Here is a 72,089-nt window from a genome sequence, read left to right on the forward strand (position 1 = left end):
TCCTTTGGACATAAGTTATATACCAGGAAGCCCATCCAGTGGAATTACATCTGGAACCCAGCCGGTAAGCCCACCCAAATGTGGAGGCCAGCCAATGTCAGCCCCCTGGCCTCAGAGCATGGGACAAGAGACTGTGAGAACAAGGCTCTCTCACTTATGAATGCTGTTGTTTATAACCCCTCCAAGGACCTTCCCTTGTGTAATTTGTAAGCAGCACCCAGACACATAGGATAGAGAGAGACTGAAGAAAAAGGAAGGCCACTCCAGGTTAGTAGGTTAAATTTTAATATACAAAGGGAACTTACATATGGGGCTTGTTTGGGGTGTTAGTGAGACAGATCCCTACACTTACCTGTAAAATCTCAAAAGTTTATAAAGAAGCCTTAACTGGGTTCAGTCACATACATAATGTGGGTGTTCTCAACACCATATCACTATCTCAAGACTATGTCCATGGAGTAGCCTCTGAGAGTGGGAAAAGCAAGATGAGCCCACATTCTAAGGACAGAAGGAGGTGTGGAGCCTCCAAATGCCTGGATCCAGCTTATGGGTTAATTGGTGGTCACATATTTTTGATGGCATTCTCCAACTGATGTTACCAGCTGACTTACCAGTACCCCAAACTGAGCTGACTGGTGAAGGTCTTTCTCTGACAAAGTGAATCTGTAAAGTCTGGAAGAGGAGATAGCTTACCCAGTTGTGCTGATACCAATGCAAGAAATTAAGAATCACAGAGAATTATGTATACATACTACCACAAAGGGAAACTAATAACACTTGAATAACTGACCCTAAAGAAACAACTACGAACTGTCTGACAGTTCAGAATAATCCTTTTAAAAAGTTTAGTGACCTACAAGAACACACAGACAAAATGACATAAGAAAAACAATGCATTAGCACAATGAGAAGTTCAACAAAAAAATAACCCCCCCAAAAGCCAACAGAATTTCTAAAGCTAAAGAATACAATGACTGAAGAATTCAGTAGATAACTTCAACAGCACACTTGATCAAGCAGAAGAAAAAGAATCTGTGAGCTAGAAGATAAGTCATTTGAAATCCTGTCAGAGAAGCATAAAGAAAAAAGAATGAAAAAAATGAAGATGCCTATGGGCCTTATGAAACACTATCAAAGGGAACAATGTGTGCATCATGGGATTCTCAAAAGGAGAAAAGAAAATGAAAACACAGAAAGTCTATGTAAAGCAATAATGGCTCAAAACTTCCCAAACTTGGGAATAGAAATGAATGTTCAGATTCATGAGCCCCAAAAGACCCCAAATAGGTTGAACCTGTACAGGGTTACACCAAGACACATTATAATTCACTCATCAAAGTCAAAGACAAAGAGAGAATCTTATTAAAAGCAAGAGAAAAGGGATTCATCATGTATGTGTCAGCCCTATGTGTGTGCAAATTTCTCAACAGAAGGTTTGTAGGCCAGGAGAGAGTAGGATGATATATTCAAAATATTCAAAGAAAAAGCTGTCAGCCAAGAATACTATACCTCGTAAAGCTGTCCTTCATAAATGAAGAAGACATAAAGATTTTCCCAAACAAAAGCCAAGAAAGTTTATCACCAGTACATCTGCCTTACAAGAAATGTTGAAGTATGTTTTTCAAGCTGGAATAAAAGGATATGAATTCACATCATAAAAACATGAATAGGTAAAACTCACTGGTAATAGTAAATATATATTCAAAGTTAGATTCTCTAATATTATGAGGGTGATTTGCAATTCACTTACAACTATAGTTTACAAGTTAAAAAACAGGGGTGCCTGGGTGGCTTAGTTGGTTGAGCATGCAACTCTTGATTTCAGCTCAGGTCATGATCCAGGGTCATGGGATTGAGCCTCACCTCAGGCTTTGCACTGAGCATGAAGACCACGTAAGATCCTCCTTCTCTCTCCCTCTGTCCCTCTCGCCCACTGACACTTTCTCTAAAATTAAAAAAAAAAAATAAAAAACAAATGTATTAAAAGTAACCACAACTACAATAACTTGTATCAGATATATAGTACATAAAGGCATACATTGTAGCATCAATAACCTAAAATGTGAGGAGGGAAGAAGTAAAAGTATAAAGTTTCTGTTGGCCATCAAATTTAAGTTGTTATAAGCTTAAAGTAGGGTGCTATGAATATCAGATATATTACGAAAGCCTCATGGTAACTACAAAGGAAAAAAACATGCAATAGGTACATAAAAGATTATGATAAAGGTGTCAAAGCATAATGTTGCACAAAGTCATCAAATCACAAATAATAAAGAGAGGAAGTAATAAAGAAAGGATCTATAAAACAGTTGGGAAACAACAAAATCTTAGTAAGTTCTTACCTATAATTAATTACTTTAAATGTGAATGGATTAAGCTCTTTAATTAAAAGACATAGTATGGCTGAATGGATAAAAAACAACAAGATTTAATGATATGCTGGCCCATAAGAGATTCACTTTAGCTTTAAGGACACACATAGACTGCAACTGAAGGAATGGAAAAATACATTTCAAGGAAATGGTAACCAAAAGAAAGCAAGAGTAGCTATACATATATAAGACAAAATAGATTTAAGCTAAAAATGATCAAAAGAGAAAAGGAAGGTTATTATATAGTGATAAAGGGGTCAATTCATCAAGAAGATATAGCAATTGGGGTGCCTGGAAGGCTAAGTTGGTTAAGCATCTGACTCTTGATCGCAGCTCAGGTCATGTTCTCATGGCTCATGGGATCAGAGCCCCACTTCAGGTTCTTTGCTGCAGCACAGAGCTTGGGATTCTCTCTGTCCCTCCCCCACTCACTTTCTCTCTCTCTCTCTCTCTCTCTCTCTCTCTCTCTCTCTTAAAATAAATAAATAAATAAGCCTTTAAAAAAAGAAGATGGAGCAATTATAAACACTTATGCACCTAACATTGGGCACCTAAATATATAAAGCAAATATTAACAGAACTAACAGGAGAAATAGACATCAATACAATAATAGAAATTTTGATGCCCCACTTTCAACAATGGACAGATCATCCAGACAGAAAGTCAAGAAGGAAACTGCAAATATAAACAGCACTATGGACCAAATGGACCTAAAAGACATATACAGAACATTCCATCCAACAACGGCAGAACATACATTCTTCTCAAGTGCACATGGAACATTTTCTAGGTTATACCATATGTTAGGTCACAAACAAAGTCTCAGCAAATTCAGGAAGAAAGAAGTTATATCAGGTAACTTTTGCAACCACAATGTTAAGAAAGTAGAAATCTATAACAGGAGTAAACCTGTAAAATTCACAAATACATGAAAATTAACCATCACATTACTGAGCAACCAAAGGATGAAAAAAAATGAAATAGAAAACTATTTTAAGACAAACGAAAATGGAAACACAACATACCAAAGCTTACAGGATGCAGAAGAAACAGTTCTAAGAGGAAAGCTTATAATGATAAATGCATACATTAAGAAGAAAGAAAAATCTCAAATGAACAACCTAACTTTACACCTCAAGGAACTAAAAAAAGAAGAAGAAACTAAGCCCAAGGCTAGAAGAAGGAAGGAAATAATAAAGATTAGGCAGAAATAGAGAATAAAAGAACAACAAAAAGATTAATAAAACAGAGGGTCAGGGGAAGATGGCGGTGTAGGAGGACGTTGGGCTAACTGCGTCCTACTGATCACTTAGATTCCACCCACATCTGCCTAAATAACCCAGAAAACCACCAGAAGACTAGCAGAATGGATTCTCCATCTGGAGCCAAGTGTAGACAAGAGGCCCACGGAAGAGGGTAGGAAGGGCGGAGAGGCAGTGTGTGCAACACGGACTGGTGGGAGGGAGCCGGGGCGGTGGAGGGGCAGCCCGCCCAGCAAGGAAGAGCCCCTGAGTCTGGCTTGCAAAAGTGGAGGGGAAGGAGGGACTGTGTTCTGACAGCCAGCAGAAATTAACATCTGGAATATTATAAGTCAACTGCTCTGCTCAGAGAGTGGGAGGGCTAGAGGACAATGGGAGGGAGAGCTGTTGAGCCCCAGAGGACAGAGCTCAGCTTGGTGGGGAACAAAGGTGCTGGGAAGCAACATATCCCTTGCCCATCCCCTAGCCAAAATCCCAAAGAGTACCAGTTCCTGTCAGGGAAATTGCTTGCACCCCACAAACACCCAATGCTGTGCTTCTGTGGATCCATCCCTATGAAGGGTCTGCCTCCCTCCCGGTGCCCCAGGGCCCCTCCTGAAGTGGACCACCGAAGGCAAAGCGAGCTGAGTCTTCCCCTCTTGTCCCTGTGCACCTTGTGGATCCACCCCGGCTAATACGCCAGATCCCATTTAAGCAGCACCAAAACCCTGGGAGTGTGCAAGTAGCCCATACAGGGGCCACACCAATCCACAGTGAGTCCTGCCCCTGGGAGACGGGAAGGTAAGGTACACACCAGTCTGACTGTGGCCCCAGCGGTGGGCTGGGGGAAGACATCAGGTCTGATTGTGGCCCTGCCCACCAACACAAATTACTCCAGACAGCACTGAGGAAGAGCCCTGCAATTCTGTGTCACTCCAGGGACTACCCAAAATGACAAAATGGAAGAATTCTCCTCAAAAGAAACTCCGGGAAGTTGCGACAGCTACTGAACTGATCAAAAACGATTTAAACAATATAGCAGAAAATGAATTTAAAATAATAGTCATAAAATTAATCGCTGGGCTTGAAAAAAGTACAGAGGACAGCAGAGAATCTATTGCTACAGAGATCAAGGGACTAAGAAACAGTCAAGAGGAGCTAAAAAAGGCTATAAATGAGCTACAAAATAAAATGGAAGCGACCACAGCTCAGGTTGAAGAGGCAGAGGAGAGAATAGGTGATTTAGAAGAGAAAATTATGGAAAAAGAGGAAGCTGAGACAAAGAGAGATAAAAAAAATTCAGGAGTATGACCGGAGAATTAGAGAACTAAGTGATACAACAAAACGTAATAACATATGCATAATTGGGAATCCAGAGGAGTAAGAGAGAGGGAAAGGTGCTGAAGGCTTACTTGAAGAAATCATAGCTGAGAACTTCCCTGATCTGGGGAAGGAAAAAGGCATTGAAATCCAAGAGGCACAGAGAACTCCCTTCAGACATAACTTGAATCGATCTTCTGCATGACATATCATGATGAAATTGGCAAAATACAAGGATAAAGAGAAAATTCTGAAAGAAGCTAGGGAGAAACATTCTCTAACAGATAAAGGTAGACTGATAAGACTTGTGACAGATCTATCTACTGAAACTTCACAGGCCAGAAAGGAATGGCAGGACATCTTCAATGTGATGAACAGAAAAATTATGCAGCTGAGAATCCTTTATCCAGCAAGTCTGTCATTTACAAAAGAAGGAGAGATAAAGGTCTTCCCAAACAAACAAAAACTGAAGGAATTCATCACCACTAAACCAGCCCTACAAGAGATCCTAAGGGGGATCCTGTGGGAGAAATGTTGCAAGGATCACAAAGTACCAGAGACATCACTACAAGCATGAAATCTACAAACATCACAATGACTCTAAACCCACACCTTTTTATAATAACACTGAATGTAAATGGACTAAATGCTCCAACAAAAAGACATAGGGAATCAGAATGGATAAAAAAACAAGACCCATCTATTTGCTGTCTACAAGAGACTCATTTTAGACCTGAGGACACCTTCAGATTGAAAGTGACGGGATAGAGAATTATTTATCCTGCTCCTGGAAGTCAAAAGAAAGCTGGAGTAGCCATACTTATATCAGACAAACTAGACTTTAAATTAAAGGCTGTAACAAGAGATGAAGAAGGGCATTATATAATAATCACAGGGTCTATCCATCAGGAAGAGCTAACAATTATAAATGTCTATGTGCCAAATATGGGAGCTCCAAAATATATAAAACAATTACTCACAAACATAAGCAACCTTATTGATAAGAATGTGGTAATTGCAGGGGACTTTAATACTCCACTTACAACAATGGATAGAACATCTAGACACAGGATCAATAAAGAACACAGGCGCTGAATGATACATTGGATCAGATGGACTTGACAGATATATTTAGAACTCTGCATCCCAAAGCAACCAAATATACTTTCTTCTCGAGTGCACATGGAACATTCTTCAAGATAGATCACATACTGGATCACAAAACAGCCTTTCATAAGTATACAAGAATTGAAATTATACCATGCATACTTTCAGACCACAATGCTATGAAGCTTGAAATCAACCACAGGAAAAAGTTTGGAAAACCTCCAAAAACATGGATGTTAAATAACACTCTACTAAAGAATGAATGGGTCAACCAGGGAATAAGAGAAGAAACTAAAAAAATATATGAAACAAATGACAATGAAAAGACAACAGTCCAAATGCTTTGGGATACAGCAAAGGCAGTCCTGAGAGGAAAATACATCGCAATCCAGGCCTATCGCAAGAAACAAGAAAAATCCCAAATACAAAAATCTAACAGCACACCTAAAGGAAATAGAGGCATAACAGCAAAGACACCTCAAACCCAGCAGAAGAAGAGAAATAATAAAGATCAGAGCAGAAATAAACAATATAGAATTTGAAAAAAAAATAGTAGAGCATATCAATGAAACCAAGAGTTGGTTTTTGAAAAAATAAACAAAATTGATAAGCCTCTAGCTAGGCTTCTCAAAAAGAAAAGGGAGATGACCCAAATAGATAAAATCATGAATGAAAATGGAATTATTATAACCAATCCCTCAGAAATATAAGCAAATATCAGGGAATACTATGAAATATTATATGCCAACAAACGGGACAACCTGGAAGAAATGGACAAATTCCTAAACACCCACACACTTCCGAAACTCAAACAGGAAGAAATAGAAAGCTTGAACAGACCCATAACCAGCGAAGAAATTGAATCGGTTATCAAAAATCTCCCAACAAATAAGAGTCCAGGACCAGACGGCTTCCCAGGAGAATTCTACCAGACATTTAAAGCAGAGATAATACCAATTCTTCTCAAGCTATTACAAAAAATAGAAAGGGAAGGAAAACTTCTAGACTCATTCTATGAAACCAGCATTATTTTGATTCCTAAACCCGACAGAGACCCAGGAAAAAAGAGAACTACAGGCCAATATCCCTGATGAATATGGATGCAAAAATTCTCAATACGATACTAGCAAATAGAATTCAACAGCATATAAAAAAATTATTCACCATGATCAAGTGGGATTCATTTTTGTGCTGCAGGGCTGGTTCAACATTCACAAATCAATCAATGTGATACATCACGTTAATAAATGAAAAGAAAAGAACCATATGATCCTGTCAATCGATGCAGAAAAAGCATTTGACAAAATTCAGCATCCTTTCTTAATAAAAACCCTCGAGAAAGTCGGGATAGAAGGAATATAGTTAAACATCATAAAAGCCATTTATGAAAAGCCCACAGCTAATATCATCCTCAATGGGGAAAAACTGAGAGGTTTCTCCCTGAGATCAGGAACACGACAGGGATGTCCACTCTTACCGCTATTGTTTAACATAGTGTTGGAAGTTCTAGCATCAGCAATTGGACAACAAAAGGAAATCAAAGGCATTAAAATTGGCAAAGATGAAGTCAAGCTTTCACTTTTTGCAGATGACATGATATTATATTGGAAAATCTGAAAGACTCCACCAAAAGTCTGCTAGAACTGATACATGAATTCAGCAAAGTCACAGGATACAAAATCAATGTACAGAAATCAGTTGTATTCTTATACACTAATAATGAAGCAACTGAAAGACAAATAATAAAGAAACTGATCCCATTCACAATTGCACCAAGAAGCATAAAATACCTAGGAATAAACCTAACCAAAGATGTATAAGATCTGCATGCTGAAAACTATAGAAAGCTTATGAAGGAAATTGAAGAAGACATATAGAAATGGAAAACATTCCATGCTCATGGATTGGAAGATTAACATTGTTAAAATGTCAACACTACCCAAAGCTATCTACACATTCAATGCAATCCCAATCAAAATTGCACCAGCATTATTCTCAAAGCTAGAACAAGCAATCCTAAAATTTGTATGGAACCACAAAAGGCCCCAAATACCCAAAGTAATTTTGAAGAAGAAGACCAAAGCAGGAGGCATCACAATCCCAGACTTTAGCCTTGACTAAAAAGCTGTAATCATCAAGACAGCATGGTATTGGCACAAAAACGGTCACATAGACCAATGAAATAGATTAGAAACCCCAGAACTAGACCCACAAAAGCATGGCCAGCTAACATTTGACAAAACAGGAAAGAATATCCAATGGAAAAAAGACAGTTCCTTTAACAAATGGTGCTGGGAGAACTGGACAGAAACATGCAGAAGGATGAAACTAGACCACTCTTACACCATTCACCAAAACAAACTCAAAATGGATAAAGGACCTAAATGTGAGACAGGAAACCATCAAAACCTTAGAGGAGAAAGCAGGAGTAAACCTCTCTGACCTCAGCTGCAGCAATTTCTTACTTGATACATCCCCAAAGGTAAGGGAATTAAAAGCAAAAATGAACTATTGGGACCTCATGAAGATAAAAAGCTTCTGTACGGCAAAGGAAACAATCAACAAAACTAAAAGGCAGCCAACGGAATGGGAAAAGATATTTGCAAATGACATATTGGACAAAGGGCTAGTATCCAAAATCTATATAGAACTCACCATACTCCAAACCTGATAAACAAATAATCCAGGGAAGAAATGGGCAGAAAACATGAACAGACACTTCTCTAAAGAAGACATCCAGATGGCCAACAGGCGCATGAGAAGATGCTCCACATCGCTCCTCATCAGGGAAATACAAATCAAAACCACACTCAGATATCACCTCATGCCAGTCAGAGTGGCTAAAATGAACAAATCAGGAGACTATAGATGCTTGCAAGGATGTGGAAAAATGGCAACCCTCTTGCACTTTTGGTGGGAATGCAAACTCGTGTAACCACTCTGGAAAACAGTGTGGAGGTTCCTCAGAAAATTGAAAATAGTCCTACCCTATGACCCATCAGTAGCACTGCTAGGAATTTACCCGAGGGATACAGGAGTACTGATGCATAGGGGCACTTGTACCCCAATGTTTATAGCAGCACTCTCAACAATAGCCAAATTATAGAAAGAGCCTAACTGTCCATCAACTGACGAATGGATAAAGAAATTGTCGTTTATATACACAATGGAATACTACGTGGCAATGAGAAAGAATGAAACATGGCCTTTTGTAGCAACGTGGATGGAACTGGAGAGTGTTATGCTAAGTGAAATAAATCATACAGAGAAAGACAGATACCATATGTTTTCACTCTTATGTGGATCCTGAGAGACTTAACAGATCCATGAGGGAGGGGAAGAAAAAAAAAGAGGTTAGAGTGGGAGAGTGCCAAAGCATAAGAGACTTAAAAACTGAGAACAAACTGAGGGTTGATGGGGGGTGGGAGGAAGGGGAGGGTGGGTGATGGATATTGAGGAGGGCACCTTTTGGGATGAGCACTGGGTGTTGTATGGAAACCAATTTGACAATAATAAATTTCATATTAAACAAAGATTAATAAAACAGAGTTGTTCCCTTGACAATATAAATAAAATAAACTAATCTTTAGTTAGACTAACCAAGAGAAAAATAGAAACCCTAAATAAAGAAAATTATAGAGAGGAGACAATATATCTGATATCACAGAAATACAAAGGATCACAAGAGATTACTATGAACAATTATACACCAACAAATTGGACATCCTAGGGGAAATGGAAAAATTTCTAGAAACCTACAGAGATGTCTGTTTCCTTCCCCAGATTCCGGAAGTTCTCAGCTATGATTTGTTCAATCACACCTTTCTTTTTCTTCTTCTGGAATTCCTATGATATGGGTATTGTTCCATTTGATTGCATCACCTCTTCACAGAAGACCATGAGGGAGAGGAAGGGGAAAAATAGTTACAGAGAGGGAGAGAGGCAAACCATAAGAGACTCTTGAGAACTGATATCAAACTGAGGGTTGATGGGGGTGGGGGGAGGGGAAAGTTGGTGATGGACATGGAGGAGGGCACTTGTTGGGATGAGCACTGGGTGTTGTATGGAAACCGATTTGACAATAAAGTCAATTTTTTTAAAAAATAAGAAACCTATAGAGAAAAACAAAAAACAAACAAACAAACAAAGAAAAGCCCCAAACCAGAAAATTTCATTGGTTCATTCTACCAAAACTTTAAATAAGAATTAATGCCAATATTTGTCAAACTCTTCCAAAAATTTGAAGAGGATGGACACTCCCAAACTTGTTTATATGGCCAGCATTATCTTTATACCAAAGCTAGATAAAGACATTAAAAGATAATAAACCTAAATTAATATTGATGAATATAGATGTAAAAATACTCAACAAAATACTTGTAGACTGAAGTCAGCATCACATTAAAAGTATCATACACTGTGATCAATGAGATTCATTCCTGGTATGTAAAGATGGTTCATCATATGGAAATAAATAATCTAATAAATCACATCAATAGAATGAAAGAGAAAAATAACATAATCATTGCAATAGAGGCACAAAAAAGCATCTGACAAAATTCAACATCAATTCATGATAAAATCTCAACAAATTGGGTGTAGAGAGAGTACCTCAACACAATATAAGCCATATGCGACATGCCCAGGTAGCATCATACTCAATGGTGAAAGTTTGAAAGACTTTCCTCTATGATCAGGAAAAAGACAAGTTGTCCACTCTCACCACTTCTATTCAACATAGTACTGGAAGTCCTAGCCAGAGAAGTCAGGCAAGAAAAATAAATAAAAGGCATACAAATTGGGGGAAAAACAGTAAAATTGTCTCTGTTTACAGATAATATGATCTTCTGCATAGAAAACCCTAAAAACTCCACCATAAAAACTGTTAAAACTAATCAACAAATTCAGTAAAGTTAGGATACAAAATCAACATGGAAAAATCAGTTATGTTTCTATACAGTAACAGTTAAATACCTGAATAAATAAAATAATCCTATTCACAATAGTATCAAAAACAGTAAAATACTTAATAAATTTAACCAACAAAGTGAAAGATCTATACATTAATATAATAATACACTCATGAAAGAAATTGAAGACACAAATAAATGGAAAGGTATCCTATGTTCGTGGATTATAAGCATTAATATTCTTAAAATGCCCATACTACCCAAAGCCATCTACAGATTCAATTCAATCTTTACTAATATTCCAATGCCATTTTTCACAGAAAAAAAAAAACTAAAATTATTATGGAACCATAAAAGCCCCAAAATAACCAAAGCAAAACTTTGAGAAAGAAGAGCAAAGCTGGAGACATCACACTTCCTGATCTCAAACCGTATTACAAAGCTATGTAATCAAATATATTTATGTATTGACATAAATACAGACACATAGACCAATAGCACAGAATGATATCAATGAAATAAGCCCATGTATACATGGTCAACTAATATTTGACAAGGGAACCAAGAATACTAAATAGAGAATAGAGAGTGTCTTCAATAAGTAGCATTGGGGAAATCAATAATTCTATGTAAATGAATAAAAATTTACCCATATCTTATACTACTCACAAATATAACTCAAAATGGATTAAACCTTAAATGTAAAATCTGAAACCATAAAACTCCTAGAAGAAAATATAAGAAAAAGCTTCTTTGTATTGGTGTTGACAATAATTTCATGGATTTGACACTAAGTCACAAACAATAAAAGCAAAAGTGAACAAGTAGGAGTACATCAAACTAAAAAGCTTCTGTACAACCAAAGAATGATCAATAAAATTAAAAAGCAACCACAGAATTAGAAAAAAAATATTTGCAAAGTACATATCTGATAAGGAGTTGATATCCCAAATATATGAAGAGCTACAACTCAATATCATAAAAGCAAATAATCTGATTTAAAATGAGCAAAGGAACTAAACTGACATTTTTTCCAAAGGAGGCATTCAAGTGAATAGCAAACACATAAAAGGTGATCAACATCACCAGTTATTAGGGAAATGCAAATCAAAATCACAATGAGATATCACCTCACACCTGTTAAAGTGGCTATTATCAAAAAGACAAGATATAACAAGTGTTGGTGAGCATGTGAAGAAAAGGGAATCCTTGTTCATATCAGTGGGAATGAAAATTAATACAGCTACTATGGAAAACAGTGTGGAGGTTTCCCAGAACATTAAAAGTAGAACTACCTTTTGATCCAGCAATTCCATCCCTGGGTATATATCAAACGGAAATGAAATCACAATCTCAAAGAGATAGCTGCATCCTCATGTTTATTGTAGCATTACTTACAATGACCAAGACATGGAAACAACCTAAGGGTCTGTTGACAGATGAATGGATAAATAAAATGTGATATATATATACACATATATACACAATAGAATACTATTTTGTTATAAAAAAAAAAGAAGGAAATCCTGCCACTTGTGACAACAAGGTTGAACATTGAGGGCATTATGCTAAATGAAATCAGTCACAGAGAAAGGCAAATATTATATGATCTCACTTATATATGGAATCTAAAAAAACTTGAACTCATAGAAACAGAGCATATTGGTGGTTTGCAGGGCCCAGAGATAGGTGGCATGTGGAGTAAATGAGTAAAGGTAGTCAAAGGATATAGACTTTTATTTATAAAATGAATGAGTCCTGAGGATGTAATATACAGCATGGTGACTCTACCTAACAATACTGTATTGTATATTTGAAAGTTGCTGAGAATGTAGATCTTAAAAATTCTCACCCCCCAAAGAAATAAATGTAATTATGTCAGGTGATAAATCTGTTAACTAAGCTTATTGTGGCAATCATTTAACCATATATAGATATGTCAAATCATTATGTTGTAAACCTTAAACTTACAATGTTATATGTCAATTATATCTCAATAAACCTGGAAAAACTGAAAAATCAACATCACTAAGTTCTAGCTGCAGCAGTTACATTTATGGGAAAGAAAAAAAGTTACTTGATGGCAGAGCCTAGAGCAGAACTAGAACTTGCTGCATGGTGGAGCTGCATTTGTCAAGTGAAGAAACTGAGACTCAGAAGAGACTTTTTGAAATACTTAAATCTTTTTTTATTTCAAGTTTTTATTTAAATTCTAGTTAGTTAACACATATAGTAAAATTGGTTCCAGGTACAGAATTTAGTGATTCATCACTTACATATAATACCCAGCACTCATCACAAGGGCCCTTCTTAATACCCCTCACCCATTTAAACCTATCCCCTGTCCACCTCCCTCCATCAAGTCTCAGTTTGTTCTCTATAACAGAAAAAAGAGTCTCTTATGGTTTGCTTAGGGTTGTTAATAGTCTCTTATGATTTGCTTCACTCTCTGGAAAAGAGACATTTTAGGTCACACAGGAGAAGGTGCCACTCAAGAAAAGAAGGTAACTTAGGATGATATACATAATTTCCCTCGGCTGTTTGATAATTGTTTGAGAATATATACAGCAGAACTTTTAAAAGTGTGGTCCCTGAGTCATGAGCCTGAGAATAACTCTTAGTGATTAGTGAGTATTCCTAGGCTTTGCCCCAGGAGATTCAGATTCAGTGAGTCAAGGGATGTTCTTATGTCATAGTTTTGAAAAGTGATGATGTATATATGACCACTTCTCTCTTTTTGTGATGCATGGCTTCAGATGTTTCCAATATCTGTCTTCTGGGCCTCTTTCATGTATGGTCTTTGTTTACTGGATATGGGTAAATATTATTGGTGTCTTTACAGGAAACTGATGGAGTGATTAGTCTGCAAGACTTTTACTTTAAATCACTTATTCTCCAAGTGTGGTCTCTGAATCAGCAGCATCAGCTTCACCAGGGAACTTGTTAGAAATACAAATTCTCAGGCCCCATCTTAGACCTACTAAATTAGGTCTAAGGGAATGACCTAGTACTCTGTTTTAACATGTCTTCCAGGTGATTTCTGGTACATAAATAAGTTTAAGTATCACTGATTCAGGGGTGAACTACCACTGCCTGGGGAGCTCAGTAGGTTAAGCGTCCAACTCTTGATTTCAGCTTAGGTCATGATCTCACAGTTCATGAGCCTTGCATCAGAGTGCAAAGCCTGCTTGGATTCCGTCTCTCCCTCACACTCTGCCCCACCCCTGCTCATGTGTGTTCTCTCCCTCTCTTTCTCAAAATATATAAACATTAAAAAAAAACACTGCTTTAGATAAATGGTTTACCACTTAAAATTCTTTTGAGGCTGGGATAGCACAGACTTTATCCTTTAAAGGGTAAAGCATTTTTTCAATTAAGCCAGCCGTTGGCAAGAGCCTGTTAAGTCTAAGGATCTGTATATGGAATATGGGAGACAAGGAAAAGAGAATTCTGTTCTCCAAGGACTTATAGATTCATATAAGGAATAAGGCAAGAATTCAAATGAGTGACTTTGTGACTGTGTGAAGATCTTAAGAAAAGAGGGTTAAAAAGAGGGAGAGCCACATTTTGGGGTGTGTATTCAGCCTTTACAGGTCCTTGTGCTGTACATTCTTCTGCTTCTTTAAGCTGTACTGACTTAGAATGATCCATGGGCAGAGTACCATTGTTGGAGGTTCGAAATAAAGTTAAAAATAATAAACTCTGTTTAGTGAGTCATAGAAGGGAAAATGTGTATTGCACATGCTTCAACCATGATAGGTTTCTCTACAGCTAGGTTTTGAATTCAGAAGTATTTTCACAAAGGCTGGGCCTGAATTATAAGAGGACAAGCAATTGGTAAACAGAGAATTAGTGGTGGCAGGGACAGATGTGGGAGAGAATAGAAAGGAGCTGCATTATTATTATTATTTTTTTTATTACCACCATATTGACAAAGAGGATATGAATATTTCTCCCTTTGATCTCTTGCTTTACATGGGGGGTGGAGAATCATGTGGTTATGTCTCCTGAATCAAGCCCTGGACTTTTCCACCTGCTTCAGAACCCCAGGTTTCCCAATCTAAAGTAGGCTTTCTTATAAGTGAACTGCCTATGGATATAAATGCTTTTTCTTGGTACCTGGCTGTTCCAGTGTCCTGAACCTAATTCATTCTGATTCATTAGACATCTTGTTGAATACATGACAATTTAAGTTTACTTTTCTATTTTCCTAGAGACAGCAGTGGAGCAAAAACTGGAAGCCAGGGTCTTTCCCTCAGCCTCGGCTCAGACTGTATGTGTGCACAGTAAGTTTGACAGATTGTAGCTCAGCTCCTCTACTTCTATAGTTAAACTTTGTAATCAGTAGCTACTTCCACAGATTAAATGGTTGTCTTCTCATCCACGTCCTTTGCAAAGGTAACTGAATTACTTGGACAGTGCTTTTACACATTTATCCCATTAATGTACACAGAGAGATATGGCCCTAATTACCAAGAATATAAAAGGGCAAAATGTCTTTTTTTTTTTTTTTTTTAATCATCTGTAATTTTATCACCAGCTAGCCGGTAGAGCAGTCTGAGATTATTTCCAGTATTTTTAATGCATAAATATATTTTTACATGGAGTCATAGTGTAAAAAGGGCAAAATGTCTTAAAGAAATAATATATGCTGGAAAAAAAGGTGCAGGAAGTTAATCAAAAGAGAAAAGTCAAACAATTTCATTCCTGCTCCATCTGTGCAAAAGATCAAAAATCTCATTTAGTGTCATGATTTAAAATACTTATGACATGGCAGAGGTATGTGAGTTTTATAAATACCCTAAAATTTAATGAATTCACATTCACGTCTGACAAAAATATCTTGCCCCTGGACACTTAAATACTTTGAAATATATTTTATTATTGGCTGTCCAACTTCCCATCTGTATGATCTTGGGCAAATGATGATCTTTTGTGTTTCAGTTTCTTCATCCATAAAGATGGAGATAATATTTACTTCACAGATATGTCATGAAAGATAATTGAAGTATTCCCCATAAATTAGTCAATGGTGACTCTTAGTAGTTTAGCAATGCCTGGTTTAAACAACACCAACTGAAACAGGAATCTAATCTATAAGGGTGGTAAACTGGCAATGTTAGAGGTAGAGAAAGTTCTGGTTCATTAAATCTTCTTTTTAATAGGTATGACACGGACTCCAATGTTCAATAAATTTTCCTTTTCAGTAATAATTATAATTAAGTCCTCAACTTGACCATTTCACTGAATATTTTGTTCTCTCCAGTAATATCAAATGGCGAGGAAACATCTCCAAAGATCCAGGAAGGGATGCTGACACAACTCTGGTAACTAATTAAAGGCAAAAGCATTGGTTGATGGGATCACCAATTCCTCTGTTGTATAACTGTATATTCTACATATGGGAACAACATTCAGGTTTCTGTAACAATGTTTAAGTGTAGAGAGCTGAATGTGGGTCATCAAATAATAGCAGTTTAATCCCAACATGGAAACTTTTTCCACTCTCTGCTTCCCACAATTACCTCCACAGTATATTGGACACAATTATGAAACATGGAATGGCTTTGCATATGCTTAAGACAGCTATTGCAATATAGAATTGAGCACAGGAAGTGTTGAACGTGTTAACTACTGCTCAAAAAACTTCCAGTGGTTGCACAAGAAAATATTTTGCAGGGATATTGACTTGAGGTTTTTGTTTTTATGCCTCTGAGCTGATAATAAAGCCTTTGAATAAAAGATAAGGCTATGGAAAAGCTTGTTGTAAAGACGGGATCACCTCAGATTGTCTGGGTATCCATGCATTGAAGATACCACCACAGTCTGACAGAGAGTATGACAGAGGGCAGTGTTCAAGTGCTTGGACTTTGGACTCAGACCAACCTGGTACATGATTTTCCATGTACCAGCAGTGTCATCTTTGGAAAGGTTACTTAGTTTCTCTGTCTCTTCTCCTACCTCATCTAAAAATGAGGTTAAAAAGAGTCTATACCACAAAAGGTTATTGGGAAAATTCAGTTGAGCTAAGCAGACCATGGAGGAAATATATGTTCCCATCCTCATGGGCTTAATACAAGGACAAACAGCTTTGTATAGAGATAGGAAAAAAAGTGCAGAGCAGAGGAGGGGGCTTTGTAGAAGAGGGCTGGGAGAAGATTCATGCAGATCAGTAATGTAATGCAGTCCCCAAACAATATGTAGAGCTAGCTATATCTCTACATTAATTTGGTACTGTAGGCAGAGGTCTGTTCAAAATGTTTTTATGGAAGCCACAGGAAGCTTCTATTAATCTGATTATTCCTTGCTTTCTAATTGGCTCATGCCAAATAGGAAGAGTATCCAATCACATTTAACATGGTGTAGTTTATTGGCAGGCTTTGTTGCATTACATTTTACCTAATTAGATATTGAGTTTACTCAATAACTCATGTGAATACAAGGCCTATAAATACGCCCTACCCTGTCCCCAGGCACTGATGTTTTTCCAAGGTACTGAAAAGGTTTTTACACAATACCTGGACTTTCTGCTAAATTTTCTATGTAACAACAAGGGATCTGATGAAGATGCCTCTAAAACCCTGAAGGAATAGAAGCAAAATACATGTCACTGAGACAATTATTTCATCTATGTCTACAAGGCTCTGAGACAGGTGTATCATCATTTTATAAGAGGCCAGGTATAAAATGAACTCTTTTCTTAATAGTATTTTCCAATGCATCTCAGACAAGGCTCCCCAGTTGTCTCATTACAAAGACTTTTGACAAAAAAAAAAAAAAAAAAAAAAAAAAAAAAGACTTTTGACTATCACCTTCAAGGGGGTCCAAACAGCTGGCCAGGGAGCTGGCCAAGAACACTAGGTCTGAAGGCAAAAATTCTATCACCAAGAACAGTAGCTGTAAGTGAAGTGTACTCAGAGGGATCTGAGCATCAAAAACCAAAAGCTATTTTTGGAACCACCTAAGTTTTCATAATAAGAACTGTAGCCCAGTAGAGTTTTATCTACTTCACTTTTTGGACTTGTGATGACCTTATGATTTTAAAATATCGTTTTCTTTTACAATGAACTAAGTATTATCAGCTTTAGTTTAATGTATCTATAGTGCAATTTGCTCAAAAGGAAATAGTGAGTTTGTTCCATAATTGATTTGCTAAATAATGACATCCTCTTTATCCATTCATCCATTGATGGACATTTGGGCTCTTTCCATACTTTGGCTATTGTTGATAGTGCTGCTATAAACATGAGGGTGCATGTGTCCCTTCGAAACAGCACACCTGTATCCCTTGGATAAATGCTTAGTAGTGCAATTGCTGGGTCATAGGGTAGTTCTATTTTTAGTTTTTTGAGGAACCTCCATATTGTTCTCCAGAGTGGCTACACCAGCTCGTATTCCCACCAAAAATGCAAAAGAGATCCTCTTTCTCCGCATCCTCGCCAACATCTGTTGTTGCCTGAGTTGTTAATGTTAGCCATTCTGACAGGTGTAAGGTGGTATCTCATTGTGGTTTTGATTTGTATTTCCCTGATGATGAGTTGATTTGCTAAATAATGAGCTACTAAATGGTCAGTTCTGAGACTTTCTAGGTTAGCTTTTTGAAGGGTCTGTAAGGTATAAACTACTTCCATAATAAACTTATTTACCTTTTTAAATCTCATTTTCCACAAGGTGGGCATTTTCATAGATATAGTATATATCATATGGCTAGGTATTTAGTGTGAAGCAGATACAGGAATACAGTGGCTTTCTATTAGGACAGATATGAAGAAGATTTTTAAGTACATAAAAAATGATCATTTCCTCATATTTTTCATGTAAAAGTTTAATTCATGTTTAAGTGATATAATTGATATTTAGGGTATTTTTTTTAAATTAATGTTTATTTGTTTTTGAGAGAAACAGAGCAGGAGTGGAGGAGGGGCAGAGAAAGAGGGAGACAGAATCCAAAGCGGGCTATGTCAGTACAGAGCCCAACGTAGGGCTCAAACTCACAAACCGTGAGATCATGACCTGAGCTGAAGTCAGACGCTTAACACACTGAGCCACTCAGGTGCCCCAAAACATATTTTTAAACAATGTGATGATCATCTTACAGATGATCACTATTACAGTATAGCATTAATTTTTTTATTGTGTTAAGAACAGTTAATGTGAGACCTATTCTCCTGAAAAATTTTAAGTCCACAATAAAGTGTTGTTAACCATGGACACAATGTTGGAGAGCAGTTCACTGGCAATTATTAATCTTGAATAACTGAAACTTTATACCCATTGAACAGCAACTCCTCATTTCCCCGCTCCTCTCAGCCCCTGGCAGTCACCATTCTACTTCTGTTTCTAAGATACATTGACTATTTTAGATACATCATGTAAGTAGAATCATGCTGTATTTTTCCTTCTGTGAGTTGTTCATTTCACTTAGCATAATTTCCTCTAGGTTCATCAATATTATGCCAATGTGGCAGGGATTTCCTGCCTTTTTAAGACTGAATAATATTCCATTGTATGTATATACCATATTTTTTTTTTAATCCATTCAACTGTCAACAGATGTTTAGGTTGTTTCCTCATTGTGGCTATCTATAATGGATGATGCTGCAAGCGTGCAAATATCTCTTCAAGATCCTGATTTCAATTATTTTGCATGTATACCCAGATATGGGATTTCTGGATTACATGGTAACTTTATTTATTTATTTTTTCCTCTGGTAGCATTTTATTTATTTTATTTATTTTTTATTTTTTTTCAATATATGAAGTTTATTGTCAAATTGGTTTCCATACAACACCCAGTGCTCATCCCAAAATGTGCCCTCCTCAATACCCATCACCCACCCTCTCCTCCCTCCCACCCCCCATCAACCCTCAGTTTGTTCTCAGTTTTTAAGAGTCTCTTATGCTTTGGCTCTCTTCCACTCTAACCTCTTTTTTTTTTTTCCTTCCCCTCCCCCATGGGTTTCTGTTAAGTTTCTCAGGATCCACATAAGAGTGAAACCATATGGTATCTGTCTTTCTCTGTATGGCTTATTTCACTTAGCATCACACTCTCCAGTTCCATCCACATTGCTACAAAGGGCCATACTTCGTTCTTTCTCATTGCCCTGTAGTATTCCATTGTGTATATAAACCACAATTTCTTTATCCATTCATCAGTTGATGGACATTTAGGTTCTTTCCATAATTTGGCTATTGTTGAGAGTGCTGCTATAAACATTGGGGTACAAGTGACCCTATGCATCAGTACTCCTGTATTAGGGTAATTTTTAAATGAATTAACAAAAACATTTTTAATTGAGCTTTAATAATTAATAAAATAAATATTGGCAGATATAACCCATATGAAATCTTTTTTGTATTCTTACTTTTAAAAAAAGAATCCAGAAAAGATCCAAGCTTTCCTCCAACCAGATTTATTGAATATAACAAAATTCTATGACCTCAATTGACCTGGATCTGCTGCTTCAAAACATGATCCTTTCTTACTAATATTTTGATGAGTCAGTCCATTGGGTGTCAAAAAGCAGCATACATAAAACAAACTGAGGGTTGATGGGGGTGGGAGTTGGGGGGGAAGGAAAATGGGAGATGGGCATTGAGGAGGGCACTTGGGATGAGCACTGGGTGTTGTATGTAAGTGATGAATCATGGGAATCTACTCCTGAAGCCAAGACTACACTGTATACACTGTATATTAGCTAACTTGACAATAAATTATTTAAAAAGCAGCTTACTCTAAAACTAACAGAAAAGTGCCCAATGAACACTAAATAAATGGCCTAACTACTAGAACCTTAATAGTTCTACAAGATAATTAACATAAGGTAGGATCAACCCCAAATGACATGCTGCTGGAGAACTGATACGAGATGTCAAGAGGCCATTTTTTACATTGCCACCATGATGCTATCATGTTTCTGGATCATAATGTTCCCATTATCTGATTCTAGAAACACCACAGGAATATTAGTGGGGTCTGAGATTAGCTTAGCTGCTTGCTGGGTTAGAACAGAGATCACCCAGCATGCCAATGTGACAAAGTCCTGCAGCAGCCCAGATTAAATTCTTGGAATCTGTGCAGAGGACTCCAACAATGGATGGATTCTTCATTGTGTCCTCCAAGTACTGCTCCAAGGTTGTCTCCATCCTGCCCATCACCTTCCTGGCCCGACTCCTTACTTTTTAAATTTGTCATGCCACAAGGCCAAATAATAGATAAATACATAAAACTTTAGGATACTATAATTCATATTATAAAAATGTAGCCATTTCTGAAAAAAGCCTTTGATATTGAATGTTAGAATCCTAGAAAATTAACTAATAGAAATGATTACTTAGTAAAACAGATAATTTTGATATTGTTGAAAAAATCCACGATTTTCCTTTGAACAAATTGTACTACAAAAATATTATGGTGAAATCGATAATTTTTAGTTCATGACAAAAATGTATTAAGAATCAGAAGAATGGTAGGGGCGCCTGGGTGGCTTTGTCGGTTGAGCGTCTGACTTCGACTCAGGTCATGATCTCAAGGTTTGTGGGTTTGAGCCCCGCATCAGGCTCTATGCTGACCGCTTGCTCAGAGCCTGGAGGCTGCTTTGGATTCTGTGTCCCTTCTCTCTCTGCCCCTCTCCCTCTCACACTTTGTCTCACTCTGTTTCTCAAAAATAAATAAATGTAAAAAAAAATAAAAAAGGAATCAGCAGAATGGCATAGATTTTAAAAATGAAATAGATCAAATGTTAGCATGCTACAGCTCATCATCCCTTGACAATCCCATGAGGGGATGAAGTGGGAATAAAGTTAGGTTTAAATGAGGTCAGATGCTCCCCTTTCATGTCCCTGGGAGGAATATAAGGATGTTGTAGGGCTAGGAAACAGAGAGATATTGGAAAGATATTCTCCCCAGACCTCTTATCCCTCCTTCAATTCTTTTCTTACTTCATGCCTTTTCTAGACTTTCGAGCCCCTGAGGTTTGCATTTTATTTCTGTTCCAGATCCCTGATTTTTAATGGCTACTTTTTTGTGAAGAAAAACAAAATGTTTTCAGTTTAAAAGTATTATTTCTAGACTTTCTCTCACTGAATCAAGGGACTGGGATTGGGAGGCCTCTCCTGGACAGAGTGGCTCCGCGTAAGAAGGATGTATACTGGGCTTGGGAAAGGTGACCAGCCAACTGAGAGGATGACTAGCCATTTCTGTCTGATTAGGCAGGGCTTGTACAATAGCAGTTCCCTGAGAGGAGCCAATGCTGCCAAGAGGGCAGAGTCCTTAATATAGTTTCACCATCCTCCCCTCTGTCATATTCTGATCCTCCTGACCCTTAGCACCACCACATCAAAATTTTCTTCTTGGGCTCCTCAACTCTGAATGAGAGAGGAATTTCCTCTCTCTGGGCTTTAGTTATCTCACCTTTAAAATGAAACTTCCAAGATATCTCCTGGTTCTCAGATTCTGCAAATCTCTATCTCAGTCATGCTGATCTCCCCCCCCCCCCCCAAGATACCAGTGGTCAAACGTGGCCTAGAAATTGGCTAAGTGGGTGGCTACCTTTGAAGTGGGCTTTGAGATGCTCTGGAAAAACATCATCCCCTCTTACCTCAAATATCTTTCATGTTATCTTGGAATTTGAAATTTTAATGTTAGTGCTGCATTGCTTTGGGACCTAAAGAGTCTTCTGTTTTTCTCAAGAGTCATTTTCAATAATATGGAGGGTATAATTGAAAAAACCTTTAGCAATGAGTTATAACAATCCTTTACTTTTACATTTCTCTTTGAAATGTTCAAAAAGTTTTCAGATGTGCAGCTCTACATCATGTGGGATATGTATAGCACAACTATGGAATTTGTTGATGGTTGATAGATAACACCCTGGGATGACAAAAGGCCAGAACCTGGGCCCAGGTGACCTCTCCCAGGACATATGTGCATTTTAAAAAAGGAACTTCCTGGGGTTAAGAATAATTAGAAGGAAATACCTCTAAGGTGTTAGGAATTTCAAGCCCCAGGACACCAAACTGAGAAAGAAATTTGGGGTGGCCAAAAATGAGAATGTCACTCTCTCTCTCCTCTTTTTTACATGAGGAATTTCAGCTCTATTTTTAAAATTAATTTACTTTTTAAAATTCAAGTACAATTAACATACAACGTTATATTAGTTCAGGTGTGCAATATAATGAATCAAAAGTGTAGGAGAGGAGTTAAGATGGTGGAGGGTTAGGGAGACCCTAGGCTTGCTTCCTTCCTCAAACACAGCTAAATATCAAATCATTTTGAACACCCAAGAAATTGATGTGAAGACTGAGAGAGCAAAAGGATATAACTAAAGGTGAAAAAACTGCCACATCCTGGAAGGTAGGAGCTGTGGAGAGTTTATTTGGGGGAGAAAAGAGTTTCAGGTGCTATGATGAGGAGGGAGCCCTAATCACAGAGAGAGGAGAGAGAGAAAGAAAGAGAGAGAGAGAGAAAGAGTGAAAGTGCACACAGGGAATTTCACAAGAACAACTCTTCCCCAAAACCATCCACAGGGAAATGGAGAAGCACGGAATTCATAAGATGAAGAATGCCATTCTTTATCACCAATGATGCCTCCCTGCTTGCCTTTCCTGGTCTCTTGGTTCCATAGTACCCGGGGCACAAAACCCTTCTTGGTACCTGTGATACTGGTTACCCTTTGTTTTTAGGCTTTGGACCCTTCTACCTGGCATCTTTGGCAGGGGTGTGCTCCAGGTAGGTCTCATCATTTCCATGGTTCCACTCAGTCCCTTCCTGCTGATCTCCCCTCCTGCCCTACCAAGGTATGCTCCAGGACCAGACTGATGAGGCAGAAGGGCTTCATTAACAGAAGCAGCTGCCTAGGGGCAGCAGGTCGAGGGCTGGGAGGAGGTGATGTACCAGGGGCCCCAAGGGGGTCTCTTGCTGCATGAGTCTAGCCACTACTCTCTTCATAGTCAAAGGCGGGTCTGGGGTAAAATTTAAGGAGGAAGGGGCTCATTCCTGGACTAATAAAAGGCAGTCAGAGTTGAGGAAGTTTCCTCTCCTAGCTCCACTCTTTCTGTGCAGTGCTTTTTGGCAAGTCATTGTCCATCTCTGGGTCTTGATTTCCTCTTTTGCTTGCCTTATACTTAACTGCTTTGATTTAAGGAAAGGCAGTCCTACTAATCTCAAGTTCTCCTTCCTCCAAGGCTGTTTGAGGACCTTATCTATTGCAATAAGAGGCTCTTGAAGCCTTTGTTCCTAACCACCTTAACTGGGAGAAGTAGGTTCTGTCATCAAGGCACACAATGGCAGCTGAAGAGCCCTCCTCTCCCTCATCCCTGGTCAGAGCCAGATCTTATACTACCAACAGCTTACCTCTTCTTGTCTTCCTCATTCCAGATAACATCAAGATGCCCAAGATTGAAGAAACTGTGCTACAAAATGATCCCCGTGAAGCAGAGAGTGGGGCTTATAAGCCTAAAACACCAGGGAAGAGCCAGGAAAACAAGAGTTTCTGTTTAGATGACCATTCTCCTGGTACGTCTAGAATTCTACCATCACATCCTTGGGTAGTGCTTGATAGCAGTTACATTAAAGGAATAGACTGCCTGTGGCTTAAGTGTCTTTAAGGAGCATAGAAGTCTCTTGCAACCTTGCATTTTTTCCTTCCTCATCCTTTCACTACTCCTCTTTTGGATTATTATTTTTGTTGTTTTTTTTCCCCTTTGAATATTTACATATAGGACCTAGGAACTTTACCAACAGGTAAAATTGAAAGACATTTTGGCTGTAGAGAAAGAGGCCAACAAAGCATAATAACTTGTGTTTGACAATCCTTGAGAGTCTTTGGAAATAGATTACATATTTACTTATTTATAAAATCCAGAATAATTAACATACAGTGTATATTAGCTTCCAGTGTACAATGCAGTGATTCGATAATTCTATATATTATTCAGTGCTCATCATGATAAGTCTACTCTTCAACAATTTAAAAATTTTTTTAAATGTTTATTTATTTTTGATAGAGAGAGACAGAGCATGAGTGGGGGAGGAGCAGAGAGAGAGAGGGAGACACAGAATCCGAAGCAGGCTCCAGGTTCTAAGCTGTCAGCCCAGAGCCCGATGCGGGGCTCGAACCCACAAGCCATGAGATCATGACCTGAACGAATTTGGACGCTTAAGCGACTGAGCCACCCAGTGCCTCAACAACTTTTTTCAATGTTTATTTATTTTTGAGACAGAGACAGACAGATAAATCTACTTGTAATCCCCTTCAACTGTTTCACTCATCCCCCTCCCCACCTACCCTCTGGCAACCACCGTTTTATTCTCTATATTTAAGAGACTGTTTTTTAAGATTTTAATTCTGTATGGTTAATATACAATGTTATATTAGTTTCAATATACTGATCCACCAATTGTATACATTACTCAGTGCTCATCATGGTAAGTGTACTCTTAATCCTCTTCACCTATTTCACCCATCCCCCCATGCACCTCCCTCTGGTAACCATCAGTTTGTTCTCTATAGTTGGGTCTGTTTCTTAGTTTGTCTCTCTATTTTTTTCCATTTGTCCTTTGGTTTCTTAAATTCCACATATCAGTGAAATTGGATGGTATTTTTTTCTCTGATTGACTTATTTCACTTAGCATTATGCCCTCTAGATCCATTCATGTTGTTGCAAATAGCAAGATTTTTTCTTTTTATGGCTGAGTAATATTTCATTATGTATATATACCACATCTTCGTTCTCCATTCATTTATTGATAGGCACTTACATTGCTCCCACAATTTGGCTATTGTAAATCATTTTTCAATAAACATAGAGGTGCATATATCTTTTTGAATTAGTGCTTTCATACTCTTGGGTAAATACTTAGTAGTGGAATTATTGGATTATAGGGAAATTCTATTTTTGGTTTTTTGAGGAACCTCCATACTTTCTTCCACAGTGGCTGCACCACTTTGCATTCCCACCAACAGTGCATGAGTGTTCCTTTTCTTCCACATCCTAGCCAACACTTGCTGTTTCTTGTGTTTTTGGTTTAGCCATTCTGACAGATGTGAAGTGATACTCATTGTGGTTTTGATTTGCATTTCTCTGATGATCAGTGATGTTGAGCATCTTTTCATATGTCTGTTGGCCATCTGGATGTCTTTTTTGGAGAAATGTCTATGCATGTCTTCTGTCCATTTTTTAATTGGGTTATTTATTTTTGGGGTATTGAGTTGTATAAGTTCTTTATATAGTTGGGATATTAACCCTTTAGCAGATACATCATTTGCAAATATCTTCTCCCATTAGGTGAGTTGTCTTTTTCTTTTATTGATGGTTTCCCTCATTGTTCACAAGTTTTAATTTTGGTGTAGTCCCAATAGTTTAACTTTCATTTGTTTACTTTGGCCAAGGGAGATATATCAAGAAAAATGTTTCTGTGTCAAAAAGATTACTGCCTATGTTTTATTTTAGAAATTGTAGGTCTCACTGTTAGGCCTGTAATCCATTTAGAGTTTTTGTGTGTGGTGTAAGAAAGTGATCCAGTTTCATTCTTTTACATGTGGCTGTCCAGTTTTCACAGCACCATTTGTTGAAGAGACTATCTTTTTCCCATTGTATATTCTTGTCTTTTTTGTATGGATTAATTTATCATAAAAGTGTAGGTTTATTTCTGGGCTCTCTATTCTGTTCTACTGATCTATGTGTCTATTTTTGTGTGAATACCATTATATTTTGATTATTATAGCTTTTAGTATACCTTGGATTGTGATACCTCCCATTTTGTTCTTTCTCAAGAAGTCTTTTGTGGTTCCATACAAATTTTAAGATTGTTCTAGTTTGTGAAAAATGGTGTTGGTATTATGATAAGGATTGCGTTGAATCTGTAGATTGCTTTGGAAAGTATGAACATTTTAACAATATTTGTTCCTCCAATCTATGAACATAGAATATCTTTCCATTTGTTTGTGTCATCTTCAATTTCTTTCATCAGTGTTTTATAATCCTCAGAGTACAGGTCTTTCACTCCCTTCTTTAAGTTTATTCCTAGCCATTTTATTCTTTTAGGTGCAATTGTAAATGGGATTGTTTTCTTAATTTCTTTCTGTTACTTCATTATTAGAGTATGGAAATGCAACAGATTCCTGTGTGGGGGGCCAGGGCTCGGTGCCAGGCTGAGACTGGGTCGAGCAATGTTCCCTGTTGACTCAGCCAACCCGGTGGTTCTCCCTCCCATTCCCCCACTTTCAAGGGCATACGAAAGCCTTGTCAAGGCTGAGAAAGTTAATTCCTGAAGCCTGTGGTCTGCAGGTGTTGGCAGTAATGCTACCTCCCTTTTTCTACCCCGAGTCAGATAGAAACAAACATGGGAATTGTGTTTTGCTAGCAATTTTATCAACAAGGTCTTGTTGTGACCCATCTAGAAAATGCACAAGAAACACAGAACTAAATGTTTTGGTTGGCAGCGATTATGTGAAACCTGTTTATTCTTAGAATGGCCTGACCCATAAGAGTCTGGATATAAAAGATTGTGTACAGCAACAATAAAGCCGTCACTTGGGCCATCAGCCTAGGAGACCCTCCTGTTCCCAAACTTTCTTCTCTCTCTTTTTTCTTGCATTCCCCTACCCTCAGGACCCTGACCTCGGTGTTTGTCGCGCCGGTCGCGACATTCCTGTATATTGATCTTTGTATCCTTCAACTTTACTAAATTCGTTTATCAGTTCTAATAGTTTTTTTGGTGGAATATTTAGGGTATATATATATATATATATATATATATATATAGTATTATGCCATCTACAAATAGTGAACGTTTTATTTCTTCCTAACTAATTTGGATGTCTTTTATTTCTTTTTATTGTCTACTTGCTGTAACTAGGACTTCCAGTACTATGTTGAATAAAAGTGGTGAGAGTGGATATCCTTGTCTTGTTCCTGTTCTTAGGGGAAAATTTCTGAGTTTTTCACCATTGAGTATGATGTTACTGTGGGTTTTTTATATATGGCCTTTATTAGGTTGAGTTATGTTTCCACCAAACCTAGTTTAAAAAAAACCCACAATGTTTATTTATTTATTTTGAGACAGAGAGCAAGCGGGGGTGGGGCAGAGGGAGAGAGAGGGAGAGTCAGAGAATCTCAAGCAGGCTCCACATTGTCAGCACCAAGTCCAATGAGGGGCTCGATCTCATGGACCATGAGCGGATACCTGAGCGGATATCAAGACTTGGATTCTTAACCCAGTGAGCCACCCAGGCGCCCCCCACCAAACCTACTTTTTGGACAGTTTTTATCATGAGTAGATGTTGTGCTTTGTCAAATGCTTTTCTGAATCCATTAAAAAAGGTGATATTGTTTTCCAACGTTTTTTTTTATTTATTTATTTTTTATTTTTGGGACAGAGAGAGACAGAGCATGAATGGGGGAGAGGCAGAGAGAGAGGGAGACACAGAATGGGAAACAGGCTCCAGGCTCCGAACCATCAGCCCAGAGCCTGACGCGGGGCTCGAACTCACGGACCGCGAGATCGTGACCTGGCTGAAGTCGGACGCTTAACCGACTGCGCCACCCAGGTGCCCCAAGGTGATATTGTTTTTATCCTTTCCCTTGTTAATGTGATGTATCAAGTTGACTGATTTGCAAACATTGTATCATTGCATGCCAGGAGTAAATCCTACATGATTGTATTGCATATATTTTAAAAGTATTGTTGGATTTGGTTTGCTAATATTTTGTTCAGGATTTTTGCATCCACGTTCATCAGAGAAACTAGCATGTAGTTTTCTTTTTTTGGTAGTGTTTTTTCTTAAAATTGTTATTTAAATTTCAGCTAGTTAACACACAGTGCAATATTATTATCAGGTGTACAATTTAGTGATTCAGCATTTCTATACAACACCCAGTGCTCATTACAACAAATGCATTCCTTAATCTCCATCACCTACTTAATCATTCCCCCACCCACGTCCCCTGTGGTAACTATCAGTTCTCTATAATTAAAAATATGTTTATTTTTTAAAAAGTTTATTTATTTATTTTGAGAGAGAGAGAGAGAGAGAGAGAGAGAGAAAGCACGTGAGCAAGTGGGGGAGGGGCAGAGGGAGAGGGAGAAAGAGAATCCCAAGCAGACTCTGTACTATCAGCATGAGCCCAACACAGAGCTCAATCCTACAAACCATGAGATCAGTACCTGAGCTGAAATCAAGAGTCATATGTTAAACCAACTGAGCCACCCAGGTGCCCTAAGAATCTTACTTTATTCGCCTCTCTCTTTTTTCCCCCTGTGCTAATTTGTTTTGTTTCTTAATTTGCACATGAGTAAAATCATATGGTATTCGTCTTTCACTGGCTGACTTATTTTGCTTGATCCTCTTTATCTATCCATCTATTGATGGACACTTAGGCTGCTTTCATATTTGAGCTATTGTAAATGATGCTGATATAAACATACAGGTGAATATGTCCTTTTAAATTCATGTTCTTGTGTTCTTTGGGTAAATACCTAGTAGTGCAATTACTGGATCCTAAGGTAGTTCTATTTTTAACTTTTTGAGCAACCTCCATACTGTTTTCCACAGTGGCTGCACCAGTTGGCATTCCCACCAACAGTGCAAGAGGGTTCCTTTTTCTCCGTATCCTCACCAACACCTGTTGTTTCTTATGTTGTTGATTTTAGCCCTTCTGAGGTGTCAGGTGATATCTCATTGTAGTTTTGATTTCTTTTTCCCTGACAATCAGTGATGTTAAGCATCTTTTCAGGTGTCTGTTGGCTATCTGGATGTCTTCTTTGGAAAACTGTCTGTTTATGTCTTCTGCCCATTATTAATTGGATTACTTATTTTTGGGTGTTGAGTTTTATAAGTTGTTTATATATTTTGGATACTAACGTTTTATCAGATAGTGTCATTTATAAATATCTTGCCCCATTCTGTAGGTTGCCTTTTAGCTTTGTTGATTGTTTCCTTCATTGTGCAGAAGTTTTTTTTTTGTTTTTTGTTTTTTTTTTTTTTTTTTTATTGTGATGAAGTCCCAATAGTCTATTTTTGCTTTTGTTTCTCTTGCCTCAGGAGACATATCCAGTAAGAAGTTGCTAAGGCCAATGTCAAAGAGGTTACTGCCTGTGTTCTTCTCTAAGAATTTGATAGGCTGCTATCTTAAATTTAGGTCTTTCATTGAATTTATTCCTGATGTTTATAGCAGCATTACCAAAAATAGCGAAATTATGGAAAGAGCCCAAATGTCCATCTCCTGATAAATGGATAAAGAAGATGTGGTGTGTATATATATACAATGGAATATTACTCAGCCATAAAAAATAATGAAATCCTGCCATTTGCAAAGATATGGATGGAGATAAAGAGTATTATACTAAGTGAAATAAGTCAGAGAAATACAAATGCCATATGATTTCACTCATATGTGGAATCTAAGAAACAAAACAGGTGAACATAGGGGAGAAAGAGAGTCAAACCATAAAACAGACTCTTTTTTTTAATATATGAAATTTATTGTCAAATTGGTTTCATTACAACACCCAGTGATCATCCCAAAAGGTGCCCTCCTCAATACCCATCACCCACCCTCCCCTCCCTCCCACCCCCCATCAACCCTCAGTTTGTTCTCAGTTTTTAACAGTCTCTTATGCTTTGGCTCTCTCCCACTCTAACCTCTTTATTTTTTTTCTTCCCCTCCCCCATGGGTTTCTGTTAAGTTTCTCAGGATCCACATAAGAGTGAAACCATATAGTATCTGTCTTTCTCTGTATGGCTTATTTCACTTAGCATCACACTCTCCAGTTCCATCCACGTTGCTACAAAAGGCCATATTTCATTTTTTCTCATTGCCACGTAGTATTCCATTGTGTATATAAACCACAATTTCTTTATCCATTCATCAGTTGATGGACATTTAGGCTCTTTCCATAATTTGGCTATTGTTGAGAGTGCTGCTATAAACATTGGGGTACAAGTGCCCCTATGCATCAGTACTCCTGTATCCCTTGGGTAAATTCCTAGCAGTGCTATTGCTGGGTCATAGGGTAGGTCTATTTTTAATTATCTGAGGAAATTCCACACTGCTTTCCAGAGCGGCTGCACCAGTTTGCATTCCCAACAAGAGTGCAAGAGGGTTCCTGTTTCTCCACATCCTCTCCAGCATCTATAGTCTCCTGATTTGTTCATTTTGGCCACTCTGACTGGCGTGAGGTCATATCTGAGTGTGGTTTTGATTTGTATTTCCCTGATAAGGAGTGACGTTGAACATCTTTTCATGTGCCTGTTGGCCATCCGGATGTCTTCTTTAGAGAAGTGTCTATTCATGTTTTCTGCCCATTTCTTCACTGGGTTATTTGTTTTTCGGGTGTGGATTTTGGTGAGCTCTTTATAGATTTTGGATACTAGCCCTTTGTCCGATATGTCATTTGCAAATATCTTTTCCCATTCTGTTGGTTGCCTTTTAGTTTTGTTGGTTGTTTCCTTTGCTGTGCAGAAGCTTTTTATCTTCATAAGGTCCCAGTAATTCATTTTTGCTTTTAATTCCCTTGCCTTTGGGGATGTGTCCAGTAAGAGATTGCTACGGCTGAGGTCAGAGAGGTCTTTTCCTGCTTTCTCCTCTAAGGTTTTGATGGTTTCCTGTCTCACATTCAGGTCCTTTATCCATTTTGAATTTATTTTTGTGAATGGTGTGAGAAAGTGGTCTAGTTTCAACCTTCTGCATGTTGCTGTCCAGTTCTCCCAGCACCATTTGTTAAAGAGACTGTCTTTTTTCCATTGGATATTCTTTCCTGCTTTGTCAAAGATGAGTTGGCCATACTTTTGTGGGTCTAGTTCTGGGGTTTCTATTCTATTCCATTGGTCTATGTGTCTGTTTTTGTGCCAATACCATGCTGTCTTGATGATGACAGCTTTGTAGTAGAGGCTAAATTCTGGGATTGTGATGCCTCCTACTTTGGTTTTCTTCTTCAAAATTACTTTGGGTATTCGGGGCTTTTGTGGTTCCATATGAATTTTAGGATGGCTTGTTCTAGTTTCGAGAAGAATGCTGGTGCAATTTTGATTGGGATTGCATTCAATGTGTAGATAGCTTTGGGTAGTATTGACATCTTGACAATATTTATTCTTCCAATCCATGAGCAGGGAATGTCTTTCCATTTCTTTATAGCTTCTTCAATTTCCTTCAGAGGCTTTCTATAGTTTTCAGCATACAGATCTTTTACATCTTTGGTTAGATTTATTCCTAGGTATTTTACGCTTCTTGGTGCAATTGTGAATGGGATCAGTTTCTTTATTTGTCTTTCTGTTGCTTCATTGTTAGTGTATAAGAATGCAACTGATTTCTGTACATTGATTTTGTATCCTGCGACTTTGCTGAATTCATGTATCAGTTCTAGCAGACTTTTGATGGAGTCTATCGGATTTTCCATGTATAATATCATGTCATCTGCAAAAAGCGAAAGCTTGACTTCAATTTTGCCAATTTGGATGCCTTTGATTTCCTTTTGTTGTCTGATTGCTGATGCTAGAACTTCCAACACTATGTTAAACAACAGTGGTGAGAGTGGGCATCCCTGTCATGTTCCTGATCTCAGGGAAAAAGCTCTCAGTTTTTCCCCATTGAGGATGATGTTAGCTGTGGGCTTTTCATAAATGGCTTTTATGATGTGTAAGTATGTTCCTTCTATCCCCACTTTCTCAAGGGTTTTTATTAAGAAAGGGTGCTGGATTTTGTCAAAGGCCTTTTCTGCATCAATTGACAGGATCATATGGTTCTTCTCTTTTTTTTTTTTTTATTAATGTGATATATCACGTTGATTGATTTGTGAATGTTGAACCAGCCCTGCATTCCAGGAATGAATCCCACTTGATCATGGTGAATAATTCTTTTTATATGCTGTTGAATTCGGTTTGCTAGTATCCTATTGAGAATTTTTGCATCCATATTCATCAGGGATATTGGCCTGTAGTTCTCTTTTTTTACTGGGTCTCTGGTTTAGGAATCGAAGTAATACTGGCTTCATAGAATGAGTCTGGAAGTTTTCCTTCCCTTTCTATTTCTTGGAATAGCTTGAGAAGGATCGGTATTATCTCTGCTTTAAACGTCTGGTAGAACTCCCCTGGGAAGCCATCTGGTCCTGGACTCTTATTCGTTGGGAGATTTTTGATAACCGATTCAATTTCTTCGCTGGTTATGGGTCTGTTCAAGCTTTCTATTTCCTCCTGATTGAAGTTTGGAAGAGTGTGGGTGTTTAGGAATTTGTCCATTTCTTCCAGGTTGTCCAATTTGTTGGCATATAATTTTTCATAGTATTCCCTGATAATTGTTTGTATCTCTGAGGGATTGGTTGTAATAATTCCATTTTCATTCATGATTTTATCTATTTGGGTCATCTCCCTTTTCTTTTTGAGAAGCCTGGCTAGAGGTTTGTCAATTTTGTTTATTTTTCCAAAAAACCAACTCTTGGTTTCATTGATTTGCTCTACAGTTTTTTTAGATTCTATATTGTTTATTTCTGCTCTGATCTTTATTATTTCTCTTCTTCTGCTGGGTTTAGGCTGCCTTTGCTGTTCTGCTTCTATTTCCTTTAGGTGTGCTGTTAGATTTTGTATTTGGGATTTTTCTTGTTTCTTGAGATAGGCCTGGATTGCAATGTATTTTCCTCTCACGATTGCCTTCGCTGCATCCCAAAGCATCTGGATTGTTGTATTTTCATTTTCGTTTGTTTCCTATATTTTTTAATTTCTTCTCTAATTGCCTGGTTGACCCACTCATTCTTTAGTAGGGTGTTCTTTAACCTCCATGCTTTTGGAGGTTTTCCAGACTTTTTCCTGTGGTTGATTTCAAGCTTCATAGCATTGTGGTCTGAAAGTATGCATGGTATAATTTCAATTCTTGTAAACTTATGAAGGGCTGTTTTGTGACCCAGTAGGTGATCTATCTTGGAGAATGTTCCGTGTGCACTCGAGAAGAAAGTATATTCTGTTGCTTTGGGATGCAGAGTTCTAAATATATCTGTCATGTCCATCTGATCCAATGTATCATTCAGGGCCCTTGTTTCTTTATTGACCGTGTGTCTAGATGATCTATCCATTTCTGTAAGTGGAATGTTAAAGTCCCCTGCAATTACCACATTCTTATCAATAAGGTTGCTTATGTTTGTGAGTAATTGTTTTATATATTTGGGGGCTCCGGTATTCGGCGCATAGACATTTATAATTGTTAGCCCTTCCTGATGGATAGACCCTGTAATTATTATATAATGCCCTTCTTCATCTCTTGCTACAGCCTTTAATTTAAAGTCTGGTTTGTCTGATATAAGTATGGCTACTCCAGCTTTCTTTTGGCTTCAAGTAGCATGATAAATAGTTCTCTATCCCCTCATTCTCAATCTAAAGGTGTCTTCAGATCTAAAATGAGTCTCTTGTAGACAGCTAATAGATGGGTCTTGTTGTTTTATCCATTCTGATACCCTATGTTTTTTGGTTGGCGCATTTAATCCATTTACATTCAGTGTTATTATAGAAAGATACGGGTTTAGAGTCATTGTGATGTCTCTATGTTTTATGCTTGTAGCGATGTCTCTGGTACTTTGTCTCCCAGGATCCCCCTTAGGATCTCTTGTAGGGCTGGTTTAGTGGTGACAAATTCCTTCAGTTTTTGTTTGTTTGGGAAGACCTTTATCTCTCCTTCTATTCTAAATGACAGACTTGCTGGATAAAGGATTCTCAGCTGCATATTTTTTCTGTTTAGCACACTGAAGATCTCGTGCCAATCCTTTCTGGCCTGCCAAGTTTCAAAAGAGAGATCAGTCATGAGTCTTATAGGTCTCCCTTTATATGTGAGGGCACGTTTCTTCCTAACTTCTTTCAGAATTTTCTCTTTATCCTTGTATTTTGCCAGTTTCACTATGATGTGTCGTGCAGAAGATCAATTCAAGTTATGTCTGAAGGGAGTTCTCTGTGCCTCTTGGATTTCAATGCCTTTTTCCTTCCCCAGTTCAGGGAAGTTCTCAGCTATTATTTCTTCAAGTACCCCTTCAGCACCTTTCCCTCTCTCTTCCTCCTCTGGGATACCAATTATCTGTACATTATTTCTTTTTAGTGTATCACTTAGTTCTCTAATTTTCCCCTCATACTCCTGGATTTTTTTATCTCTCTTTTTCTCAGCTTCCTCTTTTTCCATAACTTTATCTTCTAGTTCACCTATTCTCTCCTCTGCCTCTTCAATCCGAGCTGTCGTTGTTTCCATTTTGTTTTGCATTTTGTTTAAAGCGTTTTTCAGCTCCTCGTGACTGTTCCTTAGTCCCTTGATCTCTGTAGCAAGAGATTCTCTGCTGTCCTCTATACTGTTTTCAAGCCCAGCGATTAATTTTATGACTATTATTCTAAATTCACTTTCTGTTATATTGTTTAAGTTCTTTTTGATCAGTTCATTAGCTGTTGTTATTTCTTGGAGATTCTTCTGAGGGGAATTCTTCCGTTTGGTCATTTTGGATAGTCCCTGGAGTGGTGAGGACCTGCAGGGCACTTCCCTTGTGCTGTGGTGTATAACTGGAGTTGGTGGGCGGGGCCGGAGTCCGACCTGATGTCTGCCCCCAGCCCACCGCTGGGGCCACAGTCAGACTGGTGTGTGCCTTCTCTTCCCCTCTCCTAGGGGCGGGATTCACTGTGGGGTGGTGTGGCCCATCTGGGCTACTTGCACACTGCCAGGCTTGTGGTGCTGGGGATCTGGCGTATTAGCTGGGGTGGGTAGGCAAGGTGCACAGGAGCAGGAGGGGCAGGCTTAGCTCACTTCTTAGGAGATCCACTTCAGGAGGGGCCCTGTGGCAGCGGGAGGGAGTCAGATCCGCTGCTGGAGGTTTGGTCCCGCAGAAGCACAGAGTTGGGTGTTTGCGGGGAGCAAGCAAGTTCCCTGGGAGGTACCGGTTCCCTTTGGGATTTTGGCTGGGGGATGGGCGAGGGAGATGGCACTGGCGAGCGCCTTTGTTCCCCACCAAACTGAGCTCTGTCATCTGGGGGTTCAGCAGCTCTCCCTCCCTTTGTCCTCCAGCCTTCCCGCTTTCCGAGCAGAGCTGTTAACTTATGACCTCCCAGATGCTAAGTCGCTAAATCGAGCTTGCTGTCGGAACACACTCTGTCCGGCCCCTCCGCTTTTGCCAGCCAGACTTGGGGTCTCTGCTTGGCCGGCAGGCTGCCCCTCTGCCCCGGCTCCCTCCTGCCAGTTCATGGAGAGCGCACCGCCTCGCCACCCTTCCTACCCTCTTCCGTGGGCCTCTCTTCTGTGCTTGGCTCTGGAGACTCCGTTCTGCTAATCCTCTGGTGGTTTTCTGGGTTATTTAGGCAGGTGTAGGTGGAATCTAAGTGATCAGCAGGACGCGTGGTGAGCCCAGCATCCTCCTATGCCGCCATCTTCCAACCCTCAAGAACTTTAAATGAACATGCCATCATGATCACATTTGTATCTTAAAAAAAAAATCATTTATTTTAGCATGAATATGTGGCATGGTGTGTGTAAGACTTTGTTGGGGGCAGGAGGACCATTTAATAGACTTATTGAAATAGTCCAGGTAGGAATTTATAGTAGATGGGGATGGATTACAGAGATATTTAGGAAACAAAATCTCTGGAATTTTGTGACCCAGTAGATAAATAGATGAGGGGAAAGTAATTTAGAAGGAATCCAGTACACACCAGAGTTATGTGTTGGTGACATCTCACAAGTGGGATTGGTGTGTTGGGGGATGAACTTTGACATTTTTACCCACTTGTTTTTGTATTTCTTGTATTTTTTTTAAAAAAACATGCATTATTATTATATTTTTAAGATGAAAAGAGCTAAACTCTCTGGTTTGCATGAATAAGGAACAGGGCTGAACGGGGGAGATAATGAGTTGAATTTTCAGCTTGCTGAGTTTCAGGTGTACCTAAGACTTTCAAGTTTTATCAAGAAGGAAATTTTTTCTTGGGTTTCAAAACTGAAATAAAAAGAATATCTAGTGTAAAGTATAATTATATGGACACAGAAACTAAGGTATACATTTAGGTTAGATGCAGAACCAGGACTAGAACTCAAGGGCTCAACCCCTAGTTCATGGTTCTTTCTACTGCAGGAGAGCTTCTCTGGATCCCTGAGGTCCCTTCTGAGATGATTTGGTTAACATCTTTGCATCTGATACTAAACTCAGTTTATTCAACTCTGCCCATCTACATATAGCTCTTGGCCTGTCAATTTAATGATCTTTAATGATATTAAAAGTGCTGTTTGGGATTTAGGACATTATGATCCTGTATCAGTTCTCTGGGTAGAGAGCAATTTGCTCATTTAAACTTCTTATAGTTTGGAAGGCAGATTCATGGAGACAATGTACAATGCTTTTTGGGACCATCTGAAAGCACAGCTATCCAGTACTCCCCTGACCTCACTTATGCTCTTGAACTTTTAAAAGAATTTAAGGAGTTGAGTAACCAACCTCTCATTTGTGGATGTTAAGTTTCTGGGCAGACCAAATCTTTGGATTGTTGATGGCTACCAATATCCTAAGTTGCATACTGCCTTTCTGAACATGGTCCATTACTTAAATAGACCATCTAGAGAAGCATTTTATTTGTATGATATGAAGCTTGAAAGTTGGTATCTTGCTATAATATCACAGTATATTGTTCAATTAAAAAGATTTTCACTGAGCTTTTTCTATGTTTCAGAAGCACATAAGTGAATAAAAGAGCCCTTGCCCACAAGGATCTCATACTTTTGAGTCAGAAAGCAATTTCAAATGATCTTTAATGGTTCCTTTGCTTATTATCTTTTACCTTTCAAGTAAAACAATCAAAATGTCTTTATCCCTCATTAGGAGTGCTTCAATCACCTTGTGGTGGTGTGTATTTTTTTTTATATTTTATATTCTGCACTTCTTTTTATGATACTCCTATTTTTATTTATATTTTAACCTCATTGTGCTGAAGAAATAATATTGCACTATTGTTATTACTGATCCCAGTGAAGCCTTGTGTTATAATTGGTCCCTAAACAGAAAGAAATAATATTCTCCTACAAGAAAATTAGAGACCTAGTTTTTGAGACTCCAAAAAGACATAGGCTGTGATGACTTTGTTTTAAGAGGGCTGTTCATTGGAGAGTGTTAGGATTTCTAAACAATTTCATTCCATTGACTGTGTGCACCAGTCCAAGATGAAGCTGTGCAGAAAGTAGAAAGCATAACAGATCCTGTGCAGTTACTGAGGTAAGAAACTAAATGTAGTGACCCTGAAATCTGCCTTAGACAACTGTGCCAGAAAACTCTAGGCTGGATACTGTGTTGTAGCTCCTGCCTTATCTTGCTCTTCTATACTGATGAACTGACTAATATCTCTTATTTTCCTCCCTAGACTAGTGGCTGTTGTTTTCCAAGGATAGTCTCTTGGGGTCTTTTTTGGTGATCTTTAGATCATTTGGGCTCCTTTTAATAAATGATGCTAAGACATAGCATAGTAATTCTTTCTTCTAGAGATTTCAAACAGCCCTTTCCCAGATGTTCTCCTATGTATCTTAACTTATACCCTGTGAGGGGACATAAATGAAGATTATCCCCGTTTCATAGCTAGGAGAACCAAGACTCAGAACGGTAAAGTGATGTGACCAATGAGTTAGAAATTCAATCACCATCACTCCAGCTACTCATAGTTAGTTATTAGGGCTTTGATCATTTCCCTTCCACTGAGTACTCTTTCTAAAAAGTAGTGGCTACATTGGAAAGAGTTCTAGACTGGTAACTAAAAGGACAAAAGACATATTTGTCTTTACTTCTGACAACAATCACTTTGTGGTCTTGGGTCCCTAACTGCAGTATTTTTATATGTAAACTCAAGTTAGATGGTTGTTTTTAAGGCCCACTTTAACTCTAAAATACTGTGATTTTAGAACTTCTTGCTTGAGTTCCACCCTTCCACACTAGAATTCCTTTCATAGTGTAAATGTTTGATTTCTTCTTATGACAGAAGTATCTTCCATGTTCTCGTCCTGGTGAAAATGGACATGGTGAGCTATACTATCCAGAGCCTTTGACCCTGCCTGCAGGAACATTATGTCCAGTATGAATGAGCTAAATTTCAAGAACTCCTTGACAAGCATCCCAGTATGTTTAAAATTTAAGTGCAGGAGAGGGAGATTTGACTTTGGGTTTGCCTTCTTACAGTGATAAAGTATTTTCTAATTTTTGAATAGAAAGTTTCTTTTCTGGGTAAAGGGTAGGGAAAAGGAATATTTCACTAGGACAGAAAGTCCAACAAAATAATTTTTATTGACCAAGTCTTAGTCTTTAAGCCTCACATATTCACTTTTATGTCATAGATCTCCTTGATTACACCACAAAATGGCTAACCAAAGTAGCAACAGATCTCATTATACCATCTCCAAGTTCTCATGGATCTTCCAGCTCCTGTAGCTTGGCCTGTTCACCTCCAAGTTGGGTAGCTAAAAACTCAGATGTCCCCAATTCCACAAGGGTGCTATTCCAGAGTTATATGAACCTTCTCCGGGATCCTGATAATTATGAGTTCCCTGAGGTACAAATGTGTTTTAGAGCTTTGCCTTTTTGTTTTGTATTTAACATCTCTACCAGAACTTTCCTCTCTTAACCCACTCTTCCCTCTCTCAACAGACTTTGCTGATGGACAAAATCTGGCTGTGGGAGATGGAGTCCCAGCTGCACCAGTTAACTATCCTAGCCTCAGTCTTGTTAATAGCCAGAAGTTTCTCTGGTAATGCTTTACTCAGGTTTTCTGAATTTGTGGATAAACTGAAGTGCATAACCAAGGCCATGACAGAGGAATTTAACTCTAGGTAAGCTTGATAGGCAGATCTTTCTTAGAATTGAAAATAATATGTGTTTTTTGGTAATATATTATTGATTATTTGTCATCAAAAACCACACAAAGGACCTTGGGGACCACTGGCAAAGATTGTTGGTGTCTTTTGAGAAGTCAAGTCTTGGAATAGAGTAATAAAACTTAGTTCCAAAGAGAAGGGTGTGGAGGCTAGTTTGCTACAAATGATTCATTATCATGTTTTCTAAAAATAATTCATTAGATATTTGAATGGGTGATGTTGGATTTGTGTATGTATATTAGTTGATCAGTAATATTGATTGATCATCACTGCATGCAGAGCACCACAATGAAAATAAAAAGAGGAATTAGAAGTCCAGGTCTCTTAACATATTTATAATTTAATTGGTGAAATATGAAAAGAACAACCAGGAAAATACCCAAGAAAATCTTAAAACAAGATTTAAATAACGTTTATATGACTAAAGAATACTGAGTGAATCCAACTATAGAACTGAACCCTTCTCCAATTTATGTTGTTTTACTTGAAGATGAATATAATACTATATGTATGAATTAGTTGGCCCCTTGAGGATAACAATGAAGGTTTTTAATCTGTACATGGGGTCCTGCTGTCTACCAGTAGTGGCGACTTAGAATTATCCTTTGAGGACCTGTCTTCTATTAGGGGTTTTCTGGGCTTTGACCCTAGGTCAGGGCCACTCTGCTCTGACCCTATGTCAAGGCCACTCTGATTTCTGTCCTTCATTATCTAGGCCTCAAGAGGCTATGCTGAGTGTGAGTGAACAAGTGTCTCAGGAAATCCATCAAGGCCTCAAAGACATGGACCTTACTGCCCTGAGAAGATAAAACATGGCATCTCTTTTAGGCTAACTCCAGAATATTGCCAAGGAGAACTGTGTTCATAACATCATTGGTAAGAGTCCCATAGTAGTGATAGGGAGGGGTGCCAAGAATGTAGAGGATGAAGGGACACCTTGGTGGCTCAGTTGGTTAAGTGTCTGACTCTTGATTTCAGCTCAGATCATGATCTCACAGTTTGTGAGGTCAAGCACCATGTCCAGCTCTGTGCTGGTGGCATGGAGCCTACTTGGAATTCTCTCTCTTCCTCCCTTTCTCTCTGCTCCTCCTGCATGCTCTATCTTTCTATTTCAAAAAAAAAAAGATAAATAAACTAAATAAAAAAGAATGTGGAAGATGAAGAGATAAACATAACCTTGGAAGCCAGTTAGCTAACTATTTAAAAATAGAAAAGCATGCTCATTGGGAAAGACTTTTGGCTTTAGTTTTCTCATCTATAATATGCAGGGTTGAAATAGATCTCTTTCAGTTTGAAGAGTGATTGTATGGTTTTAAAGTGGACCCATAGCTAAGATATGTAACTTGCAGGTGTGAAATACTGTCCCATCAACCCTACCAAGTCATCCCTGGTCATTTTCCTAACTATATAGTCCAAGATCTATGATGGGAGACCTTTCCTCTAGCCTATGTTTTAAAAGTTACATTGTGGGCTCCTACTCACCTCCAAGGAACTAATACTGACTTAGGCTGTAGGACATATTCCATGCTGCAATGGAAGCAGTAAACTTGGCCAGCTTGCTTCTACTTTTGCATCTTAACATCAACTGATGTGGATGTGTAGGACTGAATTTTGTGCACTGTTGCAATGCATGCCTTTATAATTTCATCTACAATATCTTGGATCCTCTTGGTAGGTCAATGCATACAAGGAACTCACTTAAAACCATATAATCTTATGAATATCCAGAAATTTGCTAGGTCAACATATTTTGAACATGCATTGTCTTTGGGAGCTTGATAGCATTCCCTCCTCAAAAATGAAGTAGATAATTCTCATTTATACAGTTTATCCAGATGAATGGGTAGGTCAGTGAATATCTCAGTTAACTTAATCTTTGGTGAGCAAAAAGTGCAAGGACATTGTGAATTTTTTTCTGAAACCTCTTTGATCTTCCTCTTTTCATTGTTTTATCTTGCTTACAGATCAATGAATCAATCCATTTGTTTCTCAAATGTTTGGTTCATGGCATGCAGGAGTCTCTGCTAGACTTTCCTGGAGGCTTTATTCTCATCAAAGGGGAGTTGACAGAACTAGGCTGGAAATTTTTCAATCTGATGCATCATAATCAGCAAGTATTTAGCCCCTACTATGCCAAAATCCTAAAAAACGAAAACAAAAACAAAACCCAACAACAACAAAAAAACAATATATCATCCCTTCAGCTCAGGCACAAGAAACAGAAGTGGGGTCTGATAGTGATGGATCCCAGATATGGCAACAGGGAACCAGGAGAGAGGGCTCACCATGTTCCTGGGATGACATCACCTGTGGTCAATAGAGCAGCTAGTCCTCTTCCTCACTACAACCAGGACACAGAGATGCAAGGTCAAGCAAGTAACACCAAGTGGTCCAACCTCAGTTAATAAACTTCTGAGCTGCAAGAAAACTTTAGTTCCTTTTGTTTTGCAACTGATTATGGGTTCTGTGCCCTTATATCCTAACTAGCTGAGAATCCAGTGAACCCTCAGCTTTCCTTCAGAGTATGCTAGTGGTTGAGCAGGAATCAAGGCATCAGGTGCTAACATTATTTTGTATAATGGAAAATAATTTCCTTGAGGGCTATGAAAACCCTTTTTGGAATGGAATTATCCAGAGTATGAATATAAAGGCAAGTCAGAAAATCAGAGCCTGAAGTGGGACTTGAACCCATGAACCGTGAGATCACGACCTAAGCTGAAGTCGCCGCTTAACTGGCAGCCACCCAGGTGCTCCTATTTATTTTTATTTTAAAGAGAGAGAGTGTGTGAGTGTGGGAGAGGGACAGAAGGAAAGAGAGGAAGAGAAAGAGAGAGAATCTTAATCAGGCTCTACGCTGAACGACACAGGGCTTGATCCCATGATCCTAGGATCATGACTTGAGGCGAAATCAAGAGTCAGACATTTAAGCAACTGACCCACCCAGGTGCCCTTCCCTATAATTTTAAAGGATGTAGCAATAGTAAGAGCCCCCACCTCCTGTTCTGGTCTATGGAATGAGGCAGTATGAAAACTGGGGACTGGATGAAAGTTGATATTGTCTGCTAACAAGCATTCAGTTGAGGACAGTTCTCAGACTCTATAGGATTCATGTCACTCAAGTGATCATAAGGGTGAGGTTTGGAGTCTTTGGTAGTAACACCAAATGAAAGCAGTTAAGTCAGTGACTGACTTGTATGAAGTTCATCCTTGGTCCTGTTCTGTAGATGAATTAATATCCTGTTTCAACATCTCTAGGATTAGAACAACCCATTCTTCTTGACAGAATGATGTGGGTTTTCAAGGGCGGAAGCAGCCACCATAATTCTCACTTGCACTCTGGAACTCTAACTTCCAGGTTATGATTGTAAACTCAGTTGGAATCACACATGACAAATGTTCTAGGTCCACAAGGACCTGGGCTTGTTTTCTGAGATTGTGGAGATTCATCCCTTAGGCCAACTGCAACAGACCAATAGCAATCTAGGAGATTAAGGAAAAAATTCAGTTTGGAATTTGACTTGTTTGGAATGGGCAGGGGAAAATAGAAATTCACTTATGGGACATTATAACTGGGTTATCCAATGTCCTCACTATTTCAGGGAATGGAAAGAGCTGAGGATAACTTACTTAACCCAAGAAATATAACAGATGGGATCTGTGTTCCATTAGTCCCAGGGAAGTTTCTCCAGAGATTGGATCCCAAATGGGTAACACAGCTAGGTGATTGGAGTAATAATTTTACTTTGGCTAGATATAGGAAACACAGAGGAGCTGGGGAATAGACCATTCAAGGAGTCTATTCTTGTGACTTAGTTAAGTCTCAGGAAAGAGACTAAGGCTGGTGAATATGGTGTATGTAATAAGCAGGTAGTGAACTTTGTCTAGTTGGATTTTCAAATATGATTTGCAAATATTTATAAAAATTTTTTAAAAAGTCTTAATTTTGGAAGTCTAATTGTCTTTGAAAAATGTGCTCTGAAGGTATCTTTGTAGAGATGACTGGTGGATACAGACATTGGACTGAAATGAACCTTTGCTATATTATACTCTATAAGTACAATTTGGCATGACTAATTTAGAGATTCTGAGTTGGTTCCATATCTCCACATGGAGGAGATAGGAACCCTAATTCTAAACAAGGAAAGATAGCTTCATTTAATTCTTCTCACAGTTTAGGGATTCTATGTATAGAGAAATTGATAGTATATGCACATGGTTAAAGAAGGCATTTGGTGGGTGTGGCTGTGTGGTTCTGTCAGTTAGGCATCTGACTCTTGATTTGGGCTCAGGTCATCATCTCATGGTTTGTGAGTTCGAGCCCCGCATTGGGTTCTGTGCTGGCGGTGTGGAGCCTGCTTGGGATTACCTCTCCCATATCTCTCTCTGCCCCTACCCCTCTTACTCTCTCTTTCAAAATAAATAAATCAGCTTAAAAAATTAAAAAAAAGCATATGGTGAAAAATCCATTTCTCTCCCACTCCTGTGTCTCATTTCTCCTACATAGAGGAAACCACTGTTGCCAGATTTTTGTGTATTCTTCCAGAGATATTCTCTGCAAATTCAAGTACATATTATAACATTTGTGGGCATATATGTCCCAGGCACTTTTCTATGTTCTCTACATATATGATTTACTCCTTTACAATTTATCTCCAATTTATTTTTCCAGTTCTAGTGCAGTGTAGCAGAAGAAACGCTAATTGGAACTTGTTTTGGTGTTTTTTGTTTGTCTGCTCTGGAATAAGAGAAAATCTTTTCACTTTCTGGGATTTTTCTTTTTCTTCATCTATAAAACTGTGTATTAGACTAAATCAGTGATTGTATTTTTAAATATCCTATATGTTCATTTTTCAAAAAAATGAAATTTTTCCAGATGGACATGAATAAGATAAAAACTAGGCACCTTGAGTTGAAGCAGAGCTGTAAAAAGTAGTTTTGAGGATTGCTTGCAAACCACTTCACTAGATGATCTCTAAAGGTTCCAGTACTATTTTCTTATGGCTGCTGTAACAAATTACCACAAACTTGGTGGCTTAAAACAACATGTACTTGTTCTCTTATAGTCCTGGAGTCCAAGTACGAAATCAGTCTTACTGGGTCAAAAACAAGGTATTGGCAGGGCCTCCCTCTGGCATCCCTAGAAAAGAATTTGTTGACTTTCCATTTCTACCTCTAGAGCTGCATTGTTGTATTCCTTGGCTTGTGATCCATTCCTCCATCATCCAAACCAGCAGCATAGCATCTTTCTTCAGTCATCACATTGCCTCTTTCTTCTGTGTCAAATCTCCCTTTCCCTTCCTTTTAACAAGGATACTTGTTATTACATTTAGTGCCTACCAGAATAATCTCTCCATCTAAAGATCCTTAACTTAATTACATCTGCAAAGTCCCTTTTGCCATATAAGACAACATTTACAGGTTCCAGGGACTGAGACATTGATATCCTTACAGGCTATTATTCAGGTTACCATATAGTATGCTTTCTGACCCCCTAAAATTTATATCCATTCTACATGCAAAATGTGTTCACCTCATCCCAATATCCCCCAAAGTCTTAACACATTACATATCAATATAAGTCCACAATATCAACTGTAAATCATTTAATCAGATACGTGAGAAACTGAGTATGATACTCCCTTGGGAAAAACTATTAGTGGGCCTGTGAGGGAGTAAAAACATTACCTCTTCCCAAATTACAGTGGTAGGATAGGAATATGATAATTAACAGACATTCCCACTCCAAGTGTGAGAAAATAAAGAAAATAGTTATTGGCTCCAAGGAATTTTGAAATCCAACCAGACAAGCTCCACTAGGCTTAAAGGCCTAGGAATAATTCTCTATGGCTAGAGGCTCTGACTTCTATGCCTGAGGCTCCACCCTTTATATCCAAGGCTCTGTCCTCAGAGTTATCCTTCCATTTTCCTTGAAGGATAATACATGTTTGAAGCTGAGTACTTTTATCAGCCTGTTTCCTGCCTGTAGAATTTTGGGAGTCCAACAGCCTTCCTTCATTTGATCCTCTCTTTTTCCCATTCAGTTCAAGTTGGCAGTGTTTCTGCTGATATAACATTCTCAAAAACCTTATGAGTCAACTGTTTATATGTCAAATATTCATTGCATTTGACCAGAAGAGCTTTCACAGATCTTTCCTGGATAAACACATTTTTGTAACTGGAATCTGCTGAGATAGTTGATGGGATCCATGAGTCACATGTTTAATCTCCTCAAAGGGCCCTCTGTATGAATAAATACTTTGATCTTTTCATCCTTTAGAAGCTCTAACAAAGGTTGTTCAGCCATACCCATTGCTTTCTCTTTAGGGAATGATTTCCTCATAGTGAATCCCTTAGTTTTAGCATCTTTTACAATTTGAATAGGCTCAGAATTTCCCAAATAATTAAGTCTAGGGTTTTTTATTCTTAACATTCTTCCTTCAGTTTATGTGTTCCTTCTTCTTTACTATAAGCAGCAAGGAGAAAAAAGGCTACACCTTTAACATTTTATTTGGCATTCTCCTCAAAATATCATGTTCATTCCTTACAAATTCTGCTTTCTACACAAATGGAAGACACAATTAAGCTGAGCTATCTACCACTTTATAACAAGGTTATCCTTTTCTCCTGTTTTTAAAAACATGTTCCTTATTTCCTTCTGAACTCTCACCGGCAGTGCCTTTAACATTTATATTTCTATCAAAAGTTTATGATAATTTAGGTATTCTCTAAAGTGATCTAGGCTTTCTATGTCACGCAAGTCACCTCCTTCTGCTATGTTTTTTTTTTTACTTAGATACACCTTATATAACATAAATTTCCCCCATTTTAAAATTAATAGATTTTTAGGATATTCATTATGTTGTAGTCATCACCACATTCTAATTCAAGAACGTTTCCATCATCCTAAAAGAAACTCTGTAACTACCAGTCAGTCCCATTTCCCTATTGCCTCCATTCCTAGCAACCACGAATCTATGTTTCCAATGGCTTCTCTGTGAGCCATATTCCTTATGGCCTCAGGGGGCCTTAGCTTTGAGGTGAGCCAGGCAAGGGAGAGAACTGGGGCTGACAACTGTATACTTTGTCTTCCCAAGGCTAGGACCTGGATAGTGGAATAAGTTAAGGGGGCAGTTTCTCTGAGAAGCAAGCTGTCTGAAAGTGTCAGAAGACTTTCTTTGCATGAAACCTCACCTGAAGAACTCAAATACCAGAGTCAGAGAGGGACTAGAGAGTCTTGGTGACTGGGGTCTATGTATTGTTTATTTCTTAATGCCAACTTGAATCTTCAGCACTGGTTTGGGAGATTTTGTTTTGAGTTCCCAGCTGCAGAGATGCTCATTGCCCTGGATTTCTGGGCCTTCAGGGCTAGCTGATAAGCCATCTTAAATATATGTCTTAAATTCAGGATGATCTCACAAGTTAGATACTGGGGTAAAGCATAAAAACCAATAGAATCTGGAATTTAGGAGCTACTTCCCTTTCTTAAATGTCTGCCTTGTCCACATACACCTACAAAGAGCACAGGCACAGGCATCATCTAGATAACAAATTACACTGACAATATGAGCTACAATTACATGATCTATAATTAAATTACCCCCATTTAATTTTTAAAATAACGTGAGATTGGTTATATTATATCCTCATTTTCACAGATGAGGATGTAGGCACAGAATGAAGCTAAATTGTGCAATATCATATAGCTAGTGAGTAGAAGAAGTCAGAATCAAACAGCGGCATTCTGTTACTAAAGCCTGTATTCCCAACCTCACTAACACAAGACAAGTGAGAAATTTATTGTTTCACATTTCTGGAGGTAAGACATCTGAAATCAAAGTATTGGCAGAATTCATTCCTTCTGGGAGCTGTGAGGCAAGAATATATCCCAGGACATTTTTTTTTTTTTTTGGCTGATAGATGGCTATCATCTCTTTGTGTCTCTTTGCATCATCTTCACTGTATGAATATGTGTATAAATTTCTCCCTTTTATAAGGACATTAATCATATCTGACAGGAGTCCACCTTACTCCAGTATGACTTCATCTTAACTAATTACACCTGCAAAAGTTGTATTTCCAAATAATGCCACATTCTGAGGTACTGGATGTTAGGACTTCAGCATACAAATTTTGAGAGGGGACACAATTCAACACAGAGTAGAGGGCATCCTTGTTTCATGGGTTCTGTCGTTATTTCTCTTTCAAATAACTGTGGGGTGTAAGGATGTGATCCCTCTTCAGAGAGGCCAATGGTATCCACAAACAAGCTGAAGTAAAAATTTGAGGACAGAAAACATTTTCCCAAGAAAGGCATAGGTATCCTCAAGAGGAAAATGGTGGGGGGGGGCATTTCAGAAAAGCTATCAGATGGAAAGCTTGGTAAATAGGGGAAACGTGTTGATAAGGAGGAAGTCAGGGCAATATCAAGGCCTTGCAAGACTTAGGAGATACTTTTCTAGAAGCTGGAAAACCTTCTGCTACTATAACATTGGGAGCTCCTTCCATCCTCTGTACTTGAGTGGCACCACTTGTTATGAACTGAATTGTTTTCTCCTCAAATTCATATGTTGAATCCTCAACTCCTGTTGTCTAAGAATGTGGCTGTATTTGAAGATAGGGCTTTTAAAAAGATAATTAGGTTAATATGAGTCTGTTAAGGTGTGCCAATTTGATTGATATCCTTATATGAAGAGGAGATTAGGACATACAGAAAGAGACACTAGGGATAAATAAGCACAGAGAGATGACCATGTGCAGACACAGCAATAGGGAGGCCATCTGCAAGTCAAGAAGAGAGAGGTCTCAGAAGAAACCAAACCTGCTGACACTTTGATCTTGGACGTCTGGCCTCCAGAATGTGAAAAACAAAATTTCTGTGTTTTATCCATCTACTTTGTGGTAATTGTTATGGAAGACCTGGCGAAATAATATAGTACCAAATACAGAATTATTAAACTGGATGATAGCTAAAGCTCCATTCATGCATTGAGCAGTCATTAAATGCCCACCAGGTGCCAGCCAGAGCACTGGTGATAAGGCAATTCTGTGGATTTAATGCTCTACAATGACATTCTCCTGGGGAGATAGAGGGTCCTGGTATTCCCTGGCTGTTGGTCTATCTTAGGCCACATCTTTATGACTGTCCTCCCCAACCTCCAGAAAGTGTGCTCCCCTACCATTACATTACCTCCTTTCTTTGATGAAGGTTAGGATGCTAAGAACATCTGGACACCCTTTTACCCTGCATTATTTTATTTTGGTTAGGGTGGAGGACAGTGTATAACATTGATTTTTCTAGGTTTGAAGTTTTTGCCCTTGGATATGGCTACTGAAGTGTTTATATCCAACCACTTGCTTTCTCTGGTACAGAGGTTACAAAGTGGTGGGATCACAAGCAGCAGTGCCTGGAGGGGAATTCTGTGATCATTAAGAGCATGATGCCATTAAAGTCTTATAAGAAACTGAGTGGGATCAATAGACTCCAGAGTTATGTACTAGGACTGGAGGTGGGGACTACAGTCCGGGATCCCAGGAATAAGGGTATCAATTCAGAGACAAGTTCTAGGACAAAATACTAAGAACCAGAGATATTCTGAGGAAAGACACATAATTTAATTGGAGGTGAGGGATAGAAAAGGACATAACTAAAGCCACTCCTCTGAAGGCCTGCAGCTGCTTCTGGGGCACCTTCCCTGAAGAGGATCCTGGGCCCTAATGATGGACAGGGAGGGGTCCACCACCAGCAACCCATGTAAGAACTGTGCCTCTTTGGAAGTATCCAGGTATTTTGATACCTTTGTGCCTGAGGGTCAGAAAAAAAAAATAACATGGAAATAATGCCTCTTTGCAGAGCTGATTCCACATTAGTTCCACAGCCCCAGACTCCCTACCACCCTATCCCTAAATAAAATGTGTCAAGGATCAGGGAAATTAACACAGCAGCTGCTGCTGGACCCTCCTGGCCAGCACTTCCATTTGCTGTTTTCTGTCCTAATCAGTCCTCCCATATCACACTCTATACCATATCACACACAATCTACCTATTCCTTGACATAGGTATCTGCAGTAGTCTCTGTCCCTAATAGACCTTTGCTCAGCATGGATACCAGATACTTGTAGAAACAAGGAATGAAAGGGCTTAGGAAAAGGGCTGTGAAAGGGCTGCATTGTCAAACTGGTGTGGCTAACCAATTCAGGACCATCCTGCTATCATCGTTCTTTATCCAGGAAAATACCAGAATCACATCTGTAGTCAAAGTTGGGCTTTTTACGCATTGTAGTGAGGCACAAAGTTACTATGGCTTCCTGAACTTGTTCTCTCTCCACTCTTTTTGTCTCTGTCCCCCTGCCCCATCTCAGCCCTCAGATCACTTCACTAAAGAAAGATAGCTGTCGTGTTGTAAGGACACTCAGACAATATATAGAGAGGTCTTATGTGGCAAGGAATTGAGGCCTCCAGCTAATGGCCATGTCAATGAGCTTTCTTGGAAGCAGATCTTAAGGCTCCAGGAAAGCCTTTAGATAACATGCAGATTTGGCTTATGTATTGATTACAACCTGTGAGAAAAACTGAACCAGAATTACCTAAGTCACTCCTGAATTCCTGACTGACACAAATTATAAGGTAATAAGTTTTTTCTTTTATTTTTAAGCCACTACAGTTTGAGGTAATTTGTTATGCAGCAGTAACCAACTAATACATTAACTGAGCTATAAACTTGGGGTGATTATTTCTCACTGACAGAAGCTTATGAGAGTCAAATGAGAGAATATAATTTGTGAAGCTCTATCACACAATGGGTGTAGGTTTCCTTGTAATCAATCTGTTTAATGGATGCTAGCATACAAGGTATTCATTAAGGACAGTCCTTGATATCAATACCTGTTGAAGTAAATGGTAGGAAGCAGTAGTGGACAGAGAAGTTGAACAGTCATGCAAATCCAACAAGAGCCTTAATCAAACCCACAGGAAGCTCTGGAGCTATAATGGTTCTTCAGAGTACTCTCTACTTGGGATAAGGTCAGTCATAAATGTAAGCAACCTGACAAGGTCTAAGGTGTCTATCTACAGTGGTGAGCCTGCCTGCTGACAGTATTCCCAGTATTTGTGGAGCAGCATTTCCTTAATTGAAAGGGAGAGTATGGACAATGAATCAGCGTCCATCAAAAGCACTATCCAATCATCAGAAGGTCTTTTAAGGCAGTAGCCAAGACCGGAATTTGAATTACACCTTTAGGGTCCTATTGTTTGTTGCTATTTTTAATCACTGAATATTTTTTGATACTTATAGTTTTTTGTTTTCAATTTTTGTCAGCTTCATTGACAGCTGAATTCTTAAGACAAATTAAATATTTTCTATTCTCTCTGTCTCCCAGTTCTTTGTAAAAAGCATGATTTAGGGGCACCTGGGTGGCTAAGTCGGTTAAGCATCCTACTTCAGCTCAGGTCACGATCTCACCATTTGTTGGTCCGAGCCCCGCATCAGGCTCTGTGCTGATAGTTCAGACCCTGGAGCCTGCTTCACATTCTGTGTCTCCTTCTCTCTCTGCCCCTCCCCCATTCTCTCTCTCTCTTAAAAATAAACATCAAAAAAACTTTTAAAAGCATGATTTAAAATTGTTTTTTGTTGTGGCACCTGGGTGGATCAATTGGTTAATTGTCTGACTCTTGGTTTCAGCTCAGGTCATGATCTCACGGTTCATGAGTTTGAGCCCCAAGAGACAGGCTCTGTGCTGATAGTGTGGAGCCTGCTTGGGATTTCTTTCTCTCTCTCTCTCTCTCTCTCTCTCTCTCTCTGCTCCTCCCTAGCTTTCTCTCTCTCAAAAACTAAATAAATAAACATTAAAAAAATTAAAAAAATAAAATTGGTTTTGTTTATGCTATTAATCTCTTTTTTTTTGTTTTAAAAACCTCATACTTGTAGCAATAATTACTATCAAATTCCACTCATTGGACCAGAGACACTTATGGTGTTAGCAAAGGACATGCCCCTCATGTAACACACTACATACACTTGTTAGTTCATTGGCCAGCTAGTGGCCTCAACTCCAAGCTGCAATAATGTGCAGGCTATTAATTTAATTTCTGTTTTCTGGATTTTATTCATTAATTGAGCAGAGTGCTCATTTCTATTTATCATTGCCAATACTCAATCTATTACTCTTTTCTAATTGTAAAAAAGTAGAAATATTTTTGGTACTGACATTACTAACAAAAACAGGAATATAAGTGGGTTTTTGGTTTCAAGAAACTGGGAGAACATTAACTTGTGCCAGGTAGCCAACCTGAGATGGTAATGGGGAACATGCATAATCTAGAAGCTTTTTTTTTGAGTTTACTTATTTATTTTGAGAGAGAGTGTGTGTGAAGGCAGTAGAGGGGCAGAGAGAGGGAGAGAGGGAGAATCCCAAACAGGCTCTGCACAGGCAGCACGGAGCCCAACACAGTGCTCAAACTCATGAGCCATGAGATCATGACTGGACTCAAAACCAAGAGGTGGACGCTTAACTGACTGAACCACCCAGGTGCCTCAAACCTAGAAGCTTTTATTTTCACATAAAGGAATATACTTTGGAAGCAACCTTTAAAATGATATATTTAAAAAGGAGTTTTGTAGCAAATATATGTGATTTTATGTGTGTGGGTAAGATGGAACATAAATCCTGTTGGGGGATGCATAGCAGGTTATTTGTGGTTAATACTGCCAATTGGTCAGTGTACTCAGTGGTATCCATTTATTCATTCACTCATTTATTCATTCTTTCTCTTTCTTTGTTTCTGTCTCTCTCACATACACACAGACTCAAATGAACATACTCATGCAAACGGATTTTTCTCTAACGGAGACTAGAGCCAAAGGGCACTTCTTGCAATGTTTCAGACAGTGCACTGTATGTTAAGAAGCCAGTCTTGATATTTCAGGTCCAGAGGTCACTTCTGTCAGAATCGAAATATGAGCAGTGTTTCTGTTATTATTTGTTTCACTTTCCTAAGTATTCAGACAAACTTTGCCTAATGATGCCTCTGTCAACTAAAGACATCACTGCAGCAGAAATCATCTTCAATCTTTGCAATTAAATGGCACCCTACATCTCCAGGCAGAAAAGCCAATGGCTTGCTCTTTCCAGAATTCAAGGAAGAGCACACAGAAATTTTAACAGCTTTAATAAACTTGATCATCTAAAATGCCAGGTCCTGACATCACTAGTTGCCCAGCTCACTCCTCTCTTGAGCTTAAAACTCTCATTTACAACTCCATGTGAAGCAAGGTAAGTGTTAGAACCACCACTGGGTGCAGGCTGTGATATGTGAAATGTGTCACAATCAAAGCTCTCCAATAGATATCTGGACCACCATTCATGTATCTCCACCTTCATCAAGCATTATACCCCTTGTCTCTTCTGTATCTCTAGCTGTGTTTGTGTGTCTATAAGGGAGGCATAAACTGAGTATCTTAGTGTAGTCTGACAGGAGCTTTCGTTTCAGTGAGTGCACAGAGCAGAGTCAGCTCACACACAAGACAATAAAGCCATGTCCTTTGCTACTACAAATCTAGGGAACTAGTTATGGAATGAACTCTAAACTCAAGAGGCACACAGGGAAAAGTATGTGAAGACAGAGGCTTTGAGAAAAAGAAACATATAAATGTGGAGCTACGTCTGTCAACCTCTGCACAGAACCGTTAATGTAGAATTTCTCATCATTACACTGGAAACATGTTAACCACAAACCTTGACATCAGCTGAGTCAATGGGAGCAGGGATACCAGCCATAAGGAGAGATTCTAAAGGAGCCCATTCTGGGATGGGCCCTCATCAGCAACCTGTGGTTCCCTCTATGCCATATATTCCTCAAAGTATATAAACACTTAATTTTAAGTTTATTTATTTATTTTGAGAAAGTGCATGAACAGGGAAGGGGCAAAGAAATAGGGAGAGAGAAAATCCCAAGCTGGTTCCATGCTGTCAGCACAGAGCCTGATGTGGGGCTCAATCCCACGAACCACAAGATCATGACCTTAGCCAAAACCAAGAGTCAGACTACCAACTGAGTCACACAGTGGTCCCAGGATATAAACACTTTAAATTTTATACAAATGATATAAGCATTTTAAATTCTAATGGATTATGTCAAGTGAAACAAAATTATAAAACTGTGGAGTATACGATAAAGACCTGTTTGTCAACACTCTTTTCATCTAAAAAAATAGTATATTCTCTGTCTCAGCATTTCCATTTTTGAAAATTTATCATTTAACAGATTATCACAAGTTTTGCAATACGATTTCTGTAATTACTGTAGCTAAGATTTTCATGACTTTATCTGGCATTTTTGTTGCTTTCAATGAGAATTCTAAGTTGATATAATTTTGTCTTTCTACATCAATTTTGTCTTTTTATATGAAGGATATTAATCTTTGTGAGTAATATATATGCTTGTTTTTCTTCCTAGATTTTTATATATTTTTTAAAATTTTTGCAAGCAAAGTGGTTTAAAAAATTTAATAGATTTTTGTGATTAAGGAAACAATATGGTTCAATATTTTAAAAGTTAATGAAGAAGGGCACCTGGGTGGCCCAGTCAGTTAAGCATTTGAATCTTGGTTTTGGCTCAGGTCATGATCTCACGGTTCAGTGGGTTCAAGCACCACATAGGGCTCCACATTGATAGTGAGGAGCCTGCTTGGGATTCTCTCTGTCTCCCTCTCGTTCTGCTCCTCCCTTGCTTGTGCTTTCTCTCTTTCTGAAAATAAATAAATAAGCTTAAAAATTAAAAAAAAAGTTAATGAAGAATATGTCATAGAACTCCAGCCTGTGGATCAGTATTGTAGACCATCCTTAAGCAGTAAAGGCTCCAGAAGCCAGTGAAACACAACTTGGGCTACAGGATAAGTGCAGATTTCAAGTTCTGGCTCTGAATATTTTTAGTACTGTGCTCTGTGGCAAGTGACTAACCTGCTCTAACTTTTAACTTCTTTGTAGGGAGGATAATGAAAATAATACATACTGTGAAAGATATGATAAGTATTGAAGGAAATCAAGTGCCAAGTTCCATCCACAAAGAAGCAGATTAGTTTCTTGATGAACACAGATGTAAAAACCCTCAACAAAATTAGTAAACTAGGACATTTACAACTCCACACCAGAGAAAATGGATACAGGACCTGAATAGACTTTTTTTTTTTTCCCAAAGAAGACATACAGATTGCTGGTACATGAAAAGATGCTCAACATCACTAATCATTAGGGAAATGCAAATGAAAATCACAATATTATTTTTATACCCATCAGAATAGCTAGAACCAAAAAGACAAGATATAACAAGTGTTGGCAAGAATGTGGAGAAAAGGACATTCTTGTGTTCCCTTGGTGAGAATGTAAACTTGTGTAGCCACTATGGAAAAAGTATGGAGGTTCCTCAAAAAATTAAACATAAATACCATATGATACAGTAAATCCGCTACTGGGTATTTACTAAAAATGCTAATTTGAAATGATTTATGCATCCCAACATTTACTGCAACATTATTTAGAATAGCCAAGATATGGAAGCAACCCAAATATCCATCAATAGATGAATGGATAAATAAGTTATATATGTGTATGCACACACACACACACACACATACACACAATGGATTATTACTCAGCCATAAAAATAATGAGATCTTGCTATTTGAGACAACATGGATGGACACAGTGTGTATTCTGCTAAGTGAAAAAAGTCAGAGAAAGACAAATACCATATGATTTCACTTGTATGTGGAGTCCAAAAAACCGAAACAATCAAAGAGCAAAAATAGACTCATAAATACAAAGAGCAAACTGATGGCTGTGATAGAGGAGAAGAGAAGGGTGGAGGGAAGGGAAAAATGGGTGAAATGGAGTGCAAAATACAGGCTTCTAGTTGTGAAATGAATAAGTCATGGGGTAAAAGTTACACCATAGGAAATACAGTCAATGGTGTTGTCATAGTGTTGTATGGTGACAGATAGAAACTACACTTGTGGTGAGCATAGCATAACTGTATCCAGTATCCACTTATAAAATTGCTTTGTTGTACCCATGAAACTAATATAACATTTTGTGTCAACTACAATTAAAAAAAGCAGATTCATGACTTCACATTTATCCCTCAGGTTTCCTCATGTCCATATCTGGGCTTGTCCCTGCATACCACAGCCTCTCAGGAACTTGCCACATAATGATTATTGTTGAGAAGGGGGTTGATCATGATTTCTATTTTCTTATTTATGCTTTATATATTCAGGCTACAGAAAATATTTTACTGTCTTAATAAAAATCATGTTTTTGTCATCTTTGCTCTGATCCCAAGCTTGTAATAGTCAATAGACTTCTCACAAGATTGTGACACCATTTTCATTATATTCATTTTTGACAAGATAGAGAAGATAATTGTTGATTAAGGAGATTACATCATAATTTCATTTTACATATTCTTTCAGCACCTGAAAAAGTAAGCATTTAGCAAATTGTTTCATTTTCTCAAATACTTTTTATTAAAGAAGATTTAGAAGTTGGAGGTCACTGACCACTGATGAATGTATATGTGTATGAGAGAGAGACAGAGGGAGACACACACAGAGAGAAAATTTTAATATAAATAAATATATGTGTGCATGTACACATACATCCCATATGAGACATACATAAGTACTTTGTGTATGTTTATAATCTTTTCATATCCATAAATATGTTTCCACAATGTGATTTTTGTAATGAAATTCTCAACCAAGAATATGTCAATAAATTACCAAAATTTTATGTCAGTTATTTTTGATTATTTCAAAATTAATAAATTTGTTATAAAAATGCATGCATTGGAGAAATATGTACTTATTATCACAAGTTGTCTTGTATTTTTCTTTCATCCTGTTGCACAGTAAATGCCTACTTTTGATAATTCAGATTTTACTCTCTGGATATATTTCCATGTATATAATAATGTATAGGTAGGTTAACATGAATATATATATATATATATATATATATATATATATATATTTTTTTTTTTTACACTCTTCCTCAAAATTTGAGTCTATCTATCTAAATATAGATTGTTCTTCAGTTCGCTTTTTCATTAAGTATCTCATGGTTTTTTATACTTTAATCTTTATATTTTTTATCATGATGCATAGTTCTCCCCTGAATTATTTCACCGTATGCTTTGAATAACACTATTTTCAGCAATCAGATATATTTATATGACAAGAATTTGCTTATAAAACATATTCCAAATTTTATAAATATTATTAGAAAAAAATTACAATGATTTACCTTTCTTTATATATGGTTTTCTTGGGTGGATATACAAAGTGTTTTTAACTTCACCTCAATTTTCTAAATAAGTTTGTATCATAGTTAAAAATTTTTTCAGAGTCACACAGCTGATTTTAAATTCTTTTGGTATCTATATCATATGCAGAATATAAACAAACAACCTACCCACTTGGTGGTGAAGAAGATGGTTGAGATGAAATACTGTCCCAGGCCTAGAGGCTTAGATATAGGGCCGTATGGAATGGTGGTGTGTGGGACCCAGAAGAGGTGAACTCTAAGGAGAGAAAGAAATTATTAACAGAATTATTTTAAGCCAGAAGCACTTTTGATGGTATCTCCTTTAAGCCAAACAAGTCTTCAGTTATCATCTACTTTATTCAAAAATGCATAATTATGTCTAAAGTTTTTCCATTGTGTCCTGTAGCCCTTTAGTCTTTGAATATAGGAATCCCCAGTAGTCCTGGTAGTTGATGTAACACTGTTAATTGCTCAATTTTTTTTCTGCCATGAGTTGTATAATTTTTTTCATAAAAAGAATCAATGAATAAACAAATAATTTCTGTAATACTGAAAGGAATAAAATAAAAACGTGAAAAGAAAACATTTGTATACAATATTATAGACTATAATATTATAATAATTATACAAATATTATAGACTTTATGTTAATATACTTGACCAAAGAGAACATTTACTAATCAGTAGAAAAGGGAACAAAAGATATTGACAAACAATTCACCTAAAACGCAAAATCCTTCTCCAGTAAACCTCTGTACAGATCCCAAAGCAAAAACTAAAAAGAAGAAAATTGGAATATATCATAAGTGGAAAAAGCCAATTTGAATTAAAAATGTTGAGAAGAGCTAGCTTGAAAAGATGACAGATTAAAAGGACATTGAGCTCATCTGTTCCATGTTTACAACTAGATATCATTCACACCAAGTAAATAAACTGGAGAACAATCCATAACTAAATATAGAGATGAATATTTCTGAAAAAAAATCAGTCAATGAACTCAAAAAATAAAAGGATATAAAATATATGTCTAAATATATCTAAAATGTGGAGAGGAGTAAAGAATATGTTCAGGGGCACCTGGTGGCTCAGTCGTTTAAGCATCTGACTTTGCCTCAAGTCATGATCTCATGGCTCATGAGTTCGAGCCCCGCATCGGGCTCTGTGCTGACAGCTCAGAGCCTGGAGCCTGCTTCAGATTCTGTGTCCCCCTCTCTCTCTGCCCCTCCCCTGCTCATGGTCTGTCTCTCTCTCTCTCTCTCAAAAATAAAATAAACATTGAAAAAAGAATAAGTTCAAACTTAAACAGCCATCAACTTAATATAGACTTGCATATGCAGAAGAGGTTATATACGAACCTAATGGCGACCATAGATCAAAAAACACTAATAAATATGTACAGAATAATGAAAAGAAATCCAAAAACATCACTAAAAATCAGCAAACATGAGAGAAAAACAAGAAAAGGATGAGAGACAAGCTTCAGAAACAATTACAAAACAAATAATAAAATGAGAATAAATACATATCTATCAATAATTACTTTGAATGTAAATGGACTAAAGACTCCAATCAAAAGACAGGGTGACAGAATGTATATATAAAAAAAGACCCATCTCTCCACTGCCTACATCAGTCTCGTTTTAGACATAAAGACACCTGCAAATAGGAAGTGAGGGGACTGAGAAACACCTCTCATGCAAATGTATGACAAAAGAAAACTAGGGTAGCTATACTTATTTTGGACACAAATAGACTTTAAAACAAAGACTGAACAAGACACAAAGAAGGACACTAAATAATAATAAAGGGTATAATCCAACAAGAATATATAACAATTGTAAATATTTATGCACCCAACATGAAGGCCACAAATACATAAATCAGTTAATAACAAGCATAAAGGAACTAATCATTTAATCATACAATAATAGTAGAGGACTTTAACACCACTGTTACATCAATGGACAGATCATCTAAACAGAAAATTAATAATGAAGCAATGGCTTTGAATGATACACTGGGACAGGTAGATTTAACAGATAAATTCAGAATATTCCATTCTAAAGCAGCAGAATACACATTCTTTTTAAGTGGACATGGGACATTCTCCAGAATAGATTACATATTAGGTCACAGATCAGGCCTTAACAAATACAAAAAAGACTGAGATAATACCATGCATCGTTTCTGACCACAACACTATGAAACTTGAAATCAACCACAAGAAAAAATCTGGAAAGAACACATGGAAAGAATACATGGAGCTTAAATAACGTGCTACTAAAAAACTGAATAGGTCAAACATGAATTAAAAGAAGAAATAAAAAGTACACGGAAACAAATGAAAATGAAAACATAATGGTTCAAAACCTTTGGGATGCAGCAAAAGCAGTTCTAACAGGGAAGTTTATAGTGGTACAGGTCTACCTTAAGAAGCAAGAAAAATCTCAAATAACCTAACCTTATACCTGTAGGAGCTAGAAAAGTAAAGTAAATGATGCCTAAAGCAACAGAAGGAAGGAAATAATAAATATTACAGTACAAAAGAACTATATAGACATTAAAAATACAATAGAAGAGATCAATGAAACCAGGAGTTGGTTGTTTGAAAAAATTAATAAACCTCTAGCCAAACTTATCAAGAAAAAAAGAAAAAGTACTCAAATCAATTACAAATGAAAGACAGAAATAATCAACATCACAGAAACACAAATAATTATGACAGAATATTATGAAAAACTATTTGCCAATAATTTGGGCAACCTAGAAGAAATGAATAAATTCCTAGAAGGATATAACCTATAAAAACTAAAATAGAAATAAATAGAAAACTTGGGCATACCAATAACCAGCAAAGGAACTGAATCAGTAATTAAAACTCTTCCAACAAACTAATGTCCAGGGCCAGATGCCTTCACGGGCAAATTCTACCAATCATTTAAAGAAGTGTTAATACCTATTCTTCTTAAACTATTCAAAAAAAAAAAAAAAACTAGAAAAGAAGGAAAACTTCCAAATTCACTCTATGAGGCCAGCATTACCCTGATACTAAAACCAGATAAAGTCTCCACTAAAAAACAGAACTACAAGCCATTATCCCTGATGAACAGATATGCAAAAATTCTCAATGATATACTAGCAAAACTCATCCATTGATATAATATTAGAAGTATCATTCATCACAATCAAGTGGGATTTATTCCTGAAGTGCAAGTTTGGTTCAATATTCACAACTCAAACAACATGATACACCACTTTAATAAAAGGTAGGATAAGAACCATATGATAATCTCAACAGATGCAGAAAAAGCATTTGACAAAGTATAACATCCATTCATGATAAAAAACCCTCAACAAAGTAGGTTTAGAGGGAACATTCCTCAACATAATAAAAGTCATATATGAAAAACCCATGGCTAATATCATCCTCAATAGGGAAAAACTGAGAGCTTTTCTCTATGGTCAGGAACAAGACAGGGAGGTCCACTCTCACCACTCTTATTTAACATAGTACTGGAAGTCCTAGCCACAACAATCAGACTACAAAAAGAAACACATCCAAGTTGGCAAGGAAGAAGTCAAATTTTCACTATTTGCAGATGACACGATAATCTATATAGAAAACCCAAACGACTCCACCAAACAATGTGAGAACTGATACACAAATTCAGTAAAGATGCAGGATACAAAATCAACATACAGAAATCTTTTGGATTTCTATACATCAGTAATGAAGTGGCAGAAAGAGAAGTTAAAGAATTGATCCTGTTTACAATTGTACCAAAAACAAGATATGAAGGAATTAACCTAACCAAAGAAGTGAAAGACCTCTTGAAAACCACAAAGCACTGATGAAAGAAATTGAATAAGACACAAAGAAATGGAAAGACATTCCATGTTCATGGATCAGAAGAACAAATATTGTTAAAGTGTCTACACTATCCAGAGCAATCTACACATTTAATGCAATCCTTATCAAAATACCAACAGGGTCGCCTGGGTGACTCAGTCAGTTAAGCATCCAATTCTTGATTTTGGCTCAGATAATGATCTCTCGGTCTTGTGGGATCAAGCCCCACATCTGGCTGTTTCCAGACAAAGTGGGCCTGCTTGGAATTCTCTCTCTCTCCCTCTCTCTGCCCCCCACCCCCGCTTGTATGCTCTCTTTCAAAATAAATAAACATGTAAAAAAACACCAACAACATTTCTCACAGAGCTAGAAGAAACAATCCTAAAATTTGTGTGTAACCACAAGACAACCTGAATATCCAAAGCAACCTTGAAAAAGAAAAGTAAAAGTAAAGCTGGAGACGTCACAATTCCAGACTTCAAGTTATATTAGAAAGCTGTAGTGATCAAAACAGTATGGTACTAACACTAAAATAGACACGTAGATCAATAGAACAGAATAGAAAAACCAGAAATGAAGATACACTATATGGTCAATTTATCTTTGACAAAGCAGGAAACAATATGCAATGGAGGGAGTGCCTGGGTGGCTCAGTCAGTTAAGCATCCGACTCTTAGTTTTGGCTCGGGTCATGACCTCACGGTTCATGAGATCTTGGGATTCTCTCTCTCTGCCCCAACCCTGCTCATGTGTACATTCTCTCTCTCTCCCTCTCTCTCTCTCTCTCTCAAAAATAAATAAACTTAAAAATAAAATAAATTAAAAATAAAATATTTCATTAAAAAAGGAATATGCAATGGGAAAAAGACAGTTTCTTGAACAAATGGTGTTGAGAAAACTGGGCAGCAACATGCAAAAGAATGAAACTGGACCACTTTCTTACACCACACACAAAAGTAAACCCAAAATAAATGAAAGACCTAAATGTGAGGCCTGAAACCATAAAAACTGCAGAGGAGAGCACAGGCAGGAAGATCTTTGACATGAGCTGTAGCAACTTTTTACTTAGATATGCCTCTTGAGGCAAGGGAAACAAAAGCAAAAATAAACAATTGGGACTTCATCAAAATAAAATCTTCTGTACAGTGAAGGAAACAATCAACACAACTAAAAGGCAACTCTTGTAATGATAAAAGATATTTGCAAATTATGTATCTGATAAATGGTTAGTATCCAAAATATATAAAGAAATCATACAACTCAACTCCTCCCCAAATGAATAGTCCAATTAAAAATGGTCAGAAGACATGAATAGGCATTTTCCAAAGAAGACATCCAGATTGCCAATAGACACATGAAAAGACGCTCAACATCCCTGATCCTCAGGGGAATGCAAACCAAAACTGCAATGAGATATCACCTCACACCTGTGAGAATGGCTAAAATCTACAACAAAAGAAACAACCGGTGTTGGTGAGGATGTGGAGAAAAAGGAACCTTCTTGCAATGTTGGAGGTTCCTCAGAAAGTTAAAAATAGAACTACCTTAGGAACCAGTAATTGCACCACTGGGTATTACCCAAAGGATACAAAAATACCAATTACAAGGGATACATGCACCGCAATTTTTATAGCAGTGTTATCAAATATAGCCAAATTATGGAAACAACCCAAATGCCCATCAACTGATGAATGGATAAAGAAGATGTGTATACATACACAATGAAATATTACTCAGCTGTAAAAAGAATGATATCTTGCCATTTGCCACCATATGGACGGAGCTAGAGAGTATTATGATGAGCAAAATCAGTCAAGAAAGGCAAATAACATGTAATTTCACTCATATTTGGAATTAAAGAAATGAACAACAGGAAGAAAAGAGAGAGAGGCAAATCAATATACAGACTCTTTACTGTAGGAAACAAACTGATGGTCAACAGAGAAGTGGGTAGGGGGATGAGTTAAATAGGTGCTGGGGATTAAGGAGTGCACTTGTGGTGTTGAGCACTGAGTGTTGTATGGAAGTGTTGAATCAGTATATTGTACACCTGAAACTAATATAGCACTGTGTTAACTAACTGGAATTTAAATAAAAAAGAAAAGAATGAGTGTGTGAAGAAAACTAGCATTGATGTTGAGCCTCAGGTGAAAATTCTACTTGTTCAGTGTGGTCGAAAATACAGTAGTGATTAAAAGCTCTTTTTCCCTCGGGGCGCCTGTGTGGCTCAGTTGGTTGAGCGTCCAACTCTTGATTTCAGCTTAGGTTGTTATCTCACAATTCGTGAGCTCAAGCCCCCCATCGGGCTCCATGCTGTCAGCTTGGGGCCTGCTTTGGATTCTCCCTCCATCTCTGTCTGCCCCTCCCCTGTTCACTCTTTCAAAATAAATAAATAATCTTCAAAAAAGCTCTTTTCCCCTCACTGTCCATAGTGTCATAAATAGCAAAATTTACTTTTTTCTCATGGCTGAAAAATATTTCATTGAATATTATTCCCATGGGATACACACAGAAACACACACACCCTACACAGACACACACATTCTATTGAATACACACACATACACATACACACACACACACACACACACATCTTCATCACACATCTTCTTCATCATTTTTTGATGGACACTTAGTTTTTTTCCATATGTAAGCTATTATGAATAATGCTGCAATTAATATGGAAGTTCAAACATGTTTCTCATATCTTGTTTTCAATTCCTTTAGATATATATACTCAGAACTAGAATTGCTGTATGTAAGTGTTATTTTTAATTTTTTGAGGAACCTCCATGCTGTTTTCCATAATGGACATCAATTCCTTTTACCAATTTACATTTCCAGCAATGGTGCACAAGAATTTTCTTTTCTCCACACCCTCACCAGTATTTTTTGTCTCTTGTTTTTTATAGTATCCATTCTAACAGGTGTGAGGCTATATCTTATTGTGGCTTTAACTTGCACTTTCTTGATAATGAGCACACTGATGTTGAACACATTTTTATGTACCTCTTGGCAATTTATATGTCTTTCTTAGAATATTGTTTTCTGTTTACCCCTGCAATTTTTTATTCAGGGTTTGCTCTTAGGAGCAAAATGTACTCAATTTTCCAGAAACAATCAGAAGTTAATTGATAGATTTTCTAATATTCCACTATGCTTTTTTCTTCTGGAAAAAAAACACATTTCTTATCATGTGTCTTAGTCATTTTGGGCTACTATGACAATATGCCACAGACTGGGTGACTTATAAGCAACAGAAATTTATTTTGCACAGTTTTAGAGGCTGGAAGTCCTAGATCAAGGTGACAGCATGGTTGGGTGAGGACTCTCTTCCAGGTCCCAGACTTCTCCTTGTATCTTCATATGGTGGAAGTGGCTAGGGAGTTCTGGGGATCTCTTTTATAAAAGCATGAACCCCGCTCATGAGGGATTCCCCCCCATGACTTTTTCATCTTTCAAAGTCCTCACCTACTAATACCATCACCATTGGGGGTTAGGATTTCAATAAATGAATTTTGGAAGGACAGAAACATTCAGACCATAGAAGCATCCTTCTTTAATAGACATGTTCTAGTTTAGTAATAATTAATTCATAATTTTTGCATCTATAGTTGTATATACTATACTTTTAATTGCCCATAGTTATTTTTTAACTTTTAATGTCCAATTTTACTAGCTTCATAATAGAGGTTTTTAAAAAAATATCTTTAAGTTTATTGATAAATATCTTATTATGTATGAAATATAATAGATCTAGACCCTGAACAAATCAATAGACATGGATCATATGAGTTAATGGAAAGGAAGGAAATTTTAATAATATATTTTTACTCAAGTATGTACTGAGCTGTATACATTTCCCTAAAATTCCTGTCTATCTGGAAGCCATAAATATGACCTTATTTGGAAATAGTGTCTTTGCAGATATAATGAAATTAAGATGAGATCATATTGGATCTAGGACCTGACTATACCCAATGACTGGTGCCCTTATAAGTAAAGGTAAATTTGGATAAGATGACACAGACACATAGGGAAGCTATGTGAAAACAAAAGCAGTGACAAACTTGAGTGATGCATCAACAAAATAAAAATTGTCAACATCCACTGAAACTAGAAGAGTCAAGAAAATACTCTTCCCTAGAGCTTTCTGAGGGAGCATGGCTCTATTGGAATTTTGATTTTGAACTTCTGGACTCTAGAACAATGAGAAAATAAATTTTTGTTATTTTGAACCACCTAGTTTTTGGTCTTGTCTTATGGCAGTCCTTGGAATCTAATACAGTTTTGATATCAAGAAGTAGGTTGTAGCTGTAACAAATACCTAAATATATAGAGGCAGCATTGGAATTGGGTAATGGCTAGAGCCTGGGAGATTTGTGAGGCATATGATAGAACTATTTGAAGTTTCCCTTGAAAAAAATATTATTAGAAATATGAATGTTTATAGCAGCACTATCAACAATAGCCAAATTATGGAAAGAACCAAAATGTCCATCAACTGATGAATAGATAAAGAAGATGCAGTATATATACACAATGGAATATTACTCAGTGAACAAAAAGAGTGAAAGTTTGCCATTTAAAATAATGTAGATGGAACTAGAAGGTATTATGCTAAGCCAGATAAGTCAGTCAGAGAAAGATATATGAGAATTGTCACCAGGGCCAACATGGTGGAGAAGTAGGGAGATCCATATTTCCCTCATTTCTCAAAGAAGTGCTGAAGCCAAAGGACTTTGAACTCCAGAGTCTGGGAGGAAAAGAGACTGAATCTGCCAGGAAGAAAATGGGACAACTTGAGAAAAGATAGGTGGGTGATTGCAAACTTGGGGGAGATAAAACAGGCTGTGTAGGCATGGAGGGGAGGGATCCCCTTCTGCAGAGAGACAAAGGGAAGAGAAAGAGTGGCTAGGGAAGTGTAGGACTGTATGTGGACAGGAGAAAGACCTCAGACTGGGACTGAGAGGGACCCTATCTCTAACTGTGGGGATTTCTTTGGACTGGGGCCAGCTCTCTGTTCACACACCTGGGGAGGAGGAGAGCCAGCCCTGGGTTAGGTGGTAGGTCAGGGGTGCAGTCCACAGTTGGAGAAAGCGGTGCCCACCCTGGAGGGCTGCGCAATAGTACAAAGTCTGCCTGTGTCCTCCCCCGCCCCCCAGCCTCAGTGGCTGGGCCAAGGGAGCAGTCTGCAGTAGGAAAAAGTGGCCCCCTCCCTGGAGTGCTGTGGGCAAAGACAAAGCCTACCTGCATCCACCACTCCCAGGGCTTGGTGGCGAGGTCTCCTGCACAGCCCGCATTTGGAGAAGGTGGTCCTCCCTGAAGTGTGGTGTCACAGACAAAGCCAGCCAAGACCACATATCTGGCTGCACTGAGAGGCACTTCCCCAGTGCCAGAGCACATGGAGTAGGACTTTGAATCCTAGACAAGCGCAGGGTCAGGGGAGTTGGAGGAGCGAGAAGTACTGCCCCATCTGTGCCTGTGGCACAGTGAGGACAACTCAAACAGGTCCACTGGTCTGGGTCCATGGAGAAGAGACTGGGGGGTCACCATTCCTCCCACCCCCCACACCACCAAGGCAGGGCCTCAGGGATCAGTCCTGGGGCCAATAGTGGAGGTGGGTCCAGACTACACCAAACCATGTCCCTTTGCATCTAGTAACTGTGTATCTACTGGAGCTAGACAGACCCTGCAGACAGCTCCCCCAGACCAGTGCTGCAGCATTGCCTGGATTAACTCTAGGTCAATTCTGGATATACAGATATATTCCACTCCCCATTTCTCCTCCTTATCTCTTCCCTCCTCTAGGCTGGTTACTCTGGTTATTGGTTTGTCTAAACAGACATATTTAATCCATTGTCTTGATACATGTTCTTCACCTCCTTCTTTACATTCCTTTCTCTGTCTCTGGAATAACCAAGCCATATAGTATCTCTGTCTGGGTAACTTTATCTTAGTTTCTTTTCCCCCACCTCCTTCTTTATTTTCCTTTCTCTCTCTCTGGATTAGCCTTTTAGTCTCTCTGCCTAGTCAATGTTCATTTCTTCTGTGTTCCCACTCCTGTCATTTTTCTCTTTGTATGTGCTCTTCCATTAGCAATGCCTCCACCCTGTCCTTTACTTGTAGTCAGTGTTTTTGTTTTTTTTGTTTTCAGTTTTTAGTTTTTATTTGTTTATTTGTGTTACTTGTTGGTGTGTTTCTCTGTTTTTGACTCCTGTTTGTCTGTTTGTTTGTTTTCGTTTACAGGGCTACCCCAAGGAAGAAATAAAAGTACATCTGGTGGAGGGTCCAAAATATCACTATGAATAGGGTAATAAAATAACCAAAGTCACAACAACAGAGAGCAAGTAACAATCTCCAACAAAACACCTCATGAAGGGTCAGGCCCTGGACAGTGTAAGACCCCCCCCCCTTTAATATAGCAATACTTGCAGATGCAGAGCACACAAGCTTTTAACACTCATAAAGGACAGAAAACTAGCCAAAATGATGAAACGTAAGAATTTTCCTCAAATGAAATTCTAGGAAGTAGCACTAGCTAGTGAATTGATCAAAATTGATTTAAGAAATATAACTGAACAAGAATTTAGAATAATAGTTATAAAATTAATGGCTGGACTTGAAAAAGGCATAAAGGACAGCAGAGAATTTATTGATACAGAGATCAAGGGACTAAAAAATAGTCATGATAAATGAAAAAAAATACTATAAATGACATATAAAATAAAACGGAGGCAGCCACAGCGTGGATTGAAGAGGCAGAGGGGAGAAGAGGTGGATTAGAAGATAAAATTCTGGGGAAAAAAAAGAAGCTGAGGAAAAGAGAGATAAAAAAATTCAGGATTTAGAGGGTAGAATTAGAGATCTATGTGATGCAATCAAATGGAACAATATCCGTATCATAGGAATTCCAGAAGAAGAAGAAGAGAGAGAGAAAGGGGCTGAAGGTGTACTTGAACAAATCATAGCTGAGAACTTCTCTAATCTGGGGAAGGAAACAGGCACTGAAATCCAAGAGGCACAGAGAACTCCCTTCAGACATAACTTGAATTAATCTTCTGCACGACATATCATAGTGAAACTGGCAAAATGCAAGGATAAAGAAAGAATTCTGAAAGCAGCTAGGGATAAATGGGCCTTAACATACAAAGGGAGACACACAAGGGTAGTAGCAGACCTATCTACCGAAACTTGGCAGGCCAGAAAGGAATGGCAGGACATCTTCAATGTGAATGAAGAGGAAAAATATGCAGCCAACAATTCGTTATCCAGCAAGCATATCATTCAGAATAGGAGAGATAAGGTTTTCCCAAACGAACGAAAACTGAAGGAATTCATCACCACTAAACCAGCCCTACAAGAGATCCTAAGGGGGACACTGTGAGCGAAATGTTGCAAGGACCACAAAGTACCAGAGACATCACTGCAAGCATGAAACCTAGAGAAAACACAATGACTCTAAACCCATAGTTTTCAATAATAACACTGAATGTAAATGGACTAAACGTTCCAATCAAAAGACATAGGGTATCAGAATGGATAAAAAACAAGACCTATCTATTTGCTGTCTACAAGAGACTCATTTTAGACCTGAGGCCACCTTCAGATTGAAAGTGAGGAGATGGAGAACTATCTATCATGCTACTGGAAGTCAAAAGAAAGCTGGAGTAGCCATACTTATATCAGGCAAAATAGACTTTATTTTTTTCTAGTTTTTTTTTAAATATAAAATTTTTTTGTCAAATTGGTTTCTATACAACAGCCAGTGCTCATCCCAACAGGTGCCCTCCTCAATGCCCATCACCCACATTCCCCTCCCTCCCAGCCCTCATCAACCTTCAGTTTGTTTTCAGTTTTTAAGAGTCTCTTATGGCTTGGCACTCTCCCTGTCTAACTTTTTTTTCCCTTCCCCTCCCCCATGGTCTTTTGTTGAGTTTCTCAGGATCTACATAAGAGTGAAAACATACGGTATCTGTCTTTCCATGTATGACTTATCTCACTTAGCATAACACGCTCCAGTTCCATCAACGTTGCTACAAAAGGCCATATTTCATTCTTTCTCATTGCCACGTAGTATTCCATTGTGTATATAAACGACAATTTCTTTATCCATTCATCAGTTGATGGACATTTAGGCTCTTTCCATAATGGCTATTGTTGAAAGTGCTTCCATACACATTGGGGTACAATTGCCCCTATGCATCAGCACTCCTGTATCCCTTGGGTAACTTCCTTGCAGTGCTATTGCTGGGTCACAGGGTAGATCTATTTTTAATTTTTTGATGGTCCACGCTGTTTTCCCGAGTAGCTGCACCAGTTTGCATTTGCACAAACAGTGCAAGAGGGTTCCCATTTCTACACATCCTCGCCAGCATCTATAGTCTTCTGATTTGTTCATTTTAGCCACTGTGAGTGGCGTGAGGTGATATCTCAGTGTGGTTTTGATTTGTATTTCCCTGGTGAGGAGTGACGTAGAGCATCTTTTCATGTGCCTGTTGGCCATCTGGATATCTTCTTTAGAGAAGTGTCTATTCATGTCTTCTGCCCATTTCTTCACTGGATTATTTACTTTGGGGGTATTGAGTTTGCTACGTTAATTATAGATTTAGAATACTAACCCTTTAACAGATATGTCATTTGTAAATATCTCCTCCCATCCCGTAGGATGCCTTTTAGTTTTTTTGTTTTTTATCGTTTTCTTCCCTGTGCAGAAACTTTTTTTCCTGATGAAGTCCCTCTTGTTTTCCTTGCTTCTAGAGATGTGTTTAGTAGGAAGTCTCTATGGCCAAGGTCAAAGAGGTCGCTTGCTGCCTGTTTTCTCCTGTGGGATTTTGATGGTTTCCTGTCTCACATTTAGGCCTTTCATCCATTTTGAATTTATTTTTGTGGATGGTGTAAGAAAGTGCTTCAGTTTCATTATTCTTCATGTTGTTGTCCAGTTTTCCCAACACCATTTGCTGAAGAGACTGTCTTTTTTCCATTGGATATTCTTTCCTGCTTTGTGAAAGATGAGTTGATGATAGAGTTGTGGGTCCATTTCTGGGTTCTTTATTCTGTTCCATTGATCTATGTGGTTGTTTTTGTGCCAGTACCATACTGTCTTGATGATTACAGCTTTGTAATAGAGGATGAAGTCAGGAATTTTGATGCCTCCAGCTTTGTTTTTCTTTTTCAATATTACTTTGGTTATTCAGGATCTATTCTGGTTCCATACGAATTTTAGAACTGTTCAGTCTAGCTCGGTGAAAAATGCTGATGTTATTTTTATAGGGGTTGCAATGAATGTGAAGATTGTTTTGTTTAGTGTAGACATTTTAACAGTATTTGTTCTGGGGCACCTGGGTGGCCCAGTCAGTTAAGCATCTGACTTTGGCTCAGGTCATGATCTCAGTGTTCATGGGTTTGAACCCTGCTTCAGGCTCTGTGCTGACAGCTCAGAGCCTGGAGCCTACTTTGAATTCTGTGTCTCCCTCTCTCTCTCTCTCTCTCTGCCCTTTCCCTGATCGCATTCTCTCTCTCTCTCTCTCTCTCTCTCTCAAAAATAAATAAATTTTAAAATTTTTTTAATAAAAAAATGATATTTCTTCTTCCAAAGCATAAGCATGGAATGTTTTTCCATTTCTTTGTGTCATTTTCAATTTCTTTCACAAATGTTCTATAGTTTTTTTTAATGTTTATTTTATTTATTTTGAGAGAGAGAGAGAGAGAGAGAGAGAGAGAGAGAGAGAGAGAGAGAGAATCCCAAGCAGGCTCTGCGCTGTTAGCCCACACCCTGATGTAGGACTCAAACTCATGAACCATGAGAACATGACCTGAGCTGAAATCAAGAGTCAGACACTTAACCAAGTGATCCATTCAGGTGACCCAGTATTCTATAGTTTACAGATCTTTTACTTCTTTGGATAGGTTTATTCCTAGGCATTTTGTTTTTTGGTGGAATCGTAAATGGGATCAATTCCTTGATTTCTCTTTCTTCTGCTTCATTATTGGTATATAGAAATGCAACCGATTTCTTGGGGCACCTGGGTGGCTCAGTTGGGTAGGCATCCTACTTCTCCTTAGGTCATGATCTTGTGGTTCACATGTTTGAGCCATGAATCAGGCTTTTCACTGACAGCTCAAAGCCTGGAGCCTGCTTCTGATTCCATATCTTCCACTCTCTCTGCTGCTCCCCTACTTACACTCTGTGTCTCTCTCTTTCAAAAATAACTAGACATTAAAAAAAGAAATGCAACCAATTTTTTGTACATGGCTTTTATATCTTATGACTTTGCATAATTGATGTATCAGTTCTAGCAATTTTTTTTGTGTGTGGAGTCTTTCAGGTTTTCCACATAGAGTATCATGTCATCTGTGAAGAATGAAAGTTTGACTTCTTCCTTGCTGATTTAGATGTCTTATATTTTTTTGTGTTTTCTGATTTCTGAGGCTAAGACTTTTAGTACTCTGTTGAACGACTGTGGTGAGAGTGGACATCCATGTCATGTTCCTGACCTTAGGGGAAAAGCTCTCAGTTTTTTTACCATTGAGGATGATATTAGCTGTGGGTCTTTCATATATGGTCTTTATGATGTTGATGTAGGTAACTTCTATCCCTACTTTGTTGAGAGCTTTTATTAAGAAAGGATGCTGTGTGTTGTCATGTGCTTTTTTCCTTATCTATTGACAGGATCATGTGGTTTGTATCCTTTCTTTTATTAACGTGGTGTAACACATTGATTGATTTGCAGATATTGAACCAGCCCTGAAACCCAGGAGTAAATCCCACTTGATTGTGATGAATAATTCTTTTAATGTGCTGTTGGATTTGATTTGCTAGTATCTTTTTGAGAATTTTTGCATCCATGTTCATCAGGGATATTGGTCTGTAATTCCCCTTTTTAGTGGGGTCTTTGGTTTTGGAATCAAGGTAATGCTGGCCTCAAAGAATGAATTTGGAGGTTTTCCTTTCATATTTTTTGGAACAGTTACAGAAGAATAGGCATTAATTCTTTTTTTTTAAATGTTTATTTATTTTTCAAAGAGAGACAGACAGACACACACACAGAGTGTGAACAGGGGAGGGGCAGAGAGAGAGAGAGAGAGAGAGACAGAATTCAAAGCAGGCTCCAG

General features: G+C 38.0%; 1 non-coding gene and 2 pseudogenes across 1 annotated transcript; 1 reads left to right on the forward strand and 2 right to left on the reverse strand.

Moving 5' to 3' along the window:
• Positions 1-20,820: 20,820 nt before the first annotated feature.
• Positions 20,821-21,095, reverse strand: LOC145714056 (ragulator complex protein LAMTOR5 pseudogene; annotated as a pseudogene).
• Positions 21,096-24,232: 3,137 nt separating this feature from the next.
• Positions 24,233-42,125, forward strand: LOC145713745 (T-complex protein 11-like X-linked protein 2; annotated as a pseudogene).
• Positions 42,126-51,721: 9,596 nt separating this feature from the next.
• LOC145714763 (small nucleolar RNA SNORA62/SNORA6 family) lies at positions 51,722-51,875 on the reverse strand. Its single transcript, XR_014136971.1, has one exon. It is a non-coding gene; the product is annotated as a small nucleolar RNA SNORA62/SNORA6 family (small nucleolar RNA).
• Positions 51,876-72,089: the final 20,214 nt, after the last annotated feature.

The sequence above is a fragment of the Panthera onca genome, chromosome X, assembly GCF_046562875.1.
Source record: "Panthera onca isolate mPanOnc1 chromosome X, mPanOnc1 haplotype 2, whole genome shotgun sequence".
In the NCBI taxonomy this organism is placed as follows: domain Eukaryota; kingdom Metazoa; phylum Chordata; class Mammalia; order Carnivora; family Felidae; genus Panthera; species Panthera onca.